Source organism: Lissotriton helveticus, chromosome 7, assembly GCF_964261635.1.
Source record: "Lissotriton helveticus chromosome 7, aLisHel1.1, whole genome shotgun sequence".
NCBI lineage: Eukaryota > Metazoa > Chordata > Amphibia > Caudata > Salamandridae > Lissotriton > Lissotriton helveticus.
In genome coordinates, this window is record NC_136068.1 from 1,765,257,934 (window position 1) to 1,765,330,022 (window position 72,089).

At 47.0% G+C, this 72,089-nt stretch overlaps 1 protein-coding gene across 1 annotated transcript; it reads right to left on the bottom strand.

Moving 5' to 3' along the window:
• Positions 1 to 8,960: 8,960 nt before the first annotated feature.
• Positions 8,961 to 44,508, bottom strand: LOC144767694 (uncharacterized). The gene is made up of 3 exons (XM_078651089.1): positions 44,480 to 44,508; positions 40,567 to 40,689; positions 8,961 to 9,618 (listed from the first exon to the last, which is right to left on the bottom strand). Exon 3 carries the CDS (start codon positions 9,613 to 9,615, stop codon positions 9,238 to 9,240), a length of 378 nt encoding a protein of 125 aa, XP_078507215.1. The 5' UTR covers positions 9,616 to 9,618; positions 40,567 to 40,689; positions 44,480 to 44,508; the 3' UTR covers positions 8,961 to 9,237.
• Positions 44,509 to 72,089: the final 27,581 nt, after the last annotated feature.

The window sequence follows — 72,089 nt, forward strand, 5'->3', positions numbered from 1 at the left end:
AAGAAACCAACGCCCCAGCAGGTCATGGGGTAGCCAATGGGTGTCCAGATCCTGCCAGGGCCAGGTTGCAGCCAGGTGCTCTTCCTTCCTGGCACTGTGTCAGGAGTCGAAGTTCCATGGCCAGGCGCATCGCTCTTGAAACTAGGCCTGGATGTTGTGGACTCCCCTTCTATCAGCAGAAGCCTGATAGAGCGAAACGCTTACACGCATGCGATGATGATTCAGTTTCATTTTCTAAGGGCAGGCAGTGGTCCACTGCCTGCTCTTCAAAAATATTTTCTAACATACTCACAAAGGGGAATGGGTAGGCTGGGGACCCCTTTCCCCTTTGCGAGTGGCTTACCACCTACTTGAAGTAGGTGGTAAACTGCGATTGTTTTGCGGCCGCTAATGCGGTGGAAAAATACTAGTACATAGCATGTAGGACACCCCTTCCTAATAGCGAGAGTCGCAAATGCTATTTTGCGAGTCAGTAACGCGAAAAATAGCATTTGTACATGCTATTACCATTTTTTGCGGCCGCAAGCATGAGGTTCTCCCGTTTGCAGCTGCAAAAAACTGTCGTACGTCTGGCCCCTAAGAGATGTGAAAAGGCGGCCAGAAAATGAACTTTGGCCATAAATGACCTGGAACAGCAACCATCACATAGGTGACTTCCTCCATCACTTCTCTACTTCAGGGAGCTGTGAAAACCTATGAGCAACCCTCACATCATCTATGAATCAACCAGCAAACCATCTTTGGACAATAGTCATTCACTGTTAATCCCCAACTGCATTTATCCCCTTGTAGGAGACCAGGGAGAGCATCACATTCATCCCGAGCCTTGGCTGGAGGTTGAGAGGGCGCTGGGAAAAAAGGCCCAGGCACACCATACAACAATTTCCCTAGTGGATTTACCGGCTACATTTTCCTGCCAGTAAAATCGGGTCTGGTTTTTCTGCACCCAATTCCCGCACCTGTAAAATCCTGGCTCAGAATAACCTGGGGCATATTGAAAAGGAAGTGGCAGAGCACAGAGCTGCAGCCAAATTTGCAGCACCTTGCTCCGCCATTTCCAAAACGCAGGGATGTACCATATTTACAACAATATGGCGCACCCCTGTGTTTTCCCTAGCGCTGGAGCTAAAAATAGCTGTCCAGCGCCAACACAGACACCCTTGCGCCATAGTGCAAGGTTACCTGCTTTGCAGGGAAGGATTGTTTATGTGAAAGAAAGTGTCCCTTCCTACACATAAACAATCAATGATGGTGATTGTTATCTCTAGGTGTGCTGCAGCAGCACACATAGAAGTAGCAAATCGTCATTATTTAATTATTGTTAATGTGCAGGAAGGTTTCCTTCCTGCAGAGAAATAATCATTAATGGCGTTTTTCTCTTTCTGTGGGGCATATTTATAAGGAGGTAGCGCTGCTGCAGCGTCATTTTTTTGACTCTGTGGCTGTTTTTTGTGTGTGCCATATTTACAAGATGATGCTAGAGTCCTTTAACATCACTTTTTCACTGCTTGCGCCTATTTTTCCTATTACCAGATCCTCTAGGAGCAGTTTTCGGAAATGTTATTCAAGTTAGGTATTCCCTCAGAAAAAGAATTGCATAAACTGATGACGTCGTATGTACAAGGATTTTCAGTAATAGCTCTACTTTGGAAAAACAGGCGCTGAGAGTCCCAATAGCAGCAGTTTTCTACTGCTACAGAAAAGCAGGTGTAAAACTAACGCATGGACACTGGTATAAAATCAGAACATACCCATATCACTTTTGCAAGCTCAGCTACGCCATGGATCTACTACTATTGCAGCTCGGAGCACCAATGAGACCGCCACCATCACTACAGAGGCAGTGCAGGAGAAGGGAGCAGACATACTGCCAGCAGATTACCCTCATTGATCTGAGGGAGGAGGAGGTCATTGCCCTTTACAGGCTCAGGCGAGGGTCTATTGTCCGCCTCATGCTCCAGATTTCACCAAGGCTGCAGCCAACATCATAGCGCTGCACTAATATACCTCTGCAGGTCAATTTACTGTCTGTCCTGCAAAGGCTGGCGTCTGGAGATTTCCAACCCACCATATGCAGAGGTCCAGGAGTATCCCAGGCATTCTTCTCAAGGTTTCTCCCTCTGTCCTGGATGCCATCATAAGCCTCACACCCCAGTACCTCTACTTCCACAACACAGTGCAGCAATAACAATAGATCAAGCAAGGCTTTTATGCCATTGCAGGGTTCCTACATGTGTTGGGGACAATGGAATGCACCCATGTGCAACTTGTGCCTCCAGCTGCAACATCATGCATCTACCACAACAGGAAGTACACCTATTCGATGAACGTGCAGGCAATTACGGACCATCTGTGTCTCTTCGTAAATGCCCTTGCGAAGTGCCTTGGCAGTGCTCATGACACCTTCATCTTCCATTACAGGTAAGAGGTTAACCCAATACGAGTTTGTGGACATGGGTACAGTTCGATATAGAATAACAATGGTCCTCAAACCAATCAATTCCTTATCTACATTTGCTCCCCTCCATGAATCCACCAATTGGTATTCTTGTATAATGGCTCCCAGTAATTTTTTTGTGTTTGGCTTTAGTTGTTTTTTATTTTTATTCGAGGTGTCCTTTCTAATGTCCTGTATAAAATTAAAATCCCCACCAAGTATCATCTTCTGAGATTATCTTCCCACTCACCCACCAAACTTTGAGCACCTCCTCTCTTTTGCACGTTCCCCCTCGGGAGCAAACTTATCAAACGTTTTTCTGAAATTTGTGAAATGGGATAAATTTGCATTGTTTCATAACAAATGCAATTGCTGCACATCCCACTTTTTATTTATGTGGAAGTATTGCTCTCTCCAAGAGTGTGGGATTTGTTTAAGCTCGTAATACAAAAGAAACTGTAATTATTTTTACTTTAAGGATTGATTGGTTTGAGGACCTTCATCTTCCGGCATTCTGCCATCAATAACCGCTAACAGAATGGGACCTATGGGAATGGCCTACTAGTTGGTAAGTACTTCTCAAGCACATGACAGACCACATGGCAGTCAATTAAGTGGCAATATGTTGATATATCAGTCTTGGGTTGAATGAGACAGTGTATACGTAGTTGGTGTGGGCCTACATACTTGCCTCATATTACAAGGCATATGCACAACACAGTACTACAAGTCGCACATGTTGACACCACCTACGCCAATGTGGGCCACATGAATAAGTGAACTGCGCTGATAGAATACCACTATTTATGATGCTCTGGTGGAGCAGCTCCTTGAATCACATCACTGTGGCAATGCAAAGTCTGTCTGCATGACATTGCATGGCCTCATAGGTATGCAGTAAGGCAAGCCACAGCAACGTGCAGCATACATTCACCCTATGTTAAGGATGTGTACCATAGGCATTGTGGTGGCCTTTCCCATCCAATACCAATGAAGTGCTCACATATTTACACACATCCTATGTTCACGGACCCTGGGACTGTGTGCAAATACTGTGCCTCCCAAGGGGAGGTGAAATGAGGATATATAATAACATGTCTCTTTGTCATGTCCTATTACTTTATGTCCTGCATTCTGTAGGACACATAGAAGGAGGGAATTGCATAGATTGTGTTTTTTTGGTGCTGGAATCTGTCCCTTAAAGCATGACATCATGTGAAGAAACTAAGCTGACACAAGTGCACCATGGTGCAAGGGGGAGTGTTGGCACTAGTCACTAACATGTGATAGTGCGTATGCTGACAAACCGTGGATGTCCTGTATGTTAGGAAAAAGGCACATTCTGCCCCTTCACTTTGGAAGCAGGTCAGCGCAGCCATATTACAACCATTGCAGTCCAGTGGCAACAACTGCTAAATGAGGCCCTGCATGTGCCTTCAATAGTGTCAAAGACCCTCACAAATGCAACACCTTGCAAAATGATGCGTCCAATTACCCTGTAGAAGCAAGGCAATCCCTGTCTCTATTCTGTGTTCACATGTAAATCCCATGGTCCTGAGGCATGAGATGCATCTCAGACCTGGGAAACTGGGAAATATTGTCATATATGAACCTCACAAGATCATGTCTACCTTGCTACATTGTATCACTCATCATATACATATGTCACATTCTATGTGCACACCGTTTTGTTGTGCACTAACCACTACATCATTCATCCAATGAATCAGACTGTGCAGCAAGGTGTAGCCTCATGCACAAACGACATCTCCTATGACAGGCAACCACACAAATATCATGGGACTAATGTTGTGCATGTTCTGCAATTGCAGCCACAAAGCGAAGCCCAGAGGAACTACAATCATGCCCTATGCAGCACTCGATCCATCACTGAGTGGACATTTGGAGTTTTAAACTCCCGCTTCCGGAGCCTTCACATATCTGGGGTCAGATTGCTATAATCTCTACCTTTGGTGTGTAAAATCATATTGGTGTGCTGCATATTACACAATATATGTATCAGGACAAATGTGCCATGGGCTGATGAAAATGGGGAGCAGGAACTGACGGATGATGATGAGGAGGAAGATGAGGAGCCTCATCAACCCGTACCACAACAAGGCAGAGGGACAACCTCATCAACAATTTCTTCCTAGAACCATGAATGATGTCCATGATATCACAATGAAGAACGATCCATCATGTTAATCTATTGAGAATAAATGTATAAGTACTACCACTGTGTATGAATTGTGATTCCACAGTCACTGTAAACACCTAAACATTCAAATGTGTCCTGCTACTAATGTTCACATAGATAATGTATGTAACTATGTATAACAAACATCATTGAGCATCATTGGGTACAAATGAAATAGTGTGCATGCCAACTACCTGTAGCAGATAGTCCTCCATTGACTCCATTTTAATGGGTAGGGGTACTTTGTGATTTTTTGGGTGGGGTTGATGTGTTGGCAAAATATAGAAAAATAGAATTAAAAAAATAAAAATTTTATGTGTAGGTAGTAGAAGTTTACGTGTGGTTTCTGTTGTCCTTGCGTGAAGACGGGTCTTAAGGGGGCGGGGGTTGATGTTTATCATGTTGTGCTAAATGTGTAGAGTTAGTTAGGTTAAGTTAAGGTTGTTTTAGATAGTAATTAGTATAAGATAGTGTAGGTTACTTTAAAATAGTTAGTGTAGGGTAGGTAGTTTTATATTTTTTTAATTTTTCTATTGACATTAAATGTCATTGTTTGCTACATGCAGGTCTAAGTCATGATTTACTGTGTGGGAATTAGCATGTGTCTTCAGATAACGTTATGTATATGCATATGTCTTTGTTAGCAGTGTTTGGCAAAATGTCTGAGTCAGCGGCGGCTTCTCTGCTAAAGCGGAGGAGCGTCGCTTCACTGCTTGTAAGCAGTGTGACTAAAGGAAAAATAAAATGATAATAACTAAATGTTATTATCATTTTATTTGTTCCAGCTGCTCTTTGAGCAGGCGGGCAGGTGGTACTACTCTGCTCTCAGAGCAGGGGAGGAGTGGTGAGCACACGGAAGTGTGCATGATTCCTCGGCCGGCCCTCTGTAGCTAGCAAAACAGTCATGCGCACTTTCCATATTTTGCAACCAGACTGCATTACAGCTGGGTAGGGAAATTGCCCTGACCCCCAGTCCCTGTATGAGTGCCGAATCATGCTGCTCAGACCAACCACAATGCTGCATTGCAGTGTTGTGATTAGTCAGTGGAGCCTGGGTGCTTACCAATCACAACACACCATTGCAAAGTTGTGATTGGTCAGGGAAGCCTGGTTCTTGTTCTGATGCAGAGGAGAGATGGAGCAGAGGCGTGGGACGCGTCAATAAGGTGAATGGGTTTTATTTTAATTTTTTTACACTCCCCTTCCTCCTCCCCCCCCCACATACCTGATCTGTGCCAGCCGCTGCTGGTGTTGAGCAGTGGATGCGGGTAACATGATGGAAATTGTACACAGCGCAAATCATGTGTTCATATACAATATCGCTATGTGGGTATGTCATGAAACATGCATCGGAGAGATGGTGTGGTCAAAAGCCTTCGCACAATTGGTAGGTTTTTAGACTCACACACTGATTGCTGCCCCGTACCCACTCACACTTGCAGTGCTTACTTATCAGCCCAATTTTGTGTGCTTGCTAGTAACCATGAGTGGATCCGGCTCTTGTGGGGTCACTTAATTCACCATTAACGATGAATGCATGATACCAGTAGAACTTCATGCTTTCAACCTTGAGTAAGCACTTTCTAGTCAACACACAAATAGTGTTCACCAAATATGTTATGTTACACTCTCACTGCTTAGCATTGTTACAGACACTACAAACAACAAGTCCCTTGGGCAACTGGTTGTTGTATTTTCCTAACAAAATGGTGAATAGCCAACCTTGTCCTGCCTCCTACAGACAGACAACACACATGTAATAGTAAAGCACCTGGCCCGATTGCATTCCGGCTGATGTATTTCTGCAGGATCAGGATCTCTGGGCCCCTTATATCTGCCATCTGGTAAATGCACTTGCTTCTGGAGCGAAGGTCCCGGACTCCTGGTACGGGGCAGAAATTCTACCAATTTATAAGAAAGGCGATCGCTCAGTTCCCTCAAACTACCGACCGATCAGCCTCATCGATGCGGTGCAAAAAATAACAGCCCGCCTCGTATTAGGTAGGATTCAGGAATGGATTAATTATTTTGATATTCTCACACCTCTGCAGGCAGGTTTCCGGTCCCATGTGAGCACTCTTGACCAAGCATTCCGTTTTGTGCTCCTATATTGGAAGACAGTTGTTTTTGGGAAGGGCAAGCTATACGCAGCCTTTGTGGACCTAAGGTCCGCATTTGACCTCGGTCCTAGGTCCAAGCTGTGGGAATGCCTATTGAAACTGGGAATGCCTGCTGTTCTTGTGCGACTTTTAGTGAATTTACATGCCCACACTTTTGCACAAGTACGTTGGGGTAAGCCTGGGGAGGTTACGGATAGATTTCCAGTTGCCAAAGGTGTTAGACAAGGGTGTGTTTTGGCCCCTACTTTGTTTTCCCTAATTATTAATGGGGTCACCAATTATTTTGTGAACCACCCCACGGATGCTCCTACACTGGCGGGGATGAAAGTACCTCTGCTCATGTTCGCGGACAACACCCTGTTAATATCTAAGACGAGGCAGGGTCTCCAGCAGGCCCTGTCAAGATTTGAGTTGTTTTGCCGCGAGCATGAGCTGGAGGTTAACATATCCAAAACAAAGTTTATGGTGCTGAGAGGAACATCTCCAACTGCTGCCAGGGTTACAATGGGTGGCACCACCCTTGAGCAGACTACTTTATTCACATACTTAGGTGTCACTTTTAGTGAAAACCTTAGTTGGAAACTGCAAGTCGAGCTCTTGGCACTAAAACATGCGCAAATAGGAGGAGCCCTCCTCAAAGAACATAAAAGTTCTAACACCCGGCCAATGTCCCCGCTCATGAAAATCTATGGCACAAAAATGTTGCCCTTTGTTCTGTATGGAGCAGAGCTCTGGGGCTTCAGTAATCTGGATCCCCTAAAGTTAGCCCAAAATAAATTTCTCAGGGCGGCGATTGGACTACCGAAATCATCTCCGCGCATCCCGCTCTTGTACGACCTAGGGTGCCAACCAGTGGAAGACCTAGCGAGATTCAGACCCCTAGCATTTTGCCGGCGCTTGTGGACCACACCAGAGCTACTGCTCTACGCCAAAGCATGTCTAGAGGTAAGGGATTTCCTGGGCTCTGACAATATAGGATGGTTCAAAGGGGTAAGATCTACTCTGTGCGCCATGGGGCTTGGCGAACTATGGCATAACCCTGACTTGGCCACCTTTCCTCCCAAAGAAGAGCTGAGAAATCTATACTGGGAATGGGTTGTTGGTAAAAGACACTCGGAAATGACAGGAAGTTCCCTAACAACGACATTTGTTCTTCTGAAGGATGTCTCTTCCTTTGAAAAGTACTGGGATGTCATCACCAAGCCCCTGGATCGCAAACTTTTCCATCAACTGAGAGTTGGCTCGTTACCACTGAGGTGCCTAACTACATCATGGGGTAAGGGAGGGCCAGAGCACTGCCCACTGTGTATCAGGCAGGGTGAAAGTGTGTGTCATTTTCTCTTTGTATGCCCCCTGTATGTTGCACCCAGAAAAAAGTGGCTAAGTCCACTATGTAGAAGTCTGGGCACTCGTTCAGCATCTACAGCCTGTAGAATCCTAAAAGATCTATCGCCCTTGATAGTAATAGGGGTTGCAAAATATCTTGGTTGGGCTTGGATTCTACGTTTGGGGTTGATTAACTCGCATCAAGGTCCCAGTTAAATAAGCTATAAGGTCCCAATTAGACATCTTGTAATAACAGTTTTTTTATTATGTTTAACTTTTAACTCTGCAAATGAAGTCATGTATAAATGATTTAATTCTGTCTTAGTTCATGTTTTTAACTTCATATTAAGTTATTTTTTTAAACAACTATCCGTGCACTTTAGAAATTGAGACATAATGTTGGATGTGTAGCATGTCTTTTAAGATGAACAATCGAATAAAGACTTCTTTTGACTTGACTTGACATGTAATAGTAAGTAGTGCATTTATTTACATGTGCAAATGTTGAAATGGCTCACTGGTAAAATTCATTTGACAGCAACCCTAAAGCATGTTTAGAGCTACAGAATGTCCAGAGTCCACGTGGGGAACATGTCATGTAACATGTTGAGGAGAGGAGTGCATCAGTCAGAAGGATGAACACAATGTCATTAGGGAGCATAGGCCACATTGAAAGTCCACAAATGGTCAAGATGAACAGGGCATACCCAAAATGAGGACAGTGGCTGCAGATGTTCCCTTGCATTTTTGTAAGCACAGAGCAAAGAGGAAACTAGGCATGTGGCATAGATGAATGCTGCTGGAGACTTCTTTGTTGTAAAGAGGTACCATCCGCATCTTCCTCCTCTGATGTGTGTGGTGTCTCCTGTGAGGGTTGTGTTGTAGGTGGAGAAGCTGAGGGAAGCGACCACACATCTGGGGCAGAAGATGTGGATCCTCTGCTGCAGAAACATTCATCTGTGCCAGCACATGAGGCAGCACAGCAGCGGGGACGGTCTGCTGGTTTTGCAACACAGCATCAACATTGTGGTGGTAGGCAGCCATGGCAGCAAAGTGAGGGTCTTGCTTCCGCTCCATGGACTCCAAGATGGTTCTCATTGCCCCCAGATGGTTGACCACCTCGCTGGTGCCTCTGCCTCATGACACCAGCGATTTCAGCCAGGGGATGCTGGAGGCCACAAAGCAGAGAGTAGGTGCCTCTGATGGTGGCAGTGTTGTCTCTGTGGGACTGAGGCACCCACAGACTTCCGCCCCAACCGCATCTGCTCTGCCACCTCCTGCTTGACTCCTGCTGCAGAACATTGGGAGGCAATCTGTGCATCCTCGAAGTCCAGCGCTCTGGTTGGGGTGGCAGGTGGTGCTTGTTGGTTGCTAGGAGTGGTATGAGGAGACACCGCAACGCTGCTGACCCTGTACGTGTACAGAGATGGTGTCTCAGTGGAGTCCAGGAGTTCTTGGGGGGGTGTCCTTGTCGATGGTTGCATGTTGCTTAAGTCCAGGACAGCGTTCTCACCAGAAGTTGATGGGTTCATCCTCTACAATGAGAGGGGAGAATGCTATTGCTGATTTCTTTTAGATGTTGACATGAGTAAAGCAGTTGGCAATCAAGGTGCAATACATTACACTTTCAGTTCCTCATTAATCAAGTCAAGTCAAATACATCTTTATTACGGCCAACATGGCCCAGAAAGTACAGATATTTGCAACATCGTATTTAAAAATGTACAGCAAATTATTTTAAAATACCATAAAATAGACTCCAGAGGTATATACAATTTAAAATTGAGATTAAAATCAGAGTAATACTTTCCTCCCAAGATCTTTACATAGCAGCATCAATTACAGAATCAAAGTGCATGGTGCAATATTCAGAAATTATTGGCGTTCAGTAGCCCCCCATGTTAGACATTTCCATTCACCTAGAACCAATTGGTAAGAGGGATGGAACAGTAGCTATTTCCTAGCTGCCAGGGCGATTGAGGATTTAATAAAGATCCTTCTTGTACTCCACATTGAAAAAAGGAACCCTGCCATAGAATAGACTATTGGAATACTAAGGTCACATTTCAGTATCCTGAAAGTTTCAACGCAGGAGCCCCTGCCTAAATTTCTACAAATCTGGGCTAACCATCTCTTTCTCGTTTTGCTGTACCCTGGACATACAAAGAAGACATGGAGCTCAGATTCCCCAGGATAATCGCAAGCTACCTCCAAAACCATACCAACTAATAAGTTTTTAATATGAGCCAACCAAGGGAGCCTAGCAGCACCTCTGATTTCTAGAACTTCAGACAGTTCCTTTCTGTAAATAATGAGTTCTGGGGTCGACCATAGGCGACGCCAGTATAGCAGGGGTCTGAGGCATAGGGCTGCCTCCAGTTCCATTAAACCCAAGTCTAAACGGAGAGGTGTTAGAGGGGTACTGCGCGCTAGATTAAAGAGATTCCGGATGTATTGGTTCTCTATCTGTATTAAGGACTTGGGCCTTCAGTGCCCCCACAATTCTGCTCCATATAGCGCACCCCCACCCCCACAGGCCTGAACCTTATAGATTTCCAGTGCTGGACTGACGGCGCTTTTGTTGGAGTTATTGTAAACCTTCAGTAATCCCCCTGTGGACTGGGCTAATTTTAGTGTTGATTTGCCTATATGTGCCCCCCAATCCATTGTCTCAGTGATTGTGATGCCTAGATATGTAAATGATGTGACTCTTTCTAGAGGTACATTATTTAATGAAGGGTTTGGACGAATGCTCTTGGGTTTATTAAAAACCATGAATTTCGTTTTCTGGAGGTTGATCTCAAGCCCCCTATCCTCACTGAACAATTTAAATTGGTCCCGCACCCTTTGAAGTCCGATAGGGGTTTTGGATACCAGAAGCGTATCGTCGGCAAACATCATCACCGAGATTTGTTTTGAACCTAATTTGGGGGCATCTAGATCTTTTTCCTTGGTCAACATTTTAATCAAATCGTTTATGTATAGGCTGAATAGTGTGAGGGCAAGATCGCAACCTTGGCGCACGCCTCGTTCAATCAGAATCGGAGCCCATAAATTGCCATCCTTGCCAAATCTTATCTGTGTGAAGTTGTTTTCGTGCAGACGTTGTATAAGTTGTACAAGATATACCGGGGCCCCCTGCTTCAATAAAACAGACCATAGTTTTGACCTGGGCACCAGGTTGAAAGCTGACCTCAGGTCAACAAATATCAGGTACAAGCTTTCCCTCTCAAGGGAAACCGTCTTCCAATAGAGTAACTGAAGTCTTAGGTCTAAAGTAGACAGCTTTTCCCTAAACCCTGCCTGGAGTGGGGAAAGAACACTCTCCTCATCCATCCAGGATTGGAGTCTCAATAATAAGACACGTGCAAAGATTTTTTGTTAGATGTCTATCAGACTGATTGGTCTGTAATTGCTTGGCAATAGTGGGGAGCCCTTTTTAAAAATGGGAATTATTTCAGCCCCTTTCCAGCTTTTAGGGACTTTCATGCCTTGCAAGATTGCATTAAAAATGACCCACAAATAAGGAGCCCAAATTTCTGGCTCACTCCTAAAGAGGTCCCCCGGGATTTTATCTAAACCAGGGGCCTTACCTGGGGGTAATCTCACTATTGCAGCCTTGACTTCCTGCAGAGTTATGTTGGGGGCCTGAATATCAGGGCAAAGATGATCAATTTGAATCTCTATGCTCTCTGTATCTTTGTATAAGGATTCAAAATGTGCCCGCCAGACCTCTTCTCCCAGGGACGGTTCAATTGCTTTACCGGGCGCCGTGGTGCCCATGTTTACAATTCCCTAGAAAGATCTCATATCCCTTTCCCCAAGTGAAGTTTTTAGTAACTCCCAGTTTTCCATTTCCCACCTGTGTTTAGCTACATGTACTGCCCTTTTGTAGGCCCTTCTATCAATTTTTATTTGGGAAGCATCTTTTGATTTAATTGAGGCCACCAGTGAGCTTTTAGCTTTCCGGCATAATGAATTATACCATGGATGTGGCACGGGTCTACTGGGTTTAGATGGTTTGCTTGGGAAAAAGAATTCTAGTGTAATTTTCTTAAGATTTTCAAAATTTTTCTCGATAGCCTCGCTTTCCATGAAATCCCTGCCAGGATTGCATAGAATGGAGGCTTCTAAGAGCACTGGTAGAAGTGTGTCATAGAGTGTGCTCATATTTTCCTGGGATATGGCAAAGTTGACCCAACGTATACGCCTTCTACAGTTAGATAATATTTTCCCCTGGTCTTTGTGGGGGTTAGTGCATTTTGCTGTAGTGGGGGTAACAGAGTGGAGATCGACTACCAATGCATCGTGGTCACTGTCGGTGCGGGGAACTATTTTGAAATCTACCATCCTGTCCCAATAAGTAGTATTTAACAGGATGTAGTCCAATATGAACCCACGATTTTTGATGTGGAATGTAAAGGCAGATGATGAGTCCGAATTAGATCTACCATTGCATGCTCTCAATGAATGATTTAAGGAGATGCAATTCATCTGGATTACCTGAGGTGTCCATTTAGTCACTGGAGGGCAACCCGATTCAGGGATTTTGAACAGGGAATCTTCCTCTGAAATGATGTCACATTCCATGCCCTCTAGGGGTTCATATTGGCAATTGAAGTGCCCGCCTAGTATGACCATATTGTTTGCTGGAGTAGAGGATAAGACTGTGTCCAGCTCCTCAAGAGTGGAAGACTCCCTTCCTCCCAGGGTGGATCTTGAATAGGCATTAATTAACATGATAGGGTTGTGCTGTGGAAACAGCAGCTGTACGCACAGTATATCTTTAGAAGAAGTTTCTATTTGGGATGCCGTACAGCCAAGATGAACACCCACTTATGTAATTAGACCACCCGACGGTCTTCCTGCACCCGCGCGAGTGGCCGAGATGTAGAAAGTAGCAAACCCTTGCATGCTGACTTCATCTCTGGCCCACGTCTCTTGTAGCATGCAGATATCATGATCTGCGATGAATACTCTCCACTCCGGATCGTGCAATTTGTTATTGATGCCTGCTACATTCCTTAACAGGATTTTTGTGGTGCCTCTATTTGGTAGACTCTTATTAGGGGTTTCAATTACCTGGGGGCAACTAATACCGAGTCCTAATTTTGGGATTGTCTGCACAACTTCAACCTCTGCACTACTCTGTACTAGAGAGCTATGGTAGTCGACTAACAGGAAAGACCCATCCCCTGTTGCAGTGCTGGGTCGGGAGCCGCTCAAGTACTCTCCGCCCTGAGCTGCCACACTAGGGGAATGGGTTTTAATTACACATACCCCAGTATCAGAATACACTATGTTGTCCTTAATCCTTTCCTCTATGGATACAGAGGGTACCAACTGTCAATCTACCCCCTCCAAAGAACTGAATCTATTGGAGGTTGGTATATTGAAAGCATGTTGATGTATCCAGTAAGGGTCATTATTCAGCGGGTAATGATTGACCTCATGGGGCCTCCACCTTGTGTGAGTGCCGTGCTGGTATCTTGAAGCAGTTGCTATAGGGGGGGTAGAAGAATCCCAGGGGAAATTATGCGATGTGGTCCTGGGGCTTCCCTATCACAGATGTTAAAGTTCTTTTGGTGACATCTGGGTTATTAAAATTGATGACTATACAATCATACATTCCTCATTAATGCATAGGACAGCTATTATGCAAGGATGTGAATTGCAAACAGCACTGTATTTCCCTTTCAGATGACAGGATCTCAGCATGGTTCTCACTACCACTGTGTGACTACTCTGAGTGAATGGGCCCTGTCATGCTAGTCAAAGAAAAATCACTGACATTCAAGCCATTTTATCAGGACCAGAGTTCGTTATCTGCAGGGTGTCACACATTGTTTTCATCAGATACATGCACTTGTATGTGTACATGTCTTCTCTAGCTGTTCCAAATTTGGTCCTGCAGACGACTTACGGCTACACAGTGATCGCACCCTTATCATATATTGACTATGACACCTACATTATGTAGGACCATATCCAAAGGACTGATATGGCATGCTGTGATAGAGTGACATGTGTCAGACAGCATCCCAGATGGTAGCAGTGCTGGGAATGGTGACATGTACCTACCGAGGGGCATATTCACATAGAAATGGCACAATACAGCGGTGCAAGCACTTTAGCTGCGCCACCCTGCATCATTCCTCAAACACAGGAAATCACCATATTCACAAGGATACTGTGCACCTAATGTGTTTTCCCTTGCGCTGGCATGGATCAAAACAGCCAAGCACCAACACGCACACCCTTGCGCCATGGTAAACAAGTGCCTGCATTGGCGGATGGCTGTTCTTTTTTTGCAGTGGAGCAGGTGTGAGGACAGGGGTGGTACATATTATGGTTAATATAGCCAATCCATGCGTTTTTACAATGATGCTGCTCAGCACTGAAGATTGTTTTACATCAACACCCTGCGCCATTTCACTGTAAATATGCTCCCTGGTCCTCTTGTGTCCATCACTTGCAATCATCCCCACACCGAATCACATTTAGTAGATGAAAGGAGTTCAGGTGGTCCTTACCATGAAAGCTGACAGCTGTGTGGTCTGAGCCTGCATGCCAGGACAGCTGCATACCATGTAGTTTATACTGCGTGAGTATGGACGTGACTCTTGAAATGTCCCTTTGTGTAGGTACTACCCATGGCCTACATATCCACCACCCCTCAGGTGTGTTGTTTCTCCTGACGGATATCAATTCTATGATAGGGATTTGGAGGCTAGGTTAATGTGTATGGGTCCAGGTTAGACCCTCAAAGAATACCAATTCTATGCTAGGGACTTGGAGGCTAGGTTAATGTGCATTGGCCCAGGTGAGACACAGGGGCATCTTTCATAGACGTGTGCAGTGCAAGAAACCATCTTACTGCACAAAGCTGTGTGAATAGGAAAGTGCAGGGTTTTGCTGTGTTTACAACAATACAACACATCGCTGTGCTTTCCTTTATGCTGGTGCAAATTCAGCTGGCTAGCACCAATGCAGGTACCTTTTGAATCTTAGTGCAAGGTTGTCTGCTTTGGTGGACGTCTCCTGATTGTGCGCCGGCTTGCAGAAAGGACAGGAATGCACTGTATCTTGTAGAAACAGCGCATTCCTGCCCTTTTCTTTTGACATAGGACAGCACAGCTAGAAAGCTTGCGATGCTGTTCTACTCCAACATATTATCATAATGCCCATGAGGCTTCTATTGATGTCATGTCTAACCATAGATGAGCCAGGTGCCTACCCTTTAGCCTGCAGACAGTGCCACAGAGCGCTTGGACATAGCTGTCTGAATTGCACAACATTGCATAGTTACCCACATTGGCCCCTTGTTGGAACTTACCCTGTTGCTGATGTAGTTTGTCATAGGCAGCACTATCCTGTCCCTAAACTCTGGACACCGATTCCTCAGAGATGACTGCGGACACCTGCTCCTCCAAGGGTTCCAGCTCCTCCTGGGACGCTGTACTATCACCTCCGGTCTGTAATGCTGCCTTGAGATTGGCTGCCAGTTTCTCCTTAGTTTTCCACTTACAATCATGCCAGCGATTGTACAGTCCATCACTGTCCTCTTGACGTCAGCAACGCTGTTCACCTTGTCCACTATGGACTGTCATTTGGTCTTTTTCCTCCCCATGACACAGCAGACAAAGAGCTGTTGTTGGTGTTCCATCACCACCGTGATTCTCCACCTGTCTGAACTTGCACTGCCTCTTCCTATTCCCCTTACTTGTTATCCAGGCTGGTAGTGGTCAGTAGTAGCTAGTGTCATTGAAGAGTAGCGGGGCGGGGGAAAGGGGTTGGGGGGATGACAGACAACAAATAAAATGCAAAAATAAATTATAAAAACGAACTTACCTGCAGCCAGCCACATCTCGCTCTTCTGCTCCAGTCCCTTGCATCCACAGGCTCCCAAACTCGCTGCGGCAAATCATGACGTTGCTCTCATGCATGAGAGAATCATCGGGATTGGCTTGAGCGCACTGAATTTACGCTCCCAGTAAGACTGGGTGCAAAAAGAACAGTTGATGGACAGAATGCAGTACAATGTCAGACATTCACCCCAGTACAGAGATCTGGGTCTAAATCCAATGTTTTTTGCTCACCAGGCCATTCCAGTTTGGACCCAGCTGTAACACATGTTTGCTGTAACAATTTTCGCCCTAAGTGGGATGGGTATGCCCAGACGGGGGTCCCTTACTCACTGTGCCACTGGATTCAAGCTAGCCTGGCTGAAGAAGCGTGACATACCCTGAAACCGGTCCCAGGATGCTTGTTTCCAGTCCAGGGAAGACCTGGCCTGGCAGTTAGGTCTGAATTGAATTGAATTGAATTGAAATTAAATTTGTAGAGCGCAACTAAACCCATAGGCATCAAGGCGCTTAAAGGTGGTACAACTGTAGGATCAGAGGAGGACTGGGAGCGGGTTACAGGTAGGCTTCTTGAAAGAGCCAGGTCTTGAGTGCTTTACAAAAAAGGGCATGGGAAGCAAGACCCTTAAGGTCCTCAGGGAGAGTGTTCCAAAGTCTGGGGGCGAGAAATCGGAAAGCCCTTCCGCCCCATCTGACCTTGGATACTCGGGGGACAACAAGCAGATTTTTGTTGGAGGAGCGAAGAGCCCTACCGGGAACATAGTGGGACACAAGTGAACGGATGTCTTCGGGCCCAGTCCCGTTCACGGCACAGTGCGTAAGGCAGAGGGCCTTAAAATTTATCCTAGCCTGCATGGGGAGCCAGTGCAGGTTCTTCCTGATGGCCGAACCTGAAGAGTACTTCGGGGCATCCATGACAAACTGGGCCGCTGCATTTTGCACAATCTGAAGGCGTTGGAACAAGCCGTTGTTAATGCCTAGATATAGTGCATTGCAGTAGTCCAGCCTGGAGGCTATAAGAGCCACCGCGTGCTTCTAGGGAGAGATAGTGGGTGATTTTTCTTAAAATCCTACGGGCACCACAGCAGGTGGAAACTGTCCTGCTGACCTGTTTCTCAAGGGAAAGAGTGGTGTCCAGGATAACACCCAAGTTCCGGGCAGAGGAGGATGGCGTGGGGCAAACGCCAAGGGCAGAGGGCCACCAGTCCATCGACCAGGTCTCATGTTTGCCTCCAAAGATGAGGACCTCGGTTTTCTCCCCATTCAACTTAAGGAAGTTCTTGACCATCCAACCAGCGACCGCCTCCATACAGTTTTTAAAGTTCAGAGCTGTAATATTCACAGATTGTGTTATGGAGACCATGATCTGTGTGTCGTCGGCGTAGGAAAGAACTTCTAGGCCAAAGGACCTTACAAGCCTGGCGAGTGGGGCCACGTAAATGTTAAAAAGCATGGGGCTCAGGGAGGGGCCCTGGGGGACCCCACACTTCACAGGCTTGATTGGCGAGATGAAGTCCGCCAGATTTACTCTTTGCTTCCGTTGGTCAAGGAAGGATGTAAGAAGGCTGAGTGCGGGACCGTCAACTCCCAGAATACTGAGGCGGCAAGCTAGAATAGATGGAGAGAGGGTGTCAAAAGCCGCCGTTGGATCTAACAGCACCAGTAGAGTTGTTTGGCCACTGTCGACCTTGGCTCGAATGCTGTCGACAACCACAGTAAGTGCCGACTCGGTGCTGTGTGCCCTCCGAAAGCTGTGCTGAGAGGGGTCCAGAGAGCTGGAACTGTCGAGGAAGGCACTCAAGTGATGGTTAAGGTGTGCCTCCAGGAGCTTAGCGGGGGCAGGGAGAAGGGAAATGGGACGGAGGTTTTTTAGGGTCCCGGGGTCCAGTCTAGGCTTTTTGAGAAGGGGCTTGACAATTGCCATTTTCCACGTCAGGGGATAAACCCCTTCTGAGATAGCCAGATTCATTACCTCTACGAGGGGGGGCAGAATTACCTGCCTGCATTCTTTCAGGATTTTCAAGGGGCAGGGATCAAGCGGGGATCCGGACTTAAGCTTGTCCAAAAGCAGGCTAAGGTGGTCGGGAGTGAGGGGGGGAAAATGGGTGTGCCGACTGAGGGGTTCGATCACCTGATTCTCCAGAGTCACGACGAGTGGAGCAGGGATCGCTGGGTTGAGATTGAGGGTTTTCAAGTCTGTGTAAATATCCATGATTTTAGTATGGAAAAAGGTGGAAATCTGATCACACAGATCTTGGGAGGCTACTATGGGGTCGGGTGACTGAAGGAGGGATAAGGTGTTGACTATTTTGAACAGGTCTCTGGGGGAGGTAAGTGAAGCAGTTAGTTTGGAAAAATGCGCCTTGTTTTCAGCCAGCACTGCCGCTTTATGGCCCTTAAGGAGGGTTTTATGTTTGTCCTTCTCTATGGGGTCCAAGTGTGATCTCCATAGTCTTTCTTGCCTCCTATATCCCTGTCTAAGGGTCCTAAGAGAATCTGAGAACCAGGGGGCCGAAGGTCGCTTCTTGGCTGAATAGTGTTGCAGAGCCGGAGCGAGGGATTCATCAGCCTCCGCCAGGGTGTTAGAGAGCTCGAGAGCCGCAGCCTCGGCATCCTTTATTGGCAAGTTCGTAAGTTTGGACAGAAAGGGAGTAAGTGTACCATTGTTTATCTTCCTGAAATTCCTCCTCAAATCCCACTTGATGTGATCCAGCTGGGGTCCAGTGGGAAGGGGGGGTATGAATTCAAGGGGAACGGCCAGGTGGTCAGACCAAGACAGAGGGAGGGGGAAAGCAGTCTGGAGCCGGGGGTCATTGGTGAATACCCCATCCAGGGTGTGCCCAGCTGAGTGGGTCGGATTACCCACTTACTGTAGCAGACCACAAGAGGCTAGGGAATCCAACAGATGGACGGTGTCGGAAGAGTTGGAATTTTCCAAATGGAAATTAAAGTCCCCGAGGATAGTTAGATTGGGGGTATCGATGTAGGGTTCCAGGATCTTGAGAAGTCCATGACAAAAAGCGGACCTGGGGCCGGGGGGTCTGTAGATCAGGATCCCTGAAAAGGAGACCGTAGAGGAAGGGTTTAAGGTGAAATGCATAGCCTGGAGGGGATCGAGCGGGGAGGACAAGTAAGAGGTTCGGCATTTTATCGAGCTGTGATACAGTATCCCCAACCCCCCTCCCAAGCGACCTATTCTGTCCATTCTGGCCAGTGCATAGCCTTCAGGGTTAGCGTTTATTAGGTCCGGCTCAGAAGAATCCGTAGCCCAGGTTTCGGTGATAAAGACCCAAGAGGGTTGTTTCTCAGAGATGAATTCCTTAAAGGTGATATTATTTTTGACTAACGAGCGGGTGTTAATGAGGAAACCGGTGTGGGTAGACGTGAGTGGAGGACCTGGCCTTATGGAGGAAGGCCGTTTTTTGCCGGTATCTGAGATATTTTGATGATTAACTATCTCGTTACAACTGCAATCTGGAGCATTTATAAGCGTTTCCGGGGTAGAGGAATGATGGCAAGGTAGGCAAGGGGGTTTGAAGGCTCATAGGGCACTAAGGGTATATAAGGGTTCACCTGCGGCAGGAGGGAGTGGGGGGCAGCGTACCTGGCCCCTGGCGCCTCCTTGTCGCTGACGGGCGCAGACGGGCGCAGACGGGCTGGACTCTGGCGTGACTCCGGCACTGATACGGCGCGTCCGCTGACCGCGTCCGCTGCGCGGAGGCATGGCCGTCTCCTTAAATACTGTCCCTCTAGTGCAGAGTGTGATGCCTCCCAAGCCAAAATGGCCGCTGCCAGAAGCCCGGGACCGAGGGGCTCAGCACCTGACTCGGCTGAGTACCACTCAGAATGCGGGGAGAGCGAGTGAGTAGGTGGGTTTAAAAACTGCTAAAATAAAGCAGAGTGCGGGAGGGAATTGTAAAGGTGAATTAAAAGAGAAGGGGAATAACCGCAATAAAATCCGCGAGAGAGACCCAGCGTTAGCACATGTAAATCTGGCTACACACAGTAAAAACACACCAGCAACCTCCCGGCTTCCGCCTCAGGAGGAGAACAAACAGCGAATCTCGCGCCTGCCCCTGGGGAGCTCCTTAAATACTGTCCCTCTAGTGCAGAGTGTGATGCCTTTTTAAACTTTTAAAGACTCACCTGTTCCCTGCCTAAAGAGGCGTTTCTGTCAGGGCCGCTCTTTCTGGATAAGCGCTGGGATGCCCAAGGGTAACCATGCGCGATACAAAACTCACTAATAATAATAATAATAATAATGCCTCCCAAGCCAAAATGGCCGCTGCCGGAAGCCCGGGACCGAGGGGCTCAGCACCTGACTCGGCTGAGTACCACTCGGAATGCGGGGAGAGCGAGTGAGTAGGTGGGTTTAAAAACTGCTAAAATAAAGCAGAGTGCGGGAGGGAATTGTAAAGGTGAATTAAAAGAGAAGGGGAATCACCGCGATAAAATCCGCGAGAGAGCCCCAGCGTTAGCACATGTAAACCTGGCTACACACAGTAAAAACACACCAGCAACCTCACGGCTTCCGCCTCAGGAGGAGAACAAACAGCGAAAGTCTGGACTAAGCATGGGCGGATTTTGCGGATTGGCAATCCGCGAACTTGCGTATTTACGGATTCGCAATCCGCGAAGATCCGCGAACTCTAGCGGACTTGCGGATTTTTCCGTTTTTTGTGTTGGCGCGTGTTCGCGCCGATTTTGGGACAAGTTCGCAATTGCGAACTTACTTTTCGGCTTGCAACGGCCGCGACTATGTTGTTTCTACGTCTGGTTTATCATCACAGGTTCACAGCACCCTCTGTTTCACCACTGCCACCCTCTGGGACACCCATGCCACCCTCTAGTACATCCTCACAGGCACCTATTAGGTTTATTTATTACTGTAGATTATGGTGGTTGAAAAAAGCTAGCACACCTGCCCTTCTTCAACTGCCATCAATTAATTTGTGTTTCATTAATGTGTCAGTAATTTTGAAAGTTCCAGTCTGGCTGGCACCTGCTTCCTTCCTTATCTGTAATTTGCTTTTTGTTGCAGTGAAATTTTTTTTTTACAGGACCTTTATGGTGCTATTCTATGAGCCTGCTGTTTGGGTCATAGCAGGGTCATAGAATTGTTGCAAACTCTGGAGGGGCCCATCAGGAAGCACTACCTTGAATGTTACTAATGTTAAGTTTGAACTTTTGCACCTGCTCATTGCTTTCATTTTAGCTAAAATCGTTTTTTTTGCAATTTCGCGCGTTATTTGGGGCGCGAATCCGTGCGAGATCGATTTCGGAAGCCGCGAATACGTGCGAATACAAAATTGTTTTTGTTGCGACGTGTATGTTCGCGTGATCTTGCGCGTGTTCGCGAGGCGCTTCTAGCTATTCGTTTGCCAAGTTACCCTATCGGTCGTACACGGGCGCGGCCATCTTGTTGGCGTGACGTAATTCCGTTTCCGCCCGCTATGTGTAATCTCGCAAAGTGTGCTGCTCGCGAGTACAAGTTCGCGCGTACTCGCAAGGAAAATCTCGCGCGAACTTACCCACGCGGTCGTGAACGGGCGCGGCCATCTTGTTTCTCATTCATTGCTATGGTTCTGGGCATGCTTTCTCTATCCTCTCTCAATCTCTGCCATCCTTTGCTTGTTTGAAGTTTTTTTGATCTAATTTTACTTATTATCTAACCCTCTATTTTTCTAGCTCTATATTTTTGTGTTTTCTGCAGCTTTTAGTTACTTTTAAACTACTTTTTTAAACTCTTTTATTTTCTTCTTCACTATTCTATTTCTTCTTTATCATTTAAGTTTATTTCTGCCCAGACCATGGTAAAGGGAGCCGGGAAGCACCCTGAGAAGGGGAAGGGTCCCGCACCCCGTGCCCGGCTCCCGTGCGGGCGTTTAAGGGGGGAGCAAGTGGTCCCGAGGGAGATCTTTAGCGCGGAGGAAGTGGCGGCACTGATCTTCCATGTCCAGCGCCGCCTCCCCAAGACGATCCTGGGAGGCGGCAAGATCGCGACCGGCTATGGCATCCGGGAGCGCCGCCAGCGGTGGGAGAAGGTGTGCCGGGCCATGTACAAGATCTCTGGGGTCCGGCGCACATATAACCAGGCCACCCACCGCTGGACCGATGTCATGGACCGGGAGCGGGACTTGCTGGACGCGCTCGGCGTAGAGGTCCCCGGGCTTGGTGAGTAGTAGTAGTAGTACATTTACTACTCTGTTTTATCCTGCTCTGTTATTTGCAAATCTTTGTTCTTTACCAAGAGCAATAATGCTGCCGATTACATTGAGGTAAATTATATTTCAAAATCTTCTATGCATTTCATTTTCAGGTGCACTGCTCTCCTTCTCAGTAGCCTTGCTTGCTACTATGCTTCTTTGTTTTGTATGTTGTGTTCAGAAGCATTTCATTGGCCTGAGAAATTATGTATCAGTGTACTGTAAAGAAAAGAACTGCGTAATGCTAGACAGTAAGGGTCATATTTTCAATTACCGGCGCATCCCTGCAAAGTAGCAGGGATGCGGCAGTAATTGTGTGCCATGCCACCACCACCCATTGGCCCAAAACGTCACAGAAGCCTTACGCATCTGTGCCGTAAAGGCAGCGCATTGCTGGAGTTGCGTGCCAACGATGGCGCAGCTCCAGCAATGCTCTGGGGTACCCTATCTCCCCAATGCTGCATCAAGCCGTACGTCGGCTTCAAGCGCGCAGGGTTTGAGTCATGCATCATTGTCATAAAAATGACTGATTGACATCTTGTAGATTTCCCTCAGCCACTTTTAGGATTCGTTCCTGCGCAGGTACGCCCTCCCTTGCGCCGGAACGCCCCCTGATGGCGCAGGGCTTTACAACGTGATGCATCGCCCATATGCCCATATGTGTTTTTTTTTTTAATATATACGCCGCACCAACACCATGGCGAGTCTTTTGTTCTGCCGCTGCGTCAGAAAAGGCACGCAACAATGGAGGAAAATCAGCCGCAACTTCCGCAAGGGACTTATAAATCAGCCCCAACAGACTGAAGTCCAGTGTCCTTCCTTTAGACAGTCACATGGCTATCAGAAGAAATAGTGGCGGTGGTGGCGGGTGGATTGATAGTTTGAGTATTCACTGATCTGCAAGCAGGATGGACTTTGTCTGTCACGTGTTGTGCACTACTGCCTGCAGTGCCAGGCCTAGGCAAACCTCTTTAGTAGTCTGTTTATTGAGTTACATAGGAACTTTCTAAGTCAACGTTCCGCAAATCAGGCAATACGAATAACGTAGTATACCACATGAGATAGATCCCGTGGAATAGTTGTCTATCTATTTGCTATTTTTCCAAAATATGTTGTTATTGTTCTTTTGAAATGTTTGATTTGGTTGAAAAATCTCATCCATGTTTTATGGTTTTTCTTTCTTTCATGTTGTACATCAGCTCCCCCCAAGGGCAAGAGGACACAGGAGGAGGGTGCTGAGGATGCAGGCCAGGATCGGGCAGGCGAGGGCTCCTTTGCTGGCCCCAGTAAGTTTACATTTTACTAAACAGTACCTATTTTTTCCTAGCGTTCCTCATTCGATTTTTTCTAAATCGTCTTTGATCTTCTTGTAGACTGGATATAAATTCTTATCCTGCCTCGAATATGACTCCCTGTGGTATTACTAGACTATTCTTATTAGTCTGTCTGTGTAGCTAACTAAGATTGGACATTTGGCAATTCCATTGGACTCCCATTATATTCAGCAATACCTCTATGCACTGTCTCCTTACTGACTAGATAGTGTGGCAGAGTCATTCAGCTCCCGAAGTCACCGATTATAGATCCCCAATGATCTCTAGATTATCGTACGCAGGACAAGAGAGTAGTACGGAGTCACAGCACAGTCAAGAAGTGTCAGAGGCACTCATGCTTGCAAAAATTCCAAAACCTTTAGCTCATCCACTCTAGTCTAGAGGAACAAAAACCACAGAGTCTATTTAAGTGTAAAAGCTTTATTAAAAGTAAACACATTTATTGAAATCTACTTTGTCATAAAACTATTTAACTGTAAACGGAAAAGTGGTTAGTGCTGACGATTAATTGGACACATTTCTTGTGGTCGAGCCGAACTCTCACCTACTTTGAACTTGATCCTGGTCGTGTTCTTAGGACTCAGGAGTCAAGCTTCTGTCTGTTAGGAGAAAAAGTGGTGCGTGTTAAAAATCAAAAGCAAGCATTCATCAGTTGTGCATAAAAGTGCAGCAAGACAACAGCCTTCCCTGGAAAATGGGACATTTTTACTATGGAGTAGACAGTCACAAATTATTACATTGTATTCTGTTTTTTTAACATTTCTCCTAGACCAAATATTATATAGTAGTGAGTGGTGTATTCTAACTTTCTTAAATGTACTTTGTAGGTGTAACATCTGGTGACGGGGCCAGCGCGGAGGTGGCTGATGTGTTGGACTTGGACTCGGAGGCCTCTGGGGAGGATGCGGCGGTAGAAGAGCTGGTGGCCGTTCCTGTGGGGGATCAAACGGTGGTGGCGGAAACAGGTAAGCTATATATTCCTTACTTATTGAGATTGAAGACTGCATAGTGTGCTTTCTGCACGGGTGTATTACAATTACAAATCAACCAGGTAGTAGCCTCCTCGAAATGTACTTCGACTTAGCTGTGAAGTTTTTGGTGAGAAGAATCCCAATAAGTTCTTAGACGAACGTGATGGATGGGATGAACGAAAAGCGAAGAAGGGTGTAAGTAAGTGGGACGCGAACTTGTATGATGGCTGGCAAAGAAGAACGATATGTGTTTGCTTGGACCCAGAGGTGGCTGGGAAGGAAAGAATATGGTATGGTGCATGGCTGGGTCAATGATGAAGCAAGGATGGGTGGAAGGACAGCAGCCTGGGTGGGTGAAACAGAAACTGTATGTGTGCGTATACTTTGAATGAATGGATGCCTGGAGCATGGTATTCTCTGACTCTTACATAGCAAATGTGTATCTAGAGAGAGTAGATGGTCGCCAGGTGAAGTAAGTGTTACCTTGAAGAGCATGTACCACCGCACCCGCACGTCCGTCCCAGTGCAGGGAAGGCAAGGAAAAGAAATTGTAAATGTGTCCAATACTACCATGAATAGTAGCAGTACTTTGTATTGCGTTTGCATTCACAGCATATATCTGGTTATTACGGTGGACACTCCGTACCTCTCTTAATAACTTTAGTTTACTTGTAGTACGTCATTCATGTGTGGGTGTATCACTGTGTTCACTCAATATTAAGCAAAGCACCTAAAGTCATCTCATCTGTCATTAAATACGTCCCATGTGAAGTGATAGATAATCAAATTAGTTAGCTTCTTCAGTTTCCTTTTCTAGTACTCATTTGCACTGTAGGGTGAAAGGTAAATTAATTAAGCAGTAGCCCTTGTAACAGAGTATTCTCAGTGCCACCCGTAATAGAAAAGTAATAGCTTCACCACCTGCATGTACTGGACCGGTACAGTAACGCAAGTCTGTCTCCATCATCATGGTGTGCAACTTTTTTTCTCGGGTGCAACTTCACTGTGCTGTGTCCATGTCATTCTGCCGGCTTGCATAAGATAACGTACCCATTTCCCTAAACAAGAGAGAAGAAGAAGAATAAGACTGGTGTACTGTCATAGTCGACTGTAATGGAAGTCCATAGTGGTCGTAGAATTAGTTCATTAAACTACCACTACTGTTAGAGCAAGGATGCAGAAGTGGGAGGGTTACATAGATACTGTCCTCAATAGTTATGTACTGTGCTTTCAATTTGCTACTTGTACTCTGTGACCCAACTTTCGGCTCAATCACTTTGTGTTATTAATAAGGAGCATTGGTTACAGACTATGTCTTTCTTTCTTCATATAGTTGCTCCTTCCAAATCAACAACAAGGAGGGAGCAGGCTAGATTGGCCCGGCAACGGAGGCTGGAGGCCACAGTCGCCGAGTATCGGCGGCTGGTGGCCCTGGAGGAGGAGGAGGACACGCAGTCGAGCGGGGCAACATCTTCGACTGTGACCACTGCATCCTCCTCCGTGACTAAACCAGCGGGACCGAGCCGGGCTAAGAAAGCCGACCGCCACCGCCAAGCACCCGAAACACCAGCTGCCCCCCACAGGAGCTGCAAGGAACGCCAACACCGCCTACGAGTCCGCATGTCCAACCTGGAGCAGGAGGTCCTGAGGTATAAGACCTTGGTTAAGGGCCTCCGCTCCGAGCTTGCCACCCTCCGCAAGGAGTATGATGCCCATGCCGCATCATGCACCAGCACCAGCACCCTCCAGTAGTGGAGTGTCCCTTGCTCTTTTTTTATAGACTTTTGGGGGGTGGGATTTGGGAGTTGGGATCGTTTTGGGACGTTTCAGAGACAATCGTTGGGGTTAGGGTGGGTGAGGGAGATTATTTTGTTAGGGATAAATAAATATATTTTTCAACTACTTTATCTGACCATACCTGTTTTTTACTGCTTTTCAGTCTGGTGGGTGGGGGGCGGGGGTGTAACAGTAACTTTGTTTTCCTGAACAGTCGTAGGACTTTAGTAGTACAACCGTCAAACTCTTGTCTACTCCGAAATAATACTCCATTATACTACCTCCCACCAAACGCTTATCTTACCTGTAATTTGTGTTAGAAATTAGGGCTAGGCCCAGGGCTGGCTCCAGGTGAAATGGGGATTAACGTTGTCATTCCTGGGCGGGTGACATTTCCTCATTGCGGTGTTACTAGTGGTGTGACACAGTGGCAGTTGCATGCCTATGGAAAAAAAGAAAACGAAACCTTGTTTGTACTCCTTACTGTAGCATTACAACGGTTACGGTACGATCGAGAAAATAGCAGGTGACAGTACACTAGAACAGTGCCATAATGTAGCCTAACAAATGGTAAAGTATTGCAAGTATAACTAGTACTTGCGTTGAATTTATTTGACATTGGCTACTACTACTAGAAGATATAGTACTGAAGCTGAGTAAGTCTAGAAGATATCCTCGTATTCCTTCACCAGCCTGTTGCTGCTATCACCTTATCCTCCCCAGCAAGTGTGTGGAATTATTGATGTCATTTTAGTCAGACATCAAGCAAAACAACACAGCCCGGGGGAAGAGGGTTAGGGTTTGTAAAATGGATGGGAATGGGGGTTTCTTTTTGGGTAGGTTTTGTTGAGAGAAGAAAAAAAAAGCAGAGCATGGACAAACAATAATTGAAGATACAGAGTTTACAGACAATCTTTGGTTACAAAGTAAAGGTAAGCACATGCAGTCACACTCATAGAATAAAAGACAACAATGGATACTGTATCTGTATTGCGTATGTTGTTGGAGTTGTCCTGTTGAAATTGGTAAGTAAGTTGCATGCAGCAAACAATTCCTCTTATTGGCGGCACTCCTCCATTCCAGCTGACGCTTCGTCCATCAATGTGGTGGTGACCACTGACAGAAGAGACACCCTGTCCACTGCCTGCCTGGCGGATGTTGACTGAAACCCGGCCTGTAATTATTGAACGGAAAACAGGAAGTGCTATTACAATACCACTGATAAATAAATAAAAGGTATGTACGCTGTGTGGTTCAAAAAGTCACACTTTGATTTCCCTAATAGACAGTACAATATTTTTGAAATTGCGTGCTCTGTCTGAGTCACCTTTTTAAGGATCAATAAGTATGGCCAAAATATTATAGCGGATCTTTCCCCTCAAGGTGGGTGTACTACTGTGTTTTAGAACAAAATTTGACCTTCCCAGCAATGCTCCCACCAAGACCCTTACTAAAGCCAGTCGCAAAAATGTAGAAGAACCCAATCATATCTCCAAAAACGATGCCTAGCAGAAAAATGGTTACAAAACGTACTTTGAAAGTAACAGTAGACCCAAATACAGACCGTGGATTGTATTCAAACCACTTGCCTGCAAGCAAAAGTATCCATAGCCAGCATCGCTCCAACAGTGCTCTACAACAACAGAACCGCGTTGCAATAGAACCCCCCTAAACACATGCAATCCTGCTGCTAGGGCTAACCCTAACGAACCCTAACTTACAAAAAGTGCCAAAACTGGTGTTTCCTTATGGATTTTGTCCAACTAACTTCTAGCCGGTATTAGACCTTCCCAGGAATGCCCCAGGCAAGACCCGCCAACCCACCCGCAAAAAAACACCCGACACAACACCACCAAACAGCAAAAAAGCTAAATCTCATACTTACAATGTCTCTCGGCCTTCGGTCCAAACGCGGCGCTGTGCAGCTAGGTCGTCATCATCATCATCAATCATCATAACTCCTGTTTTCCACCACGGATTTCCTGAAAAGCAAATGCAATCAAGATTAGACTGTCGCAGCAGTGCTTCGACAGAGACCCCGGCCGCAACCCACCCACGAACAGCAGGAAGCCCCCCAAAACGCTACATTGAGCAAGATGTCTGAAGAAATGGCAAAAAAAAGGCTGTTCCTTATGGATTTTGTCCAAAACACTTGTATCCGGTATTAGACCTTCCCAGGAATGCCCCAGGCAAGACCCGCCGGCGCCAACCCACCCGCAAAAAAACACCCGACAACACCCCCAAACAGCGAAAAAGCTAAATCTCATACTTACAATATCTCTCGGCCTTCGGTCCAAAGTAACGCGCTGTGCAGCTAGGTCGTCATCATCATCAATCATCATAACTCCTGTTTTCCACCACGGATTTCCTGAAAAGCAAATGCAATCAAGATTAGACTGTCGCAGCAGTGCTTCGACAGAGACCCCGGCCGCAACCCACCCACGAACAGCAGGAAGCCCCCCAAAAGGCTACATTGAGCAAGATGTCTGAAGAAATGGCAAAAAAAAGGCTGTTCCTTATGGATTTTGTCCAAAACACTTGTATCCGGTATTAGACCTTCCCAGGAATGCCCCAGGCAAGACCCGCCGGCGCCAACCCACCCGCAAAAAAACACCCGACAACACCCCCAAACAGCGAAAAAGCTAAATCTCATACTTACAATATCTCTCGGCCTTCGGTCCAAAGTAACGCGCTGTGCAGCTAGGTCATCATCAATCATCATAACTCCTGTTTTCCACCACGGATTTCCTGAAAAGCAAATGCAATCAAGATTAGACTGTCGCAGCAGTGCTTCGACAGACACCAAAACTCACCCACAAACACCCGGAACCCCGCCAAAGAGCACCTCAAAGGCAAGCAAGTCAGCAAAAACGGCAAGAAATTTCCACCTCATATTTGGTCCAAAACACTTTTGTCCATTATTAGAGCTTCACAGCAATGGGCCCAAAACCGTCAACTCACCCGCAAAGAAGTACAACACCCCCACAAGTGCTGAGTCTTTCTTCATTGTGCGTAATCCAGCACTCTGCTTGGAGGGAAATCGCAGTCTGGAGGAGGAGGATAGAGGAGCATGTTCTTCAGAACTTGTGAACCTGAGGAATGTAGACTGCGGCACCTTCAAATCAATAAGCAAACAAGTGAAGACAGTTCTGATGATGGTCTTGTTTTTGGGATTAGGTGATTAAAGTTTGAATTAAATTAACTGTGCAAAACAAAGAAAGAGAGACACAAAGCACACAGGAATAAAAGTGAATAAGGACGAAAAAGAAAGTTCTTGATTGATTGTCTCATTTTCAGGGCTCGGTGTCAGGGAATAAGAACAAGATTTCGTCATCATACTCTGCGAATTCAGGCTGGATGAGGTCAGTGGCACCGAACAGAGAAAAAATCCCCTCATCTACGTTGCTGTCCTCATCGTCTTCATGTGGCGTGCTTTCTCGCACTTTGTAATCTGGTGGTATGAGGTGCTGATTCATCTTGATCATTGTCAGCCGCTCCACATTTTTGGGCGATAGGCGGCTCCGTTTGGCAGTTACAATGCCACCAGCAGCACTGAAAACACGTTCAGAAGACACACTTGCGAGTGGGCAAGACAAATAGTTTATAGCCAGGTTGTAGAGCTGTGGCCACAATTGTTTTTTGCCATGCCAATACTGCAATGGCTCCTCATTAAGAAAGACCACTGTTGAGTCATTCAGATAGTCCTGCACCATCGACTCAAGGTCATCAACTGTTCCTCCACTTTGCTTACTTTTTGCTGTGCCTGTGACATTTTTTAGAGAACCATACCCCATCAAACTTAGCCAATCCTCCTCCCCAGCCACTGTTAGTGTTGTCATTGTGTGTGGTGCAGATGATCCAGTTGCCGGTGTCTTTAACGGCTGAGAGGTCACTTGTGCCCCAGCCACAGGTGCAGAAGTGGATTCTTGTGACTGCGGATGGCCTGCTGATGCTGATGCTGATGTACTGGCTTCTCCTTCAATAACCTGCCGTTCTTTTTCAAACCTCTTGGCTGACCAGGCTAACCAATGTTTGTACTTTTGAACATCTGCATCAGCGAAAGGAAAGAATGCGTTGTCTGCCAGCGCCTTTTTGTAGCGTGGATCCAGAATAGTAGCACAAATGTAATGCTGATCTGAGTTGATGTTTTTAAGACGTTCATCACCACGTAGGCGATGTAATAATTTCTCAGACAAAATGAAATGTTTTTTTTTTTTTTCATCTTTTTCAAACTCAGAAGAAACCGCCATCAGTTGGTGCTCCAGTATGCACAACAATGGGATAGCTTTTCCCAAATTACAGTCCTCCTGGCTGACTGCACGCGTGAAGAACTCAAAAGGACGAAGCATGTCTGTCAGGCTTTTAACTATGGCCCATTGCGCCTTACTCATCCGCAGGTCCTCCTTCTGAGATGTAGCCTCTGTCAAGAAATAGTGATCGAGTACCGTATACTGCTCATGCAGACGCTCAAGCATGTAGAAGGTTGAGTTCCAACGTGTTGCCACCTCCTGGATGAGTGCTTTCACTGGCATTCCACGTTGAAGTAGCAGTCTCCGCAGATGCTTCCGGGCCTTAAAAGAATGGCTGAAATGGTTGCACATTTTGCGGCAGGTGGCCATTACCTCGAACGCTGGACTCTCTTTATCACTCAAGAATTTTTGAACTACCAGGTTGATACAGTGCGCCAAACACGGCACTCTAACATGGTGACCCTGTGACATGGCCTTAACTACATTGGCGCCATTATCCGTGGAAACATAACCAATCTTGCGTTTTAGGGGGGATAGCATTGACAACACCTTTTTGTCAAACTCTTCCAAAAGGTTTTCTGCTGTGTGACTTTTCTCCAAGGCAAACATGGCTAGTGTTGCATGTTTCCGAGCAGCTTTGAAAACTTGGTCCGGGTCAACACCTGCGTTTAGCTTTGCTATAACACCTGAAAAAGAGACCCAGTGTGCAGTGATGCACATGTAATCATCGCCTGGGCCACTGGTCCACATGTCTGTTGTCAGATGTATTGTGTGAACAGCACTCTTCTGCAAAGCTGCCCCAATCGCCTGCAGCACATCTTCATGTAGTGCTGGAACCGCAACTCTGGCAAAATAGAACCGGCTCGGAACCTTCCATTTAGGGCAGAGCGTTGCAACTAATTCAAGAAAACCTACCGCTTCTACAAAAGAAAAAGGTAGAAGGTCCACAGCTAGCATTTTAGCCAGCTTAGTGTTATACAGACGCGTCAGTGGGTGGTTGCGTTCATATGGCACGTCTGAAGTAAGCATTGTTCTAATGTTGGCCTGGACCAAGCATTTACGGGCTGATAATGACTTCGTTGACCCAATTTTGCTCGCTGGTGAACTTTTGTGCGTTGGTGTCTCACTCGCTCCAACACTCTTAGTGTGCCTCACATTGGGTGTGCTGCTGAGAGGGGTACTGGGTGTAAGGGAAGTGTTTGACACGTCTTCTTCCTGCTCGTCAACATCAGATGAAACATCAACGTTTCCTTGATTTTGGCCTTTCTTGATCGCAGCTAGGTGCGCAAACCATTGGACACCGTGCTTTCTGTCAAGATGACCACTCTGGCCGCCGGTACCATAGTTGCTACCTGGCTTACCACGACTAACTGCAAGCTTACAAAGGGTACAAATGGCAAACCTTGGATTTTTGGGACAAACAGTAAAGAAGTCCCAAACTGGGGACTTGAAGTGTCTGTGGGACCTGGAGGAGGCGGCGATACTGGTGGTGGTGGTGGTCATGAAGCTAATGCCAGATGAAGTGGAGGATCTGGATTGGCCAACTTTTGTACGTTTTCCACTTTCACCGCCACTAATTAAGGTCGAGGTTGACGCAGGTCTCTTCTTGCCAGAAAGAAATATGGAAGCGGGACGAGTTGGTGTACTACTTAACTCCAATGATTGTGGTGTTTCCACTGCCTCCTCATCGACAACATCATCATCATCATCATCACGCGCAGCAGCTCTTCGGGCTAGGGTCAAAATGTCTGTTTGCTGCATGCCCGCTGGGGCTGCAGTGACCTTTATGATGACTGGGTCGTCGTTGGCAGAGTCTTCATCAGCAGCAGTATCCGCCACTTCTTGTTGAGCCTCATCACACTCCATAAGTCTGAGACTTTGGACAAGCTTCCTTTTACGCTTAAGTACCTTTGTTGGATCATGGTGTGCCTCACTCTCAGACGGCTGTGGTGCTGGTTCCCAAGTTTGATCCATATCATCAGAAGGAGGTGTGCTTGAAGAGGATGTAGACACCACCCTTGATCTCTTCCTTGCTAGGGTTGTGGAAGACAATGAAGGATCATCAGGAGGAGTGGCTTCCTCAAATGATACCTCGCCTTGATTGTCGATTTCCTGATGTGCCCCTACTTCGGGAGGAACAACTATTGTGGGCACTTGTTGTGACCCTCCATGCACCTCTGCATGCGCATCTCCTTGCGCTGCCTCTCCTTCCACATGTACTTGGGCTTGTACTTGCACATGTGATTGTTGTTGCCGCTGTGGTTGTTCAACACTCGTCAGATGAGCTACAACAACCTGTGTTGATTGAGGGACATTGCTGCTGCTTTCTTGCGATGAGCCAACATCACTGGTCGATGGTGATTGAAGAAGTATACTGGCTGCCTCTGCAGCACTCAAGGGCTTGGACTTAAGTTGGCGTGGTGGTGGTGGTGGCACTGAGCCCAATGGAGCGGGGGTGCTGCTGCCAGCTTGGTCCCCAGCAGATCCCGCTGCAGCTGCTGCAGGCATACTTTTTTTTTTACTCACAAAAAAAGGGGCGGGCGGCACACCAGTGTCCTTGGTAACTTGCTTCTTCTGCTCCTTACTGGCACCTTTCTTGCTAGAGGAGCTACGGGTTACTTTTTTTGGGGCCATCTTCTTCAGAGCAGGTCAGCAGGCAGCAGTTGCACGAGTTGCAGAGGGTTCTGTGTCCAGACGTGACGTCGCGTGACGTTATGCTGCACACACCGCTGCAGGACTTCTTCCTGGCACTGGTGGTTCTATTGAGTCTTCTTGTGCACCTAAAAGCAATGGAAGACAGAGGAACATCAGTTCAGTTATACACCCCAAAAAATCGACAAAACACAGAAAAATGAGCACAATCCCATGCCATCCATGATGTTTACATTGAAGACACCCCACAGAAAGACTAGGGACATGCAAGTATGCAACACTCACTACCCCTGGGCATAAGGGATGAAAAGTAGGCAAAATAAGTGCAGGCCTCAGACACTGCCTCTCCTCAAAATGGCTCCCTTACACCCCAAGCACATGTTGCCTGTACCAGCCAGCACTCAAGATGGCCACCACCACCACCCACATGGCCAGTCCATATCAACAGTACACCCCCAAAAAACAGAAAAACAGCCAGAAATCACCACAATCCAATGCCATCCATGATGTTTACATCAAAGAGAGTGAGACAACACCACAGGCACACTCAGTCCATGCACCACCACCACCCCTGGGCAAGCAAAAGGCCACACCAGCAGCCCCCCAAAAACGACAAAAAACAATAAAATAAGCACAATCCCAGCCCATCCATGGCCTCAATTATGTTTAAATTCAAGAAGACACCCCACAGAAAGACTAGGCCCATGCAACACTCACCACCCCTGGGCAAAGGGCCACACCAGCAGGCCCAAAAAAACGACAAAAAACAATAAAATCTGCACAATCCCAGCCCATCCATGGCCTCAATGGTGTTTAAATTCAAGAAGACACCCCACAGAAAGACTAGGCCCATGCAACACTCACCACCCCTGGGCAAAGGGCCACACCAGCAGGCCCAAAAAAACGACAAAAACCAATAAAATCTGCACATTCCCAGTCCATCCATGACCTCAATGGTGTTTAAATTCAAGAAGACACCCCTCAGAAACACTAGGCCCATGCAACACTCACTACCCCTGGGCATAAGGGATGAAAAGTAGGCAAAATAAGTGCAGGCCTCAGACACTGCCTCTCCTCAAAATGGCCCCCTTACACCCCAAGCACATGTTGCCTGTACCAGCCAGCACTCAAGATGGCCACCACCACCACCCACATGGCCAGTCCACATCAACAGTACACCCCCAAAAAACAGAAAAACTGCCAGAAATCACCACAATCCAATGCCATCCATGATGTTTACATCAAAAAGAGTGAGACAACACCACAGGCACACTCAGTCCATGCACCACCACCACCCCTGGGCAAGCAAAAGGCCACACCAGCAGCCCCCCAAAAACGACAAAAAACAATAAAATAAGCACAATCCCAGCCCATCCATGGCCTCAATTATGTTTAAATTCAAGAAGACACCCCACAGAAAGACTAGGCCCATGCAACACTCACCACCCCTGGGCAAAGGGCCACACCAGCAGGCCCAAAAAAACGACAAAAAACAATAAAATCTGCACAATCCCAGCCCATCCATGGCCTCAATGGTGTTTAAATTCAAGAAGACACCCCACAGAAAGACTAGGCCCATGCAACACTCACCACCCCTGGGCAAAGGGCCACACCAGCAGGCCCAAAAAAACGACAAAAAACAATAAAATCTGCACAATCCCAGCCCATCCATGGCCTCAATGGTGTTTAAATTCAAGAAGACACCCCACAGAAAGACTAGGCCCATGCAACACTCACCACCCCTGGGCAAAGGGCCACACCAGCAGGCCCAAAAAAACGACAAAAAACAATAAAATCTGCACAATCCCAGCCCATCCATGGCCTCAATGGTGTTTAAATTCAAGAAGACACCCCTCAGAAACACTAGGCCCATGCAACACTCACTACCCCTGGGCATAAGGGATGAAAAGTAGGCAAAATAAGTGCAGGCCTCAGACACTGCCTCTCCTCAAAATGGCCCCCTTACACCCCAAGCACATGTTGCCTGTACCAGCCAGCACTCAAGATGGCCACCACCACCACCCACATGGCCAGTCCACATCAACAGTACACCCCCAAAAAACAGAAAAACAGCCAGAAATCACCACAATCCAATGCCATCCATGATGTTTACATCAAAGAGAGTGAGACAACACCACAGGCACACTCAGTCCATGCACCACCACCACCCCTGGGCAAGCAAAAGGCCACACCAGCAGCCCCCCAAAAACGACAAAAAACAATAAAATAAGCACAATCCCAGCCCATCCATGGCCTCAATTATGTTTAAATTCAAGAAGACACCCCACAGAAAGACTAGGCCCATGCAACACTCACCACCCCTGGGCAAAGGGCCACACCAGCAGGCCCAAAAAAACGACAAAAAACAATAAAATCTGCACAATCCCAGCCCATCCATGGCCTCAATGGTGTTTAAATTCAAGAAGACACCCCACAGAAAGACTAGGCCCATGCAACACTCACCACCCCTGGGCAAAGGGCCACACCAGCAGGCCCAAAAAAACGACAAAAAACAATAAAATCTGCACAATCCCAGCCCATCCATGGCCTCAATGGTGTTTAAATTCAAGAAGACACCCCTCAGAAACACTAGGCCCATGCAACACTCACTACCCCTGGGCATAAGGGATGAAAAGTAGGCAAAATAAGTGCAGGCCTCAGACACTGCCTCTCCTCAAAATGGCCCCCTTACACCCCAAGCACATGTTGCCTGTACCAGCCAGCACTCAAGATGGCCACCACCACCACCCACATGGCCAGACCACATCAACAGTACACCCCCAAAAAACAGAAAAACAGCCAGAAATCACCACAATCCAATGCCATCCATGATGTTTACATCAAAGAGAGTGAGACAACACCACAGGCACACTCAGTCCATGCACCACCACCACCCCTGGGCAAGCAAAAGGCCACACCAGCAGCCCCCCAAAAACGACAAAAAACAATAAAATAAGCACAATCCCAGCCCATCCATGGCCTCAATTATGTTTAAATTCAAGAAGACACCCCACAGAAAGACTAGGCCCATGCAACACTCACCACCCCTGGGCAAAGGGCCACACCAGCAGGCCCAAAAAAACGACAAAAAACAATAAAATCTGCACAATCCCAGCCCATCCATGGCCTCAATGGTGTTTAAATTCAACAAAACAGTTGTATCATGCACCCATAACCAACCCTGGTCCTACTGGATACTGTGGCTACCCACAATATAATTTATTTAATTTTCTGAAAAAGTTCCAAAATTGTACTTGCAGCAACTGTAATGCCCCAAACAAACTTACTTGTGAAAGTTGATTTCTAATCCAAAAGTGATCCAAAGACAGTCAAAAAGGCCTCAAATCCAAATATCCAGCAGCACCCACAAAAAGTAATCCTTCCAGCTCCAGATCCAAATGAAAGTGACCAGGAGATGGACAAAGCACTGGGAGGAGCCTGCTGGACAGGAACAGGAAGTTGGAGACTGTGGGGCACTTCCTTCCTCCCCCCCCCCCCAAAATGGACTCCTTGCAAAAAAAAAGGCCATGCAAATGTCAACCTGAGGAGTGATTCTGATAAAAATCATAATTTTCTGAAGGTTTATCCTGTTTGCTGGTGATTTTCTTGTGCGAAATTGCAAAATCTCTATTTCGCAAGTGCGAGATTGTTCCTTTCCGCCGCAACTACATGTTCGCAATTGCGAACTCTCGCGAGGTGTGCTGTGCAAGGTGGCAAGCCGCGAGTACGTATTCGCGGGCGACAAACTCCCGCGGGAACACGCAGCAAGATCTAAAATGGCGCGTCACTCGCAAAGAAAAACAACTCGGCAAACGCTAAAATGACGGAAAGTGAACGCCGTGCACCACGCCGCGCGCCGCAACCAAGCAAAAAATCCGCCGCGAGCGGATTCACGGATTTTCGACAAATTCGCGAGCGTTCGCGGATTGCGGATTTGCCGAAAATCCGAAAAATCCGCGAGCGGAGCGGATTTTACGCCCATGCTTAGTCTGGACTATTCCCATAGGGCACAGGGTCAAGACTGATTTGCATATGGCTGGGTCCAAACTGGTGTGGCGTAGTGGGCAAATGAACAATGGATTTAACCCAGATCTTTTGACTGGGGGGAATGTTTGCATTGTCAGCATTCCGTCCATCATTTGTTTGCTGGAACACTTTTCGCCCTAAGTGGGATGGGTATGCCCAGACATGGGTCCCTTGCTCACTGTGCCACTGGATTCAAGCTAGCCTGGCTGAAGAAGGGTGACATACCCTGAAACCAGTCCCAGGATGCTTGTTTCCAGTCCAGGGAGGAACTGGCCTGGAAATTCGGTCTGGACTGTTCCCATGGGGCACAGGGTCAAGACTGATTTGCATATGGCTGGATCCAAACTGGGGTGGCGAAGTGGGCAAAAGAAGGATGTATTGAACCCAGATCTTTTGACTGGGGGAGACTGTTTGCATTGTCAGCATTCCGTTGATCATTTATTTGATGTAGCACTTTTCGCGCTAAGTAGGATGGGTATGCCCAGACATGGGTTCCTTGCTCACTGTGCCACTGGATTCAAGGTAGCCTGGCTGAAGAAGGGTGACATACCCTGAAACCGGTCCCAGGGTGCTTATTTCCAATCCCGGGAAGACCTGGCCTGGCAGTTGGGTCTGGACTGTTCCCGTGGGGCACAGGGTAAAGACTGATTTGCATATGCCTGGGTCCAAGCTGGGGTGGCATAGTGGACAAAAGAACAATGGATTTAAACCAGATCTTTTGACCGGGGGACAATGTTTGCATTGTCAGCATTCTGTCCATCATTTCTTTGCTGTAACACTTTTTGACTTAAGTGGTAAGGGTAAGCCCAGTAATGGGTCCCTTGCTCACTGTGCTACTGGATTCAAGCTAGCCTGGCTGAAGAAGGGTGACATACCCTGAAACCGGTCCCAGGAGGCTTGTTTGTAGTCCAGGGAGGACCTTGCCTGGAAGCTCGGTCTGGACTGTTCCCATGGGGCACAGGGTCAAGACTGATTTGCCTATGGCTGGGTCCAAACTGGGGTGGCATAGTGGGCAAAGGACAATGCATTTAAACCAGATCTTTTGACTGGGGGAGAATGTTTGAATTGTCAGCAATCCGTCAATCATTTGTTTGCTGTAACACTTTTCGCCCTAAGTGGGATGGGTATGCCCAGATGTGGGTCCCTTGCTCACTGTGCTACTGGATTCAAACTAGCCTGGCTGAAGAAGGGTGACTTACCCTGAAACCGGTCCCAGGATGCTTGTTTCCCGTCCAGGGAGGACCTGGCCTGACAGTTCGGTCTGGACTGTTCCCATGGGGCAGAGGGTCAAGACTGATTTGCCTATGACTGGGTCCAAACTGGGGTGGCATAGTGGGCAAAGGAACGATGGATTTAACCCAGATCTTTTGACTGGGGGAGAATGTTTGGATTGTCAGCATTCCGACCATCATTTGTTTGCTGTAACACTTTTCACCCTAAGTGGGATGGGTATGCCCAGATGAGGGTCCCTTGCTCACTGTGCCACTGGATTCAAACTAGCCTGGCTGAAGAAGGGTGACTTACCCTGAAACCGGTCCCAGGATGCTTGTTTCCAGTCCAGGGAGGACCTGGCCCGGCAGTTCGGTCTCGACTGTTCCCATGGGGCACAGGGTCAAGACTGATTTGCATATGGCTGGGTCCAAACTGGGTGGTGTAGTGGCCAAAAGAACGATGGATTTAACGCAGATCTTTTGACTGGGGGAGAATGCTTGCATTGTCAACATTCCATCCATCATTTGTTTGCTGTAACCCCCAGTACCTGTGCCTGTGCCTGCTGTCTCCAACCTAACAACGCAGCTCGGGTTGGAGACCGCTTCAGCACGCATGTTGGTTTGGCTGTCCTGAGACGGCCAGCTAAACCCACATGCACACTGATACCAGTGCACATCACTCTTCCTCCAGTGACTGTCATCCCCCTGGCCCCAAGCCCAAAGACTCAGCCTCAAAAGAAAAAATAAAACAATAAAAAACATGATTATTATTGTTTTATTTTTTATTTTCCTACAGTTTTGAGGCAGCTGGCAGGGGTGTGGGGTGGTGATTCTCCTCCGCCATAGCAGATGAGTCACTGCTGGTAGTGGGATTGCTGGGGGTATTGTCCTGTACTCACTGCTGGCTGCTCCATTGTGGCTTTCAGGTAAGAGATTTCTTTTTGCAAGTAGCAGTGTTTTTGTGATTTTTTTCCCACTAGGGACAGACCAGTGACGTTAGAATGGCTAGCAGTTATTTTCTAGCAGCAAATAGGCCAATGTTACTTTTTCTACCATAGTGTGATTTTTTTTATCGACTGGATGCACACATCAGCGTCAGCTTTTTCAACAGCTAGCTCCTCCTAATGCTATGTAGCACCAAATGGTAAATACAGTGTTAACATGGCGAAGATCTGTCGTACTGCATTGGTAAAAATGTTGGTGCTCGGCTGCGTCAAAACAGCAGAGTATCAGTTCTTGTAAATATACCCCCATGGGTGCTGCAGAATGCAGTGCACATAGAAAAAGCAAAAATGAAGAGAAATAAAAATATTTCTCCTGGTTGCGCCATTCTAATGCCTACTCTTTCATTGCATTAGTTATTCGTGCTGCCAGCTGCTTCAGATTTTTACATCCTTGTAAATCTGAGGCTGCATCAAAAAGCAATGGGTGCTGCAGTGGAACGCCCACTGCAACACCCATTGAGAACTCCGTTCACACAGATACCTGCATGAAAGGGTAATCAGACCCTCCAGGATATCGCGATTTCGCGATTTGCAAAAAAATCGCGAAATCGGCAGTTTTGTATAAATGCAGCGATTTTTACAAAACTGCCCGCGAAATCCGGCACTTTCTATTGGCTCCGTGGCTCTCATCACCACGGAGCCAATAGAAAGGGTCAGGGGGTCAGGTCAAAGGGTCTCTCATCCTGTGTGCGCCGTGCATTACCCCCCCTCACCTCACCTGTGCCGCCTCCTCTCACCTGCTCCTGTCTCCTGCTGCTCCTGCCTGCTGCTTCCCCCTCCCAGGATTTCGCATCGCGGCTGTGCTGTGCTGTGCCGGTGTTTTTCACATGCAAATGAGCCAGACAGGGCCTCTTGGAAATGAAACGCAAAGATAACAAAAGGGCAGACAGAGATGGGGAGTATGTGCACGAGCTGCCGGAAGCGGAGGAAGTTGCGAACTCCACGTTCTCTCGTGGTTAGAGCCCACAAAGCAAAGCGAAAACCTATTTTACAGAATGCATAAAAAAAGATAACTCTGAAATTGTGCTTGGACGTTTCCAAATTTTATTTTCTGCTCTGTATTTTTAGCATTTGCTGTACAATGATAATTCCTTGACTTTTATGTACCGCTCCCTAACAAAGTTCAACAGTTAGATTGCACCTTAAAAAGCCCTTGTTAATAACAGAAATCACACTTTTTTTTTTTACCTCCGAGGACGAAAACCTGAGGTAGCTATGACGGGAATTGAAATGTTTGGCTTCGATGCCGTAGGATAGGCCTCGAACAATCTTTCCCCTTGTCTGTGGTTTCTTCGCATTGTCATTCAAACACTGCAAAGGAAAGCACAAGGTTTCGGCATATGTAGCATATAATTCTACTACTACTGTAACTACTTCTAATTCTACGTATATTGTTATTAATATTATAATAAATAATAATAATGCTAATACTAAAAATGTAATAATAAGATTCTAAGGTCCAACTCGTCTGTATTTATTTTAAGGGAAACAAAGTGTCTACATTGTAAATAAACCAAATATACATAGCTTCATGTTGTTAAATAACTAAAAAAACTAAGATATCTGTGTTTGTTGTAGGAAAAATGAACAAATAAAATGCCGCAAAATTGCCGCAAAATTTCCATATTTGTGCCGCTAAATTTCCATTTTTGTGTCGCTAAATTTCAATTTTTGTGCCGCTAAATTTGCTAATCCATGCCGCTATATCCTGAGGGGTCTGGGTGATATATTTGCAAAGTGGTGTAAGCCACAAAAAGTGGCTCAAATCCACTTTGTAAATGTGAAGCAGGGCATTCTGTCACAGTAACATCGTTATAAGCAACATTCCGGTGACGCAATCCCCTTGTAGATATGCCCCCTGAACCATTATAATTGTGAGGGCAAGAATTCTGCTCCGCAGAAATTACAATCTAGGCTTCAGCTAAAAGTGCCTAAAAGTGTCCTAGAATGCAAACCTTTTTCAGCTGTTATGAGGGAACATATGTATCAACTTTGGGCAGCTTTTTCTATAATCTAAAATGGCCTCTTAGGCAGCTACCTTGCCAAGTACCACGCATCTCGTATTCACCCAACACATTTTAGTAATTTCCTCGCATCCCCACAAGTCACGCAGTGTGTGGTACTTGGCAGGGCTGCAAAGGATGAGCACTGCATTGAATCAGAACATGTATTTCCTTTTGCAGTTTTACAGAAGGAGAATTTGGCCCGAGGGAATAAGAGCGCTTTGCAAGCGCGCCAGACTAGTTACACATTATTTTTCTCGACAAGGAGACACATGGATTTGCTCGGAATGGCAGGATGTTGAGCCAGTGAGAAATTCGATCCTGACTCCCCAGTTTCAAGATACACAGCTCTAGCTGGTACGCCACAGTCTTCTCCCATTCAGGGCCAGTCCATTCTTGCAATAGCAGGGGGGCTTCGAAGGAAAGAGAGTGGGGGAGGAGGGATGTACAGAGAAAGAAATCAAAAGAAGAGGAGAGAGAAAAGTTCATGGATGGAAGGAGCTATAGAGCAAGGAGATGAAGGGAGTGGGGCTGCTTTGAGCATTTTTACCAGGGCTGCCTTTGGTTGCCCAGTATGGCCCTGCTCCCATATACAGAGCTACGTGTAAGTGACCAGTGTGACCCTGCTTCCCTTTACAGCAGCCAGGTGCAAGTGGCCAGGCTGACCCTGCCTCCATCTGCAGCTCCCACCCGCCAGTGGTCCATCTGACCCTGCTTCCTTTTGCAGCAGCCACAAGCCAGTGATTAGTCCAACCCTGCTCCCATACACTGCAGGCATGCACAAGTGGTCAGTCCGACCCTGCTTGAATTTACAGAAGCCACACACCAGTGGCCAGTCAGACTCTGCATCCATTTACAGCAGCCATGCGCAAGTGGCCAGGCTGACCCTACTTCCATTTACAACAGCCACGCGCAAGTGGCCAGTCGTACAGTGATTCCATTTACAGTAGCCATGCGTCAGTGTCCAGTCCGACCCTGCTCCCATATACAGAGCCACGTGTACATGGCTAGTCCGACCCTGCTTCCATTTGCAGCAGCAAGATGCCAGTGACCAGCCAGACTCTGCTTCCATTTACAGTAGCCATGTGCCAGTGGCCAGTCTGATGCTGCTCCCATACACAGCAGCCATATGCGAGTGGCCAGTCTGACCCTACTTCCATTTACAGTAGCCATGCGCCAGTGGCCAGCCCGACCCCGCTCTCATATACAGCAGCCACATGCGAGTGGCCAGTCTGACCCTACTTCCATTTACAGTAGCCATGCGCCAGTGGCCAGTTCGACCCCGCTCTCATATACAGCAGCCATGTGTAAATGGTCAGTCCAACCCTGCTTCCATTTGCAGTAGCCATGTGTAAGTGGCTAGTCCGACCCGGCTTCCATTTGCAGCAGCCACGTGCCAGTGACCAGCCAGACCCTGCTTCCATTTACAGTAGCTATTCGCAAGTGGCCAATCTGACCCTGCTCCCATACCCAGCAGCCACGTGTAAGTGGCCAGTCTGACCCTGCTTCCATTTGCAGCAGCCACACACCAGTGGCCAGTCTGACCCTGCTTACATACACAGCAGCCACACACAAGTGGCCAGTCTGACCCTGCTTCCATTTACAGCAGCCACGCGCCATTGGCCAGGCCGACCCTGCTTCCATCTGCGGCTCCAACACGCCAGTGGCCAGTCTGACCCTGCTTCCTTTTGCAGCATCCACACACAAGCTGCCAGTCCAACCATGCTCCCATACACTGCAGCCACGTGCAAGTGGTCAGTCCGGCCCTGCTTCCAGCAGCACCGCGCCTTTGTCCAGTCTGACCCGGCTTCCATTTGCAGCATTGAGTTTTAACGGGGTGGGCCCTAAAAACAGGTGTACCTGGGTCACTAAGTATGTACAGCAAAGAGTGGTCCGAGTTTGTCACAAATTATACCACAAAGTTCTGTATTTACTCCATACAGACATTCACCACAAATACTTTTCAGTAATTTACCTAAACAAAATGAACAATAAAGTTAAATATTCAAAATTTAAATTGCATTTATTTTTGCAATCGTGTACTCCAGTACGTTCATCATCACAGAAATTCTTGATAAATCATCAAATTTAAATTTGTAAATGTAATTGTAAAGTCATTACATCGATAGTGCTCTCAGTGAGGAAGGGAAGGGTTGTGAAGAGGTTTGTGAGGGACTGGGTAAAGGTGGCATGACATTAATAACATCACAGTAAAATCTATACGCCTTTACAGTCAAGTTGATGTAAATGTTCCCAGATCACATCACACATAGGTTAGGTAAGTCCATTTCATTCAATCCTATGTTGTGCTAGGTTGGCGTAGTCTACGTTTCGACCCCCATGTATGCTGAAGGGTTGTTATTGCCTCATGTTGGGGTCTTCATCAGGACAAAAAGAGAGAGCCTAAAATATAATATAAAAGCTAACATACGAATGTTGTGGTGAGCTGTATTCACTATACGGACTGAATGTAGGCAATACCTAGAATCGGCAAGAGCGGTCGGCGTCTGTGCCCTCGCTGTGTGGGCCTACACGGGCTCCTTGAAGTTCTATAAAGAAAAATGGAGGGAAATCTCAGTGGGGAAAAGTGGGCACAATGGCCATGTAGCAATGGATGCGGGAGGCCGGGAGACTTACTTGGACAATGCCCCATGGGTGAGCATACGGTATGTTTTCCCGTTTTTGTCTTATCACTCCTTCACAGTTAATGAGTTCAGTGCGCACCTGGCCCCATTCTAGAAAATCAAATAAATGAATAATCATGAGGATTGGTGTATTATCGGAAAGTTGGCACTATTAAACAAATAGGGGCTGTTAAAAACCTTAAGGTTCACTGATAATGGAAAGAAGTTCCCCTGGATGGGAAAGAGTTAATCAAGTGGCGTTATAGATGCTAACTAAGCATCTGGCCGTGGTCGTTGTGGTGAGACCACTGATCGTTACTCCTGAAAATCGGAGCCGACCGGGGTGCGTGGGACTGACGGTTACTCAATGGATGCAGGGATCAGAGGCTGGTAACGTAATCGAAATCGGGGACATAATTGTTTTTAAAGGCAAGGGCTAGTGGCAGCTCAAAAGACTAGTGAGTGGTTTCTTACCTGATCGGCGTGCAATTCAACCGTCAGTATGCGGCACTCCCTCGGTATGACTGGAGTTGCTTGCGGTGCCGCCGCTAACTACTAGGTGAAGGGGCTCGACTCAGTGGGGCCAATCAACAAACAGCATCGCAAGACGCCGTGTCACAGGTTGAAAACTACGTGTAAGGGGGCGTCTAAAAAGGGAATCTATTATAAGCAACGAAGGTCCTGATGAGTTAGCGGGTCTGAAACTGGCTGAGATTGTGAATAGTGTTCCCCTTCGTTATTCTGCACATATGATCATAGGACCTTTGCAAGTTATTATCGTTGTAACATCCCAATACAAATAAGAAATGAGAACAAGAACTTAAACACATAATGCAGATGCCTTGCAGATAGACACATGTTCATGTATTTTCTAGGCGGCGTGATGGTTGCAGATTTGTCATATATGACGAAGCCATAGTAAACTGAAAAACGATGCAGATGCATTTCCTTAAGAATACAGATAGGACCTGTGCTGTGCCCCCATTCAGATCATTTTAACATCGCTATACATGTGTTATACAAGTGAAGATAGCACGTACAATTAGAGCGGTGTCGGCTGAGTTAGATAATATTTACCCCTCACCCTGAATAGCAGATAGTGTGATGTGTGTCATGTCTGTTCCTGAGGCAATATGTTTACTCAGGGTCTAATCCTGCCATTTGTGAGAAGTTGGCATCTAGTTCATTGAGTCCCACACTTATGGAATTGAATATGTGCATCCAATTGCACTGCCAGATGTTTAATACAGAGTTCAGATTACCTCCTCGAGGGCCCAGCGTGATCTTTTCGAGTATTACCCATCGCATGGATTCCGGGGTGTGGTTCTTGTCCATGTAGTGTTCAACCAGTGGTGCCCCTGATGTTTGACAATGTATCCTGCTGCAATGTTTGAAGAACCGGTTCTTTATTTTTTGTTTTGTTTAGCCAATATACATAAGCTCCCATGGACAGAGAATGGCGTAAATAACACCACTGGTGTTGCAGTTCGTAAAAGACCTGAGATCAATAGTCAGGTTGTTGTGAGTCACTTTCTTTGTCTCCCAACATGTTGGGCATGCTTTGCACGTGGTGCATCGGAAATGTCCTACCACCTCTGGTAGATTCCAGAGTCCTTGGATCGTCGGAGCCTGTGGTGTATCCAGCATTGAACGGACCACATGGTCCCTTATGCTTTTCGCCTTTTTGAAGGCATGCATTGGTGGTTGAGGGGTGTCTATGACGTCCGCGACCAAGCCCCAAAGTTTGTTGACTATGTTTTTGATATTGTTACTTTTGGTGCAGTGTGTAGTCACATAGTCACACAAATCATGCGTTCCTGAGATGTCGGACATTCCTTGGGCATAAATAGGGTTGCTCTATCTTGGTACCATGCTCTTTTTCTAGATCTTTTTACGAGTCGCTTGGGGTATCCCCTATCTATCAGGCGGGAAATTAAATCCTCGATTCTTTGAAATAGTCCTCCTTCAAAGAGCAATTTCTCCGGATGCGGAGAAATTGTCCGAAGGGCAAGTTGTCCCGGAGTCCTCTGGTGTGATGGCTCGTATATCTCAGAAGAGTGTTTCTTTCAGCTGGTTTCCTGTAGAGGGTGGTGTATAGTTCCCCGTCCCTTTCCTTTATACTGATGTCCAAGAAATCAATAGACTCCTTATTCATGTGCATAGTGAACTTGATATCTTCAGACTGTGTGTTGAGCCATCCTAAGAAAGCATTGAGATCACACTCCTCACCTGTCCATATCATGAGGACATCATCTATATACCTGTGCCATGTGGAAATCATATTGTGATATGGATTGTGTTGTGATAGGATGCATTGCTGTTCATACTCTGACATGTATAGAATTGCCAAGTCCGGGGCGAAGGCAGCACCCATCGCCACTCCTTTGCTTTGGATGTAGAACCTGTTCTGGAATACAAGGAAATTCTTCGTCATGGTGATTTCAAGCAGATCGATGATGAACTCCGTGGGGCCCCCTGACGGTTGTTCCCTCCTTTGTAGTGCTCTTCTCATGCATTCTAGCGCAGGTCTCTGTGGAATACTGGTGTACAAAGAGACGATGTCCATCGTCACCAGCAATTGACTATTTTTATTGAATGGCATCTGGTCCACCAGGTTAATCACTTGCAACATGTCCCTGAGATAGGTGGGTGTAGTTTCAGCGAGTGGTTTCAGTAATACATCCACATACTTGCATAGGGGCTCTAGAAGAGAGCCGCAGCCCGAAACGATTGGGCGACCGGGTGGTTTCTCTGGGTTTTCATGTACCTTAGGTAGAACATAAATTGTCGGTATCCTAGGTTGGTCCAAGTTGAGGTAGTCAAATTCCTTCTTAGTGAGGAAGCCCATTTCGAGTGCTTTCTTTGTGATGGCCAATATCTCCATCCTGACCTCCTTCGTGGGGTCTCAGGCTACAGGTCTGTAGCTAACGCCATCCCTCAGTTGGGAATAGATTTCAGCCTTGTAATTCTCCGCATTCAGCATCACTATGGAACCCCCCTTGTCAGCTGGTTTGATTATCACTGATTTATTGTTCTTTAGCATGTTCAGCGCTGTTCGTTCTCCTACAGTGATATTATGTTTGACATAAGATCTGGCTTCGCAGGTTTTTAGGACGTCCCTCAGTACCACGCTTTCATATGTCAAAGTTCTGTGAGACACTGATGCCATAGTGGGCATGAACGTTGATGGAGGTCGTAGATTAGTGAAAGCAGTCATAGCTGTAGATGGTCTATTGAGAAAAAAGTTTTTTAGTCGTATCTTTCTGAAAAATCTGGTGAGTTCAGCTTGGATATTGAATCTGTTGGCATGAGATGTGGGTACAAAGGATAGCTCTTTAGAGAGTACACTAATTTCTTCAGCAGTTAGTGTGTGGCTTGATAGATTGATTATGGGGCAGACTCTGGTAGCTGTTCCGGGCGTTCCTCCGGCTACCATCTGTAGGTTTTTCTCCTGGTGCTCCTCTCCCCATGATCTTCTTGTTGGAATCTCACCTGCTTCATGTTCTGGCCCTGTTGCCTCCCTCCGTCCCAGTTCTGTTGGTTCTGTCCCCGGGTGGGGCGGTTGTTCCAGGCTCCACCTCTGCCTCTGCCTCTTGGTGGTCTCCACTGTGTGTCCCCTAAAAAAGGCGGTTGTGGGCCGCTCAAGTGTTCTTGGGGTGGCTGGTACCATTGGTCCTGATGTTGGTAGTTTCCTGGTCCGGTCTGTTCTTTTTCACTTTCGCCGGTGTAAGAGGAGTTCGAAAAGTTGGTGAACCTCCGTGTTCCTCTGTAGCCTCCTCTTCCTCTGTAGAAGAAACGTCCCTGGGTATCCTGCCTGTAGTAGTCTGCTTGCAGATAAGTGTAGGTCTTCTTCTTGTCGTAGTACTGGATGTCTGTTGCTAACTTATCCAACTTCTTAGTTTGTGTCTCTACGTCAAAGTCTTTTAAAGTTTTTTTAGTCTATCCAATGTTTCTCTAGCGCTAGCAAAGGCAGAGTGGCTGGCTATTTCCTCTTTGAGTTCGTCAATCTCTTTGGTTAATTGCTCCACTTGTTCCTTCGCCGTCTCCACACCTAACACCATCCAGTGGCGTGAGCAATTGTTTGCCACAAAGCTGAACCCTTCTTTAAACTTAGGGTTGTCGACGAATATGGCAGGTTCGTTGCGGACTTGTAGTCCTGTTGGTATAATGTTGGATCTCAGGTATCCGGTCAGTAGATGTCCATGGAGCTTAGTTCTTACCAGCTTCTTTTCCAGGCGTTCTAGTTTGTTTATTTTTTCATTCAAGGAGTGATCTACACTGGTGCTGTTGGGTGTAAGAAATGCTGTCTCTGTGTCTCCCCCAATTAAATCCTTTATGTAATCCTCCGTATAAGAGAGGGTCTCAAGTTCCATTATGATGTAGCCCTCAATATAGACCTAAAATGTACTAGTAGTTAGTTACAAATAATGAAGAAAGCAGAACCCTCGCCATACACTTCTTGCTCAGAGAGTATTGAGTTTTAACGGGGTGGGCCCTAAAAACTTGTGGACCTAGGTCACTAAGTATGTACAGCAAAGAGTGGTCCGAGTTTGTCACAAATTATATCACAAATGTTCTGTATTTACTCCATACAGACATTCACCACAAATACTTTTCAGTAATTTACCTAAACAAAATGAACAATAAAGTTAAATATTCAAAATTTAAAATGCATTTATTTTTGCAATCGTGTACTCCAGTACGTTCATCATCACAGAAATTCTTGATAAATCATCAAAATTTGTAAATGTAATTGTAAAGTCATTACATCGATAGTGCTCTCAGTGAGGAAGGGAAGGGTTGTGAAGAGGTTTGTGAGGGACTGGGTAAAGGTGGCGTGACATTAATAACATCACAGTAAAATCTATACGCCTTTACAGTCAAGTTGATATAAATGTTCCCAGATCACATCACACATAGGTTAGGTAAGTCCATTTCATTCAATCCTATGTTGTGCTAGGTTGGCGTAGTCTACGTTTCGACCCCCATGTATGCTGAAGGGTTGTTATTGCCTCATGTTGGGGTCTTCATCAGGACAAAAAGAGAGAGCCTAAAATATAATATAAAAGCTAACATACGAATGTTGTGGTGAGCTGTATTCACTATACGGACTGAATGTAGGCAATACCTAGAATCGGCAAGAGCGGTCGGCGTCTGTGCCCTCGCTCTGTGGGCCTACACGGGCTCCTTGAAGTTCTATAAAGAAAAATGGAGGGAAATCTCAGTGGGGAAAAGTGGGCACAATGGCCATGTAGCAATGGATGCGGGAGGCCGGGAGACTTACTTGGACAATGCCCCATGGGTGAGCATACGGTATTTTTTCCCGTTTTTGTCTTATCACTCCTTCACAGTTAATGAGTTCAGTGCGCACCTGGCCCCATTCTAGAAAATCAAATAAATGAATAATCATGAGGATTGGTGTATTATCTGAAAGTTGGCACTATTAAACAAATAGGGGCTGTTAAAAACCTTAAGTTTCACTGATAATGGAAAGAAGTTCCCCTGGATGGGAAAGAGTTAATCAAGTGGCGTTATAGATGCTAACTAAGCATCTGGCCGTGGTCGTTGTGGTGAGACCACTGATCGTTACTCCTGAAAATCGGAGCCGACCGGGGTGCGTGGGACTGACGGTTACTCAATGGATGCAGGGATCAGAGGCTGGTAACGTAATCGAAATCGGGGACATAATTGTTTTTAAAGGCAAGGGCTAGTGGCAGCTCAAAAGACTAGTGAGTGGTTTCTTACCTGATCGGCGTGCAATTCAACCGTCAGTATGCGGCACTCCCTCGGTATGACTGGAGTTGCTTGCGGTGCCGCCGCTAACTACTAGGTGAAGGGGCTCGACTCAGTGGGGCCAATCAACAAACAGCATCGCAAGACGCCGTGTCACAGGTTGAAAACTACGTGTAAGGGGGCGTCTAAAAAGGGAATCTATTATAAGCAACGAAGGTCCTGATGAGTTAGCGGGTCTGAAACTGGCTGAGATTGTGAATAGTGTTTCTCCTTCGTTATTCTGCACATATGATCATAGGACCTTTGCAAGTTATTATCGTTGTAACATCCCAATACAAATAAGAAATGAGAACAAGAACTTAAACACATAATGCAGATGCCTTGCAGATAGACACATGTTCATGTATTTTCTAGGTGGCGTGATGGTTGCAGATTTGTCATATATGACGAAGCCATAGTAAACTGAAAAACGATGCAGATGCATTTCCTTAAGAATACAGATAGGACCTGTGCTGTGCCCCCATTCAGATCATTTTAACATCGCTATACATGTGTTATACAAGTGAAGATAGCACGTACAATTAGAGCGGTGTCGGCTGAGTTAGATAATATTTACCCCTCACCCTGAATAGCAGATAGTGTGATGTGTGTCATGTCTGTTCCTGAGGCAATATGTTTACTCAGGGTCTAATCCTGCCATTTGTGCGAAGTTGGCATCTAGTTCATTGATTCCCATACTTATGGAATTGAATATGTGCATCCAATTGCACTCCCTGATGTTTAAGACAGAATTCAGATTACCTCCTCGAGGGCCCAGCGTGATCTTTTCGAGTATTACCCATCGCATGGATTCCGGGGTGTGGTTCTTGTCCATGTAGTGTTCAACCAGTGGTGCCCCTGATGTTTGACAACGGATCCTGCTGCAATGCTGGAAGAGCCGGTTCTTTATTTTTTGTTTGGCCAATATACATAAGCTCACATGGACAGAGAATGGCGTAAATAACACCACTGTTGTTGCAGTTCGTAAGAGACCTGAGAACAATAGTCAGGTTGTTGTGAGTCACTTTCTTTGTCTCCCAACATGTTGGGCATGCTTTGCACGTGGTGCATCGGAAATGTCCTACCACCTCTGGTAGATTCCAGAGTCCTTGGTTCGTCGGAGCCTGTGGTGTATCCAGCATTGAACGGACCACATGGTCCCTTATGCTTTTCGCCTTTTTGAAGGCATGCATTGGTGGTTGAGGGGTGTCTATGACATCCGCGACAAAGCCCCAATGTTTGTTGACTATTTTTTTGATATCATTACTTTTGGTGCAGTGTGTGGTCACACAAATCATGCGTTCCTGAGATGTCGGACGTTCCTTGGGCGTCAATAGGGTTACTTTATCTTGGTACCATGCTCTTTTTCTAGATCTTTTTACGAGTCGCTCGGGTATCTCCTATCTATCAGGCGGGAAATTAAATCTTCGGATTCTTTGAAATAGTCCTCCTTCAAAGAGCAATTTCTCCGGATGCGGAGAAATTGTCCGAAGGGCAAGTTGTCCCGGAGTCCTCTGGTGTGATGGCTCGTATATCTCAGAAGAGTGTTTCTTTCAGCTGGTTTCTTGTAGAGGGTGGTGTATAGTTCCCCGTCCCTTTCCTTTATACTGATGTCCAAAAAAACAATAGACTCCTTATTCATGTGCATAGTGAACTTGATATCTTCAGACTGTGTGTTGAGCCATCCTAAGAAAGCATTGAGATCACACTCCTCACCTGTCCATATCATGAGGATGTCATCTATATACCTGTGCTATGTGGAAATCATATTGTGATATGGATTCTGTTGTGATAGGATGCATTGCTGTTCATATTCTGACATGTATAGAATTGCCAAGTCCGGGGCGAAGGCAGCACCCATCGCCACTCCTTTGCTTTGGATGTAGAACCTGTTCTGGAATACAAGGAAATTCTTCGTCATGGTGATTTCAAGCAGATCGATGATGAACTCCGTGGGGCCCCCTGACGGTTGTTCCCTCCTTTGTAGTGCTCTTCTCATGCATTCTAGCGCAGGTCTCTGTGGAATACTGGTGTACAAAGAGACGATGTCCATCGTCACCAGCAATTGACTATTTTTATTGAATGGCATCTGGTCCACCAGGTTAATCACTTGCATCGTGTCCCTGAGATAGGTGGGTGTAGTTTCAGCAAGTGATTTCAGGAATACATCCACATACTTGCATAGGGGCTCTAGAAGAGAGCCGCAGCCCGAAATGATTGGGCGTCCAGGTGGTTTCTCTGGGTTTTTATGTACCTTAGGTAGAACATAAATTGTCGGTATCCTAGGTTGGTCCACGTTGAGGTAGTCAAATTCCTTTTTAGTGAGGAAGCCCATTTCGAGTGCTTTCATTTGCAGCAGCGGCACACCAGTGGCCGGTCCAACTCTACTACCATTTGCAGCAGCCATGCGCTTGTAGCCAGTCCGACCCTGCTTCCATGTGCAGCAGCCATGTGCCAGTGGCCAGCCGTACCCTGCTTCCATTTACAGTAGCCATGCGCCAGTGGCCATCCCTACCGTGCTCCCATACCCAGCAGCCTTGTTCAAGTGGCCAGTCTGACCCTGCTGATATTTACAGCAGCCACATACCAGTGGCCAGTCTGACCCAGCTTACATACACAGCAGCCACGCGCAAGTAGCCAGCCCCGACCCTGCTTCCATTTACAGAACCCACATGCAAGTGGCCAGGCTGATCCTGCTTCCATTTGCAGCTCCCACGTGCCAGTGGTCAGTCTGACCCTGCTTCCTTTTGCAGCAGCCACATGCCAGCGACCGGTCCAACCCTGCTCCCATACACTGCAGCCATGTGCAAGTGGTCAGTCTGAGGTAACGGGTTTTTAGGAACCCGCCGGTGTCAGGGGATAACACCCGAAGACCTCTGAGTTCCCTTGTTCCGGACCACAGAAACACGTAGTCTTCTAGTCGCAGTCAAAGATCAAGTTTTATTGGTAGCTACCAAGTAACACGTGTCCCAGAAGTACACCACACAGAGAGTAGGTTCTTGGGAGACTGCTCGTTTTTACAGAACCAGTCGTCTCCTTATATATCAAATATATGGCTTCAAGCAAGAATTCTTGAGTTTATGGTATGGTAACACACATATTTCTATAACAATACAAAGAGCGGAGTCATGTAAGCAAACCCATATTTTAGATGTCCAGTTTGCTGATAGATTACCCAGTTGGACCGGGAACTCCCATCAGATATCGATGAACCACCAATAAAGGAAGGTACAACCCAGCCATAAAAAGGGCCATAAACAAGACACGGGGACAGGTGCGTGTTTGAAGGAAACATGGGCTGTATGTAGTGAATGGTTCGTGGAATGTTACGCGTAGATGCTATCGTATTCGGCCACTGGGCGAGGAGCTGCCTAAACAGGTTTGGCCGAAGACAGTGGAGTCAGTTGGGACAGGTCAGGGGAAAGTCACGAAAGGTGGACGTGTCTATTTGGATCAAGCTCGACCTTTAATTGACTTATCATGAGGGCAAGATGCAAGATGGATGCCGTTCACAAAATGGAGTTTAAGGGATGGGACGGAAACTGTGATTTAGGGGTGTTGGCAACCCTCGATTGTAACGCAAATACATAGGAATGATGTCCTAATCATTATCAGTTCGTAGATACCAAAATCGTCTTGGTATGTTGAGATTTTGTGACACGGGTATTGGACCTCGATATCGGGAAAACTACAGGGTCCGGATTTTGGGAACCACAGACCCTCCTTTTGCCCTCATATAAGGCAATAACTCATGCTAATCTGAGTCCAAATCGGTATGAAGAAATTCGTGGAGATGTTGCTGGAGCATCATTCTGTTACTCAGCTCGTCCTGTGACACAGGCTTCCGTACACACGAGGTAGCACAGAGGCCACATAGTGCAGGAGCACACTGTATACACAAGCAAAACATGAACAGAAGTGCCAAGATCATCCCAATGAAAATCAAAGTTTTCCATCCCCAGGCAGTGATCAGTTCCCAGAACCACCCCAGCAGGGACCAATCCCCTTTCTCAACGTGAAGGGAACCAGATATTTCGTGTAGTTTGGAGATGGCCTGGTATACTGTTGGTGCGTTATCAGGGATGAAAATGCAGCAACTGGATTGGATGACTCTACACACACCACCACGATCGGCGAGTATAATGTCTAAGGCAATTCGGTTCTGAAGGGTCATAAGTCGATCCGACTGAAGCTCTGTTGTCAAATTGCCAAGTGCTCCGGCCGTTGTAGTCACGGCGGATTCAACTACCCTCGCTAACTGGCGAATATTCCTGCTGTTCACCATAGGCCCCCAAAATGGCAGAAAACCCTTTGCGAAGTCAGCGAATTCCTGACCCGCGGTGTCGTCTTTACTCACGACACCTCTAGCTGTCCTTGTCCGGTGGTAATCTGCTCGGGCCGTGTAGGTAGGAGGCAGCAGAAATGAAATAAAACATGAACCTGAGAAATCAGGGGGCAACCACGTGTAGGCTTGGTCGTGGCAAACGAAATACGTGCCTTTAGCTGCCAAGAGTATCGGGGAAGTTCGGGAAGCAAATACATATGTTTCCGTGCAAATGCTCTTTCCTAACTGTGCTGTGGGGTTCCTACCAATACCCTGTAAGCATAAGTGACCTCGGTGGGGAACTATCCAAACTGGGCGAGATTTCTGTGCTGCCTGGCTCTTGACCAGGTAAACCCCATGTTTGGTCACATTCCAACGGGAGTAGGGACTCAGTTCATCTTTGGGCATCGTCAGATAGGTGTCGATATCCCTACTCATGTTCCTTATCCCTGCGATTAGCGCCTTGTTACTGGAATCGCTCGCAGCGGAACGGGTCGGGTATGGTTCTAGGGCGAATAAGAACAGGGTCTGGAAAGCCAACTGAGAACCATAGTAGCTAAATGGCAAAATGAAGTATGGGATCCCCTTATCGGTTGTGTGTGGCATAAGTCCGCATATCCAACAGTTTGACGTGTTCATTATGGACTGGTGTTGGTGTAGAAGCTGGATGAAAGAGTTGTTTACAAATTCGAGTCTTCGGGCAGACTCGTGTTCAGGTAAAGGGTGAAAGTAGTGTGGAGAAATAGTGGGAGGAGGTGGTGTCTGGGTGTCATTCGAAAAGGTAACTTTAAATACGAATAGCATATAACTAGTAAAAAACACAAGTGTGCTACATAACATTAAAACACATAATATCAGGAATCTTCTTCTGGACAGTATCGTGCATAACTGTTTTTCAAAGTTCGTGAGTCTGACAGGTCTCTCTACCCTTGGAAACTCCATCCTCTAGTTGCTGCCCGCGGTGGTTGATTGATTCTCCCAGGGAGCGCGCTCTGCTCAGTCCGGGGTAACTCCCGTGGACCAATCAGAACCGTGGACCTAGAACTTCCCAGTTGCACTCCCCAGACTTCAACCGCGACCCTAGCAGCAGAACCGGATGGCGGTTCGAAAAATCAAAAATGAGCTAGTTCCCTTGGGACGAGAGAGCTGAAAATTCAAAAATAGTTCTTAGGGGGGAAAGGAAATTACATTAGATCACACTTTTATTAGTTCTTTTGTTTAGACCGCAGGTCGTATCGTCGTTTCCCAGGTACGGTGTGATCTTCAAACAGCGTTTCAGGTTCAGTAGTGTCCAATTGCATAGATGGTGACACAAGTCCTTGCAAAATATGATCACTCTCCTTTTCGGTACTAGTTCCTTTCAAACGGGCATCGCTGAAAGGGATGAAGCGAGGTACGGATTCTGTCTCAGAGTCAGCAAGTCCCTTGTTGACCCACCGGTCGTATGGAAGGGGTAGAGGGACCCGTTTGCAGTGGGTCCCATGTACCCAGTTCTTCTTGCCTTCAACCCGAACAGCAGATCTTGTTGAAAGTAGTACCAGGTGCGGTCGGGTCCACCTCGGTTGTCCGTTGTTGGTGCGCTGAAAATTCCGCAACAAAACCCACGAACCGGGTTCGATGAGGTGACCTGGATCGTCAGAGGCTGGTGGAGAAGAGCTGTGAACCGGTTGGTGTAAAACACGCAATTTAGTTGTCAATTAGTACAAATAGTCAAGCAGTACGGGGTGCTCTATCTCGCTCAGTTTCTTGGGTCTTGGCACGCCCCAGACGTTGGCTGGGCGGCCAAACACGATTTCATGGGGGCTAAGTCCTAACCTGGAGTGGACAGTCGTCCTGGTTGACAAAAGTGCTAGAGGCAAGGCATCAGGCCATTTAAGACCTGTACTGGCTTGGATTTTGGCTAGTTTGAGTTTTAGAGTGCCATTGTAGCATTCTACTAATCCAGCTGATTGGGGGTGATTTGCAGCGTGGAATTTTTGGTGTATGCCTAGACACTCACACACTCTCTTCATCACGCATCCTACGAATTCACTTCCGTTATCACTCCAGACAATTCTAGGCATACCGAATCTAGGGAAGAACTCTTTGACAAGGGCTTTGGCAGTCGATAAGGCGGTGTTGTCCCTAAGGGGGTACGCTTCCACCCACCTTGAAAAGGCGCAAACAACAACGAGAACGTATTTCAGGTTGTTGCACCTCTCCATGTGGATGAAATCTAGCTGCAAAACCTCGAACGGATACGTTGGAGGCGCAAAATGACCAGCTGGAGTTGGCGTTCCCCTACCGGGATTGTACTTCAAACATACCATACACTTTCTGACCACGTTTTCTGCGTACTTTGGGATATTGCTATTCTGCCATACTGGGGCCAATAGTTTACATATTCCTCTCGAATTGATGTGTGCCATTCCGTGAGCCATCGTTACCACTGCAAGTACGTATGCATTAGGTAGTAACCATCGCTGGTGTTCCGATAGTTCGACCCAACAACCATTCGCATCCAATCTACCTGTGCTTTCTCTCCATTCATTCATCTCGTTCTCAGTGGCCTCGGCTTGTATTGATTTTACGCTTTCAATGGTGTCCTCACACATTCTCTCATCAGCAATCCATCTAGCGGGACCCATGACATACATCCGACTCATTGTGTTCCTTGCAGTTCCTTTCGCAACCTCATCTGCAAATGCATTTCCGCGGCCAACATCATCCTGAATCTTTCTGTGTGCACTACATTTTATAATGGCGACTTGTAGGGGCAAGGTGAGTGACTCAAGGAGCTCATTGACTAGCTGGCCATGTTGTATCTTTGCACCATGGGACGTAAGGAACCCACGTTCACGCCATAATCTCCCAAAACTGTGAGCCACGCCAAAGGCATATTGGCTGTCAGTGTACACATTCACTCGCTTTCCTTTCACCAGCACACATGCTCTAGTAAGCGCTATCAACTCTGCAGCTTGTGCAGAACTGTGGGGAATGCGTGCAGTCTCTACAATGGTGTGTAATGTTGTTACGGCATATGCTGTAGTCGTATCACCATTTGGCAACTTGAAACATGAACCATCAACCCATAGAGTATCATTGCATTCGGGAAGGGGAGTGTCTTGTAAGTCTACTCTCCCTTTTGTCTCTTCCTCTGTCCTGAAACAGCAGTCATGCTTGTCAATCTTGTCTGTTTCTGTCGGGATGGGTAATAACGTAGCGGGATTGAGTGTATCACACCTCTTTATATGGATGTGACTTGCTAGCAGGGTAAGTTCGTAACTGGATAGTCGAGCGCTAGTAAGGTGTTGTGTCTTTGTCCTATTTAGCAAAATGTCTACTGCATGCGGAATCATAACGATCAGAGTGTTATTCATGACTAATCCAGCAGACTGTCGAATGCAGACAGCTGCTGCGGCTGTTGCTCTTAGGCAACTTGGCAGTGCCTTAGCCACTGGATCCAGAGTTGCCGAAAAATACGCGCATGGGCGCTGTTTGTCCCCAAAGAGTTGCATTAAGACTGATAATGCACAACCTTCTTTTTCGTGGACATACAATGTAAAAGGCTTACTGTAGTTGGGGTTTCCCAACACAGGAGCCGAACACAATGCATCGCGCAACTCGAGGAAACTCGTCTGACAATCTTCAGACCAAGGCATAGGTTTAGGCGTGTCTTTGCGGAGTAGTGACAGTAAGGGTTTGGCTAGTAGTGAGAAATTCGGTATCCATTGTCTACAGTACGATGTAATGCCCAAAAAAGCTCGAACACCTCTCTGTGTCCTTGGGGCACTTAGTTCTGTGATTGCCTGTATTCTTTCTGGTGTCAGTCTCCTTCCCTCCTTCGATAAGATGTGACCTAGGTAGGTTACTTCTTGTCGACAAAATTGCAGTTTTGAAAGGGAGACTTTGTGCTTCATGTCACATAGGTGACGTAATAGCGACAACGTAGCTTCCTTGCAAATCTCTTCAGTGTCTGCAGCGATCAGTAGATCGTCTACGTACTGAATCAATGTGGACCCATCTGGCAGTACAATTGTGTCTAGTTGTGTTTTCAGAGCCTGACTGAATATTGATGGACTTTCGCAGTAGCCTTGAGGAGCGCATTTGAAGCGGAAGCTTCGTCCTCCTAAATTGAAGCCGAAAATGTCTCTACTCTCTTCGGCAATCGGGATGCTGAAGAAAGCGTTCTTCAGGTCAATCACCGAGAACCAAGCTGCTGAAGCTGGAACCATTGTCAATAAAGCAGTAATGTCGGGGACGACTGGAAACTGCGGTATAACTACCTTATTTACTTCTCGGAGGTCAATCACAAACCTATACACAGGGGGCTGTGAAGGATCAGTACGTTTCAAGACCGGTAAAACTGGACTGTTACAAATGTTTCCTGTTGTTTCCTCGATAACATCTTTATCGATCAAATCATAAACGATCGTTAACAATGCCTGTTCGCAGTCGTTAGAAATTTTGTATTGGGGAATACGTGGCAATCTGACGTTTGCTTTCAAAGTTATGACATATGGTGCTATCTCTAAACGACCTACATCGTTGGAACCATTAGCCCATAGTATATCTGGAAGTGATGACAATTCGGTTGGGATACCGTCTTTTGACAAGTATATTGGAGAAATGACTTTTCTCCCTAAAGTAAGCTGTACTCCCGAGGGAGAACAGTACAAAGTCGCGTACAACCTCTTTAGCAAATCCAATCCTAACAAATTTTCACCGCAACCTGTTGTGAGAATGAGGGGTGCTTCTAATTCACAGGGGCCAACAGAAAGGGAAATAGGACTAGAGATCGGGTTTCTAACAGGGGCACCAGAGAAGCCTACTGAGACATTCATTTTGCCAGACAAAGGTGCGCCAGGAAGTTTTGAGTGCATAATAGAACTTTTTGTAGCACCAGTATCCAGCAGAAATGGCTCTGACACTCCTGAGGTAATTACCTCGACATAAGGTCCATCCTGATCTACTGGAACTGAAACAACTCCCTCTCTTTGTCCGTGGCTGTCCTAGCGATCGTTACCCTCATTGTCGTGTTCGGTGTAATAGTCGTCAGCATAGTACTGAGCTGACTTGGACGATGAATTACCCTGTTGATCAAAGCTATTCATGGATTTCTGAGGTGGAAAAGAAGTTATATTCTGAGTGAAATTTCCACGGCCTCTACCTCTAGAGGCATGCTGAACACCTCTTCCCCTTACACCTTGTGCACCGTTTAAACGTCGTGCAAGAGCCGGACAATTATTCCTAAAATGACCCTCTTCTTTGCAATACGCACATTGATTCGGGCCATACGTAGAACGCTGATGGGAAAGCTCGTTTCCTTGCGCGTCTCTAGAGTACTGCTGATTCTGTTGATAATTAGGCTGGCTAGCCATACGAGGCTGATAGGCCTGTTGGAGAAGAACTTTAGTTTTCAAATCTTTCGTCTTCTTGTCTGCCTTGTCTAACTCGTCTTTACGCCTATTTTCATAGTACTGGGCTGTTGCTAGAATCTGCGCTGACGTAGAGACAGCCCAAGCACTTTCTGAGTCTTTTAGTTTAGCACACAATTCAGGAAGCAAATTGTGTACAAACGTGTCTACAAACAGTCTTTGGCCACCCTCGGTAGCCATATCCTGACCACTATGGTCAGTGAAGGTTTCCTCAAATCTCGTGAAGAAGTCAGACACATTCTCGTCTTTCTTCTGCTTGCACGCGGATAGCTTGTCCCAGTTTACACGTACTTCAGGCATAATTGTCTTCATGTACGCGATAATTCTACCAGGAAGTTCAGCTATCAACGGCTCAGGCTTGAAACCACCGATTTGTCTAGCATCTGTAGTCGCAATGTTCGCCCATGAGTCACCTAATTCTTGGTCATGATCCGTATGACGTATCTTACTCCATAAAGGATGTGGAACAATGTTCCCAAACAACATGTCTATATCCGCTAGATTCATTATACATGAGCTTGCAGTTTGGGACAACTCCTTATAATACCCAGTCGGGTTTTTACGGGGATCGGGTAGTGTCTGTTTGAGCGCTAGAACTTCTGACCTTTTCCAGGGGACATGTACCCATACACGCTGGAAATGAGGCAGAACCGGTGGAACTGCGTTTGCATCACCTTCCCTCCAAACCAGAGGAACCTCTCTCATAGGGTACTGTCTCGCTCTTTTCCTACTATACGTACCACTGTCAGAGGATGACCCAGAATTACCACCTGTACTTCGATGTGATAATAATATCTCTACTGCTCTTTCAACGTCGGGACCAATTATCATACCCTCCCCAAATTTAAATCGTAACCTACACAACTCCTGCAGGTTGCTCTTCTGACCATTATCTTCCAAATCCTCACACAGGAAAACACACATCTGCTCAAAGACGTATCTTTGCGTTGGTTCATCCCATTGACGGAAAACGTTCATGACAGACTCTACATCATATCTCGCTGTATCCATAGCCCAATTTCGTGCTAACATATTCAATGTTTCCCTTTCCTGATAATCAGGCATTTGGCTTTGTAATTGTCTTCGTTCCGTGTTAGGGGTCGTTTTAGGCGACCGAAAAAGTGGTGAAGGAAAGTTAGTAACAATGCTGGCCATTTTATGCCAGACGGAAGGTGAAAGTGGAGGAATAGCTGGTAGTAGAACAGAGTCACGCAAAGCAGAAACAGAAATGTTCGTAGAACGAGTATCAGAGAGACTAGAAGGTGCGCTAGGCGAAATTTTAGAAGGAACGGTAGGAGAAATAGACGTGATCGGTGAGCCTTGAGGAGGCTGTGCCAAAGAAACAGGGGCCAGCTGAAGAGTAGCCGGTGAGTGCGGCAAAGGAGCCTGTATTACAGCTACCAAAGGTGCAACTAAAGGTTGCGGAGGTGCTGTGGCATTTTGTGCATAGGGTGGCGGAGAATTTAATAGGTGGGACATTAATGGATCTTTCTCGGATCCTTCCTTTTGACCTTGTCCCTTATTTGGCAACATCGGGTAACATTTATCTATCGCTAGTTTCTTGCTCCTAAGCATCTGTTCGCTCTCCTGCTCTTCCTCGTTATCTCTGTACGCAACGGCAGCTTGCACCATTGACAAACCTCTTTTATTATTTTTTGCTAATCTTATTTCTTTCTGTTTGGCTTCTTTGCGCCATAAGCGGAAAGAGTCAAACATCGCCGGCCGGGCTTTCTTCTTGAACAATTTGACCTCTAAGTTATCTAATATTTCTTGGTCGAAACTACCATATTGGGGCCATTTTAAAACACCATCCTTGCGGGTGTATTTTATCCATACTTCGTTATACGTTATAGGACCTACGCCGTGCTTTACATAGAGTTCATACGTTGGAGTTCCAATTGGAGGGACCGGACAGGAATCCTCCAATCGGGAGTCCTTACTACAACCAAGACAAAACAAGTTTCCAAGTTTGCTAAAACTAGGCATCTTCGCTCACTAGTCTAGCTTCAAACTTCAAAGGATTATCTGTTACGATATTTCTCGTGAATACACGAGTCCTTCGGCTTTGGGGCTTGCAAGTTCCAAATCAAGTCGTATCTCAAGGATACCAAAAAACTAAGGACAAACTAAGGACTAGGAGACGCTCCACTTATACTTAACTGAAGTATTTGAAGATCGATGACGTCGCTAGAAGACTCGTCTATCGTTTCGCTCTACCAAGGATCACTGGGTCCAAAACAAGGCGATAGTCAGGGCAGCAGTCCTTCGTAGCCGTCAGGACGCGGGGAACCTCGCAGCAAAGACCTTCGGAACCACGTCGACATACAGGGGTCGCTGAAGTGGCTGGCCGTCCTCCGGAATTTTCACACGAAGCTCCTCACGAACATCTGGCTTGGACCGTCACCGCTTGATATCGCCCCGAGTTGGGCGCCAACTGAGGTAACGGGTTTTTAGGAACCCGCCGGTGTCAGGGGATAACACCCGAAGACCTCTGAGTTCCCTTGTTCCGGACCACAGAAACACGTAGTCTTCTAGTCGCAGTCAAAGATCAAGTTTTATTGGTAGCTACCAAGTAACACGTGTCCCAGAAGTACACCACACAGAGAGTAGGTTCTTGGGAGACTGTTCGTTTTTACAGAACCAGTCGTCTCCTTATATATCAAATATATGGCTTCAAGCAAGAATTCTTGAGTTTATGGTATGGTAACACACATATTTCTATAACAATACAAAGAGCGAAGTCATGTAAGCAAACCCATATTTTAGATGTCCAGTTTGCTGATAGATTACCCAGTTGGACCGGGAACTCCCATCAGATATCGATGAACCACCAATAAAGGAAGGTACAACCCAGCCATAAAAAGGGCCATAAACAAGATACGGGGACAGGTGCGTGTTTGAAGGAAACATGGGCTGTATGTAGTGAATGGTTCGTGGAATGTTATGCGTAGATGCTATCGTATTCGGCCACTGGGCGAGGAGCTGCCTAAACAGGTTTGGCCGAAGACAGTGGAGTCAGTAGGGACAGGTCAGGGGAAAGTCACGAAAGGTGGACGTGTCTATTTGGATCAAGCGCGACCTTTAATTGACTTATCATGAGGGCAAGATGCAAGATGGATGCCGTTCACAAAATGGAGTTTAAGGGATGGGACGGAAACTGTGATTTAGGGGTGTTGGCAACCCTCGATTGTAACGCAAATACATAGGAATGATGTCCTAATCATTATCGGTTCGTAGATACCAAAATCGTCTTGGTACGTTGAGATTTTGTGACACGGGTATTGGACCTCGATATCGGGAAAACCACAGGGTCCGGATTTTGGGAACCACAAGTCCGACCCTGCTTCCATTTACAGCAGCCATGCGCAAGTGGCCAGTCTGACCCTGCTTTCATGTACAGCAGCCACGAGCAAGTGGCCAGTCTGACCCTGCTTCCGTTTTTAGCAGCCAGGCGCAGGTGGCCAGTCTGACCCTGCATCCATTTATAGCAGCCATGCACCATTTCCCTATAGGAGCCGGCTCCCAAGTGCAGTGGATAGCCTGGGGTCGAAGCTGCGGTGAAGATTTCTGCATTCCGAATTAGTGCCTGTAATGGAAGTCCGATATCTCAAAATGCATGTGTTACAACAGTTGATGAATAAAAGAGTGAAATTTGAATGGTCAGTTGAGTGTCAGTTGGCTTCTGATGCTGCCAAGCAAGCAATTTTTACGGCTGTGGTTTTGAAGCCATTCGGTCCACAAGATATGACCATAGTAGTTGCAGATGGCAGTGCATAAGGGATTACAGCAGGGTTGATGCAAAAAAAGGCGACCAAGAAAGGGTGGCTGCGTTCGCATCATGCATATTAAAAGGAACTGACAGCACGTATTCCACTATAGAAAAGGAGGCCTTAGCGTGCCGGTGGGGTGTGCAGCATTTCAAGAATTATGTGTGGGGAGCTGTATTCACACTGCGCACTGACCACAAAACCCTCATAGAATAGTTGTTTTTACCAAAGGGCGGGAAGAGCGACTCCCAGAGTTGCCAAATGGTTGTTTTGATTGCAGGATTACAATTTTGCAATTAGATATGTTCCAGGCACAAAAAATGTAAATGCTGATTGTTTGTCGCGCCTGCCTATTCAGGAGGAGAGTTGTGTAGAGGATGATGAATGAGTAGTGGCCGATGTGGGGAAATCATGGAGGGCTGCTATTTCTAAGGAAGTGTGGAAGGAAGCACTTGCTGATGAGACCTTACAATCACTTACAATATGTTTATCCCAGAGTAAAGGGTGAATCAATGCGGCTGCCCACGGCCAACGCAGTGGGTCACACTAAAAGGGCGGCCCCCTTAGTGCCAATTAGGTACAACCATCGCCCCTCTATTTATGGACTCGGGGAGGAGTCCCTCTGCACGGGTTGGGGGAGAGTACTTATATCTCCCACTGCCTTTCTGGCACCCTCTTTGCACTGGACACGCCGTCTCCGCCCTAGCGCTTACCTTGCGCGTGGCTGATGAGCTGAGTAGGTGGAACTTTGTAATGTTTCATGTTGTGTTGCAGGCGGAGATACAGGGCGATCTGGAGGCAGAAGGGTACAGAAGGGTACCTCTGCTGGAGCACAATAGGGGTGCCAGAGCCAAATCCCAGGAGCCCTCAGTGCAGGACCCTGGAAGAGATTTGTTGGCGCCCGCTTGTCCTGACGGCAGTTTTAAGCCTGAACAACCGGGGGCTTGCCTTGCAACGCTCAGCCCTGAATGGGGGGTGATTAAGATGGTCCAATGGGTCACGTTATCCTGGGAAGGGGATCCATCTATAATGCATAGCACAGATTGGGTTCGCCACAGTGCAAGTTGGGTCATCAGGTGGGCAGGGCAGCATAGGTTAGTTACCGCTGCCTGCCCTTGGATCGCCTGTAAAATAACCCACCGTATTTGCATACTTTTGTATGGAATAAACCTGCAGCAATATTTTCCCAAACAAAACTTGTGTTGTGTATTTATTTATTCGTCATGCATGCTTTGGCAGTGAGTGGGGAGTGTTACCTATAATGGCACTATGAGGAGGAGCCAGAACTGTGTGATTATAAAACTGTATGGTCTGAGTTCTCTGTCCTAGATGCTATAATAGGAAGGTGTGGCAGGTTGGTAGCCTTGTTTTGGTCTATGCAGCACTGTCAGAGGCCCTTGAAGCCTCCCCTCTTATTGTTCTTTTAATATTGTATTCACACTGATCATGTTAGAAAAAGAAAGCAGAATTTAACATTGCATAAAGAATGTGGGCTGCGTGCTGCCTTTTAGCAATGTCCAGATCATTAAATTACACAAACGGGAGTATTTTCTAAGATGTATCCCTTTTTGTAGAAGTCATGCTTTATTCTACTCATAATAAAGTGTCAAAGTCTCACACATAAGGCAGCGAAGTGCCAAACAAAAAGCACGCCCCGCAAACATGTATGAAAACTTGGCAGCTGTGAGACAGGACTCTTCCCACGCGGGCCTCGTGTGTATGACAGCATCCCCTGGTTTCTGTATCACATTCCCTGGCAGAGTTCGTTTCTGGCCCAGCTGGACACACACGTCCTGTGCTCCCCTCCCCCTCCCGCAGGAGGTTAACAAAGGAACCAGCGAGGCGCTGCAGCAGAACCATTTCAAAAAGGGGGTGGTGATGGACAGAGTATCTGAGTTAATCAGAACACTCCTACCCAGTCAACAGATCAGGGCTTGATCCATCACCGTTTTTTAGCTCACTGCACCATCCCAGTTCAGAACCTGGCTATATGCAAATTAGTCTGTCCCTGGCCCAGTGCATCATGGGAACAGGGCAGACCAAACTACCAAGCCAATTCTTCACTGGAAAGGAAACAAGCTTCCGGGGACCGGTTTCTGGCATTACAGCCGTCTTCGGCCCGGCTTGCTTGAATCCTGATGGTGCAGTGAGCAAGGGACTCATGTCTGAGCATACCCTTCCACACTCAAGGTGGCCAAAATAATTTCAAAAAGGGGGTGGTGATGGACAGAGTATCTGAGTTAATCAGAACACTCCTACCCAGTCAACAGATCAGGGCTTGATCCATCACCGTTTTTTAGCTCACTGCACCATCCCAGTTCAGAACCTGGCTATATGCAAATTAGTCTGTCCCTGGCCCAGTGCATCATGGGAACAGGGCAGACCAAACTACCAAGCCAATTCTTCACTGGAAAGGAAACAAGCTTCCGGGGACCGGTTTCTGGCATTACAGCCGTCTTCGGCCCGGCTTGCTTGAATCCTGATGGTGCAGTGAGCAAGGGACTCATGTCTGAGCATACCCTTCCACACTCAAGGTGGCCAAAATAATTTCAAAAAGGGGGTGGTGATGGACAGAGTATCTGAGTTAATCAGAACACTCCTACCCAGTCAACAGATCAGGGCTTGATCCATCACCGTTTTTTAGCTCACTGCACCATCCCAGTTCAGAACCTGGCTATATGCAAATTAGTCTGTCCCTGGCCCAGTGCATCATGGGAACAGGGCAGACCAAACTACCAAGCCAATTCTTCACTGGAAAGGAAACAAGCTTCCGGGGACCGGTTTCTGGCATTACAGCCGTCTTCGGCCCGGCTTGCTTGAATCCTGATGGTGCAGTGAGCAAGGGACTCATGTCTGAGCATACCCTTCCACACTCAAGGTGGCCAAAATAATTTCAAAAAGGGGGTGGTGATGGACAGAGTATCTGAGTTAATCAGAACACTCCTACCCAGTCAACAGATCAGGGCTTGATCCATCACCGTTTTTTAGCTCACTGCACCATCCCAGTTCAGAACCTGGCTATATGCAAATTAGTCTGTCCCTGGCCCAGTGCATCATGGGAACAGGGCAGACCAAACTACCAAGCCAATTCTTCACTGGAAAGGAAACAAGCTTCCGGGGACCGGTTTCTGGCATTACAGCCGTCTTCGGCCCGGCTTGCTTGAATCCTGATGGTGCAGTGAGCAAGGGACTCATGTCTGAGCATACCCTTCCACACTCAAGGTGGCCAAAATAATTTCAAAAAGGGGGTGGTGATGGACAGAGTATCTGAGTTAATCAGAACACTCCTACCCAGTCAACAGATCAGGGCTTGATCCATCACCGTTTTTTAGCTCACTGCACCATCCCAGTTCAGAACCTGGCTATATGCAAATTAGTCTGTCCCTGGCCCAGTGCATCATGGGAACAGGGCAGACCAAACTACCAAGCCAATTCTTCACTGGAAAGGAAACAAGCTTCCGGGGACCGGTTTCTGGCATTACAGCCGTCTTCGGCCCGGCTTGCTTGAATCCTGATGGTGCAGTGAGCAAGGGACTCATGTCTGAGCATACCCTTCCACACTCAAGGTGGCCAAAATAATTTCAAAAAGGGGGTGGTGATGGACAGAGTATCTGAGTTAATCAGAACACTCCTACCCAGTCAACAGATCAGGGCTTGATCCATCACCGTTTTTTAGCTCACTGCACCATCCCAGTTCAGAACCTGGCTATATGCAAATTAGTCTGTCCCTGGCCCAGTGCATCATGGGAACAGGGCAGACCAAACTACCAAGCCAATTCTTCACTGGAAAGGAAACAAGCTTCCGGGGACCGGTTTCTGGCATTACAGCCGTCTTCGGCCCGGCTTGCTTGAATCCTGATGGTGCAGTGAGCAAGGGACTCATGTCTGAGCATACCCTTCCACACTCAAGGTGGCCAAAATAATTTCAAAAAGGGGCTTGCTCATTGCACCATCAGGATTCAAGCAAGCCGGGCCGAAGACGCCTGAAATGGCAGAAACCGGTTCCCGGAAGCTTGTTTCCTTCCCAGTGTAAGAATTGGCTTTTGTAGTCTGGTCTGCCCTGTTCCCATGATGCACTGGGCCAGGGACAGACTAATTTGCATACAGCCAGGTTCTGAAACTGGGATGGTGCAATGAGCTAAAAAACGGTGTTGGATCTAGCCCTGATCTCTTGACTGGGTGAGAGTACTCTGCTTAATTCAGAGACTCTGTCCATCACCACCCCTTGTTGTAAATTATTTTGTCCACCCTAAGCGTGGAAGGGTATACTCAGATGTGAGTCCCTTGCTCATTGCACCATCAGGATTCAAGCAAGCCGGGCCGAAGACGCCTGAAATGGCAGAAACCGGTTCCCGGAAGCTTGTTTCCTTCCCAGTGTAAGAATTGGCTTTTGTAGTCTGGTCTGCCCTGTTCCCATGATGCACTGGGCCAGGGACAGACTAATTTGCATACAGCCAGGTTCTGAAACTGGGATGGTGCAATGAGCTAAAAAACGGTGTTGGATCTAGCCCTGATCTCTTGACTGGGTGAGAGTACTCTGCTTAATTCAGAGACTCTGTCCATCACCACCCCTTGTTGTAAATTATTTTGTCCACCCTAAGCGTGGAAGGGTATACTCAGATGTGAGTCCCTTGCTCATTGCACCATCAGGATTCAAGCAAGCCGGGCCGAAGACGCCTGAAATGGCAGAAACCGGTTCCCGGAAGCTTGTTTCCTTCCCAGTGTAAGAATTGGCTTTTGTAGTCTGGTCTGCCCTGTTCCCATGATGCACTGGGCCAGGGACAGACTAATTTGCATACAGCCAGGTTCTGAAACTGGGATGGTGCAATGAGCTAAAAAACGGTGTTGGATCTAGCCCTGATCTCTTGACTGGGTGAGAGTACTCTGCTTAATTCAGAGACTCTGTCCATCACCACCCCTTGTTGTAAATTATTTTGTCCACCCTAAGCGTGGAAGGGTATACTCAGATGTGAGTCCCTTGCTCATTGCACCATCAGGATTCAAGCAAGCCGGGCCGAAGACGCCTGAAATGGCAGAAACCGGTTCCCGGAAGCTTGTTTCCTTCCCAGTGTAAGAATTGGCTTTTGTAGTCTGGTCTGCCCTGTTCCCATGATGCACTGGGCCAGGGACAGACTAATTTGCATACAGCCAGGTTCTGAAACTGGGATGGTGCAATGAGCTAAAAAACGGTGTTGGATCTAGCCCTGATCTCTTGACTGGGTGAGAGTACTCTGCTTAATTCAGAGACTCTGTCCATCACCACCCCTTGTTGTAAATTATTTTGTCCACCCTAAGCGTGGAAGGGTATACTCAGATGTGAGTCCCTTGCTCATTGCACCATCAGGATTCAAGCAAGCCGGGCCGAAGACGCCTGAAATGGCAGAAACCGGTTCCCGGAAGCTTGTTTCCTTCCCAGTGTAAGAATTGGCTTTTGTAGTCTGGTCTGCCCTGTTCCCATGATGCACTGGGCCAGGGACAGACTAATTTGCATACAGCCAGGTTCTGAAACTGGGATGGTGCAACGAGCTAAAAAACGGTGTTGGATCTAGCCCTGATCTCTTGACTGGGTGAGAGTACTCTGCTTAATTCAGAGACTCTGTCCATCACCACCCCTTGTTGTAAATTATTTTGTCCACCCTAAGCGTGGAAGGGTATACTCAGATGTGAGTCCCTTGCTCATTGCACCATCAGGATTCAAGCAAGCCGGGCCGAAGACGCCTGAAATGGCAGAAACCGGTTCCCGGAAGCTTGTTTCCTTCCCAGTGTAAGAATTGGCTTTTGTAGTCTGGTCTGCCCTGTTCCCATGATGCACTGGGCCAGGGACAGACTAATTTGCATACAGCCAGGTTCTGAAACTGGGATGGTGCAATGAGCTAAAAAACGGTGTTGGATCTAGCCCTGATCTCTTGACTGGGTGAGAGTACTCTGCTTAATTCAGAGACTCTGTCCATCACCACCCCTTGTTGTAAATTATTTTGTCCACCCTAAGCGTGGAAGGGTATACTCAGATGTGAGTCCCTTGCTCATTGCACCATCAGGATTCAAGCAAGCCGGGCCGAAGACGCCTGAAATGGCAGAAACCGGTTCCCGGAAGCTTGTTTCCTTCCCAGTGTAAGAATTGGCTTTTGTAGTCTGGTCTGCCCTGTTCCCATGATGCACTGGGCCAGGGACAGACTAATTTGCATACAGCCAGGTTCTGAAACTGGGATGGTGCAATGAGCTAAAAAACGGTGTTGGATCTAGCCCTGATCTCTTGACTGGGTGAGAGTACTCTGCTTAATTCAGAGACTCTGTCCATCACCACCCCTTGTTGTAAATTATTTTGTCCACCCTAAGCGTGGAAGGGTATACTCAGATGTGAGTCCCTTGCTCATTGCACCATCAGGATTCAAGCAAGCCGGGCCGAAGACGCCTGAAATGGCAGAAACCGGTTCCCGGAAGCTTGTTTCCTTCCCAGTGTAAGAATTGGCTTTTGTAGTCTGGTCTGCCCTGTTCCCATGATGCACTGGGCCAGGGACAGACTAATTTGCATACAGCCAGGTTCTGAAACTGGGATGGTGCAATGAGCTAAAAAACGGTGTTGGATCTAGCCCTGATCTCTTGACTGGGTGAGAGTACTCTGCTTAATTCAGAGACTCTGTCCATCACCACCCCTTGTTGTAAATTATTTTGTCCACCCTAAGCGTGGAAGGGTATACTCAGATGTGAGTCCCTTGCTCATTGCACCATCAGGATTCAAGCAAGCCGGGCCGAAGACGCCTGAAATGGCAGAAACCGGTTCCCGGAAGCTTGTTTCCTTCCCAGTGTAAGAATTGGCTTTTGTAGTCTGGTCTGCCCTGTTCCCATGATGCACTGGGCCAGGGACAGACTAATTTGCATACAGCCAGGTTCTGAAACTGGGATGGTGCAATGAGCTAAAAAACGGTGTTGGATCTAGCCCTGATCTCTTGACTGGGTGAGAGTACTCTGCTTAATTCAGAGACTCTGTCCATCACCACCCCTTGTTGTAAATTATTTTGTCCACCCTAAGCGTGGAAGGGTATACTCAGATGTGAGTCCCTTGCTCATTGCACCATCAGGATTCAAGCAAGCCGGGCCGAAGACGCCTGAAATGGCAGAAACCGGTTCCCGGAAGCTTGTTTCCTTCCCAGTGTAAGAATTGGCTTTTGTAGTCTGGTCTGCCCTGTTCCCATGATGCACTGGGCCAGGGACAGACTAATTTGCATACAGCCAGGTTCTGAAACTGGGATGGTGCAATGAGCTAAAAAACGGTGTTGGATCTAGCCCTGATCTCTTGACTGGGTGAGAGTACTCTGCTTAATTCAGAGACTCTGTCCATCACCACCCCTTGTTGTAAATTATTTTGTCCACCCTAAGCGTGGAAGGGTATACTCAGATGTGAGTCCCTTGCTCATTGCACCATCAGGATTCAAGCAAGCCGGGCCGAAGACGCCTGAAATGGCAGAAACCGGTTCCCGGAAGCTTGTTTCCTTCCCAGTGTAAGAATTGGCTTTTGTAGTCTGGTCTGCCCTGTTCCCATGATGCACTGGGCCAGGGACAGACTAATTTGCATACAGCCAGGTTCTGAAACTGGGATGGTGCAATGAGCTAAAAAACGGTGTTGGATCTAGCCCTGATCTCTTGACTGGGTGAGAGTACTCTGCTTAATTCAGAGACTCTGTCCATCACCACCCCTTGTTGTAAATTATTTTGTCCACCCTAAGCGTGGAAGGGTATACTCAGATGTGAGTCCCTTGCTCATTGCACCATCAGGATTCAAGCAAGCCGGGCCGAAGACGCCTGAAATGGCAGAAACCGGTTCCCGGAAGCTTGTTTCCTTCCCAGTGTAAGAATTGGCTTTTGTAGTCTGGTCTGCCCTGTTCCCATGATGCACTGGGCCAGGGACAGACTAATTTGCATACAGCCAGGTTCTGAAACTGGGATGGTGCAATGAGCTAAAAAACGGTGTTGGATCTAGCCCTGATCTCTTGACTGGGTGAGAGTACTCTGCTTAATTCAGAGACTCTGTCCATCACCACCCCTTGTTGTAAATTATTTTGTCCACCCTAAGCGTGGAAGGGTATACTCAGATGTGAGTCCCTTGCTCATTGCACCATCAGGATTCAAGCAAGCCGGGCCGAAGACGCCTGAAATGGCAGAAACCGGTTCCCGGAAGCTTGTTTCCTTCCCAGTGTAAGAATTGGCTTTTGTAGTCTGGTCTGCCCTGTTCCCATGATGCACTGGGCCAGGGACAGACTAATTTGCATACAGCCAGGTTCTGAAACTGGGATGGTGCAATGAGCTAAAAAACGGTGTTGGATCTAGCCCTGATCTCTTGACTGGGTGAGAGTACTCTGCTTAATTCAGAGACTGTGTCCATCACCACCCCTTGTTGTAAATTATTTTGTCCACCCTAAGCGTGGAAGGGTATACTCAGATGTGAGTCCCTTGCTCATTGCACCATCAGGATTCAAGCAAGCCGGGCCGAAGACGCCTGAAATGGCAGAAACCGGTTCCCGGAAGCTTGTTTCCTTCCCAGTGTAAGAATTGGCTTTTGTAGTCTGGTCTGCCCTGTTCCCATGATGCACTGGGCCAGGGACAGACTAATTTGCATACAGCCAGGTTCTGAAACTGGGATGGTGCAATGAGCTAAAAAACGGTGTTGGATCTAGCCCTGATCTCTTGACTGGGTGAGAGTACTCTGCTTAATTCAGAGACTCTGTCCATCACCACCCCTTGTTGTAAATTATTTTGTCCACCCTAAGCGTGGAAGGGTATACTCAGATGTGAGTCCCTTGCTCATT

Bases quoted from the DNA above. Each gene is read 5' to 3' on its own strand.
- LOC144767694 (XM_078651089.1), bottom strand. From the start codon at position 9,615: ATGAACCCATCAACTTCTGGTGAGAACGCTGTCCTGGACTTAAGCAAC.